Raw genomic sequence first — 72,089 nt, forward strand, 5'->3', positions numbered from 1 at the left:
AGCCATGTTTCATAAAATGCTGTCTCTGAAAAATAAAAAAAACCTAAATTTCTATCTGTGCGAGTGTGCACGTACGTGTGTGTTCGGTCTAATGAATATATTTTATTAATTTGTCTTTCTTCATGAAATTTATCACAAACATAAATTGAAAGACTGATAATCTGATTACAGTATAAAGAGACAAATATCACACAGCTATTCTGGGGAAGAGGAGAAAAGGATTTTGCTTTCACTCTTTTAATGACCAGTGCCTGCAATGAACCATAGGGACCGTGCACATGTTGTAGCCTTGCAATGTTTGCCTGGAAGTGCAAAATACATCTCTATCTCAGACAACAATCAGTGCGATAAACAAGAAGTACTAGAGTTTGTTAGTTAACAAAAGAGCAGTCAACATCAGTGCAAAAAAAGAATACCCTACATTAAGTACTTATAATGTACATTATAATGAAGCCTAGCCATAAGTGTAGTTGTAATATGGTGAATCCAGTCTGAAATCTGTCAATCTGCTTCCCCTCCTTAAATCTTTTACACATTCACTGTGTAATTTCCTGTGCTGGCCAGTTTGATACTAGAAATTTAAGCAACCTATGCTTAAACTATTTCACAATTTACTCAAATCAATATCTCTTTCCCTGTTGAGTCGGAGACATTTACATCCATATGGCCTCACAAGCAAAAGTCACAAGTGTGCATGTTTTTATATATATATGTATGTATGTATGTGTATATATATATATATATATATATATATATATATATATAAATAAATATAAATGGCGATGTGAAGAATTGGAAACAGTGTAGCATTATGACAACAGGCTTTTGCATCTCTCTGGTGGCTACATGAGGTATGTCTCCCAAGTTTATCTGCTAGACTTGGTTGCCATCAGCACACAGAAGCCATATTTTCAGAAGGGAAATTGTAGAGTGGTTGTCTCTAAATAGCCCTGCCTCACACCCACTAGCCTTTAAGAGGGTTCGAGTTGCACAGCTGCTCTCTCTCAATAGTGTTGAGCTCTGTGGGAGGGCTATAGTCCTCTGGGTCACAGCCAACCCTCTCTGCCATGTGTCGCTTACCCTTTAAGAACTTACGGAAACATAAAAGTTAGGAACTACTGAGCTCTGCCTATTCATTTTACAGAGTGGTAATACAATACCATAAAATGATGCACTACTCAAAGTCCCTAAAACACAATAAAAAAAAAAAGACAGGTATAAAGAAATCTTAAAATATGTAGCCAATCGCAAAGCCAGTTCATTTTTTTCCCTTCTTTTTATTTTACCTTTATTTTACACTTGGGCTTGACTTCATGTCTCTACACTTCAGCTTTTTTGGGTTTTTTTTGTTTCTTTTCTCACAGGCTTTCTTTTTTTTTGGCTAATGTGAATTATATGTAAAGATGCTCAGTTCTTTGTAAATACTTTGCATTCTTTCATATTACGTTCTGTTAAGTGTTTTGTTTCTGCTGGACATCAAGATACAGTTAATTGAGTTTCAGTGGACATTACAGTTATGAAAGCCTGAAGGAACTGATGGAATTTTATAACAAGATTTGTATTTTAGCAGCTTGGGGAAAATGATGAGGACCATGGTTGTTCAGTTAACACTTTCTGTTGCATGTATTCATATCCTCTATTTTTGTCTTGCAGGCTCGAATAGCATTCCTCCAAGGCGAGAGAAAGGGTCAAGAAAATTTAAAGAACGACCTGGTTAGAAGAATAAAAATGTTAGAATATGCATTAAAGCAAGAAAGGTCTGTGATTTTATTATTTTATAATTCTGTCAAGTGTTATACTTTTGTGTTTTCATTTCTAAATATCATCTGTATCTGTATTATCTACTTTTTTAGTAAAAAAAAAAACAAAAAACATTTTTAGCAATATAAAATATTCGAATAATAATTATGGAAACTAAATTGCATTTTTTACATTTCAGAGCAAAGTACCATAAATTAAAATATGGCACAGAACTAAATCAAGGTGAAGTTAAAATGCCCAGCTTTGAATCAGGTTTGTGCATTCATGACACACACAAGCCATTTAAGAAAATTATGCCTGATATGATATGAGCTATAATGATGATCATCTTCGTTCCAGAAGATACCAAAGACACAGACTTGCCTGCTGTACAGAACAGTCAGTTAACCTGGAAACAAGGCAGACAACTACTTAGACAGTAAGTTCTCTCCTACCATTCTTGCTGAGTGGTGTAATTGGTGTGCACATTTTGCAGTTTCAGAATAGTTACATTTAGTAAACTAACAGCCAGTTAGAGCAGGTCTGTGATAGGCTGGTTACATTAAACACAATAATGAGCACTGTAAAGACTACCCTTTAACCCCTGAATATCTGCTTTTTGCTACAAAATACAGGTTAAGGTAAGTAGAAGAACCATTTAAAATTGATGTTCTTTACACTAGAATGAAGCTACTGAAAAGAGTCCTAGGCACAGTACATTTGACTGGCACACTTTAATAATTTATCTCTTAACATTTATGTATTTGTCAGATATCTTCAGGAAGTAGGTTACACGGATACGATATTGGACGTGCGGTCACAGAGGGTGCGGTCCTTACTGGGGCTGTCTGGCTCAGAGCAGAATGGTTCAGTGGAAACCAAGAACCTGGATCAGATCCTCAACGGAGGAGAATCTCCAGCCAAGAGGAAGGGACAAGATCTGAAAAGGTGCAAAAAGCAACAATGAGCAATTCACACACATTTGGCTTGTTATTACAAATAACAGCATACATGTTTTGGGTTTGCTTTGGTTTTGTTTGTGTGTGTTTTTAAACTTTTTGTTTGACTTATAGGAATCCAGGAGATGTTCTGGAGACATTTAATTTCTTAGAAAATGCTGATGACAGTGATGAAGAGGAGGATGAGGAAGGCGACATAACGGAAGACGTCTCAAATAGGACTAATAAGCAAAGAATGAAGAAACATAAAATTAAGGTAAGAGAAGTGAGGAAATGTCTTGAATAACTGATTATTCTATATGAGCAAGATGTTTGGATATGATGGTGATGTGCAGTACACAACTGATCTAGTCAGCTCGGTACAAAAATATGAAGACATTTCTGGGGGGGGTTTGTTTGTTTGTTTGGGGGTTTTTTGAGTGTTTTTTTTTTTTTAAATTATTATTATCAGATATTCTATATTGCCTCAACAGTATAATCATGTAAATATACTTTTTCCCATAGCTATTTACAGCCAGTAATTAGGGAAAAATGGAAATTAAGAAGTAATTGTTAATACTAGGTAATTCATAAAATGCACCTTTGATATGCTGTTTCAACATTGATTTTTAACTGGCTGTAATTCCTACACGAGCTTCTGAGCTGTGTAAGATTTTCACAGAGATTTAAAACCAGCAACAGCTAAATTCAGTAGAAGTGGGTTTGCCCATACCATTTGCCTATATCTAAATAATAAGACTCAATAGTCTTGATATTACTAAAAGTATGCCAGTAAAATTGTCTGTCATTGTTATAACCTGGTCCCATCAGGTGGGAAATGAGGGATTGGCATCAGACCTTCCAGATGACCCAGACACGGAAGAAGCATTAAAGGAGTTTGATTTCCTGGTGAACGCGGAGGACGGTGAGGGTGCTGGCGAGGCTCGGAGCTCAGGAGATGGCACGGAGTGGGGTGAGTGCACCAGACCCCTGCGTCTCCATTCTCAGCCTTGAGCCTTGTGCTGTTCTCACATGAATCCAGCAGGTGAATCCTGCTGGATAGCTGCATCTGTTGCTGACTACACGTTCTACAGCATACCCGTGCTTTGCTTGCCCCAAGTCACCACCGCTGCACAGACTTTCCCTCCATTGCCTCCACTATTTGACTTATTTTGAAGACTAGGGAAGGCCTAACCTGTTTACCAGAGCTGCTCTTCCTGACATGTGGCACCATGCTCATTAATCTTTTCTCTCCTGTGCTTAGCCGAACCACTGCCATTTACGTCCGGTGGGGGCAAGTCTTTTATCATGGGCTCGGATGATGTGCTGGAAAGTGTGTTGGGCTTGGGGGACCTTGCTGACCTGACTGTGTCCAATGATGAGGCTGACTACAGCTATGATGTAAGTGGCCTAGCATGGCCCGCCCCCATGACGCCTTTTGAAATTATGTGGGCACAGCGGCTCTTCACGCAGGGCCCTCTGCTACGTTTAGTTCAGAGAAAGTCTCTTCATGAGTATAAAAAGTTCAGTATTGATTGTGTGGCTTTCTCCTCCTGCCAAGTTGATGTCATTGCTCAAATTCTGGTTCACTTTACCAGCTAATTATCTAGTGTAGCAGAGAAGTGAAAGTATAAAACCATACAGAGCGGGTCTGGAACTGAATATAATTACTCCACTTTGTATATCTTACACAACCAGCTCTAGAAAAAAAGTCTCCTTTGGGGTTTAGAGCAGTCCAAATAAGCAGTATAGCTACTGAAATGCTTTAGCCATGGATATTTCTTATCTTTCCTATTGGGCAACAAAAATGACTAACAATAGCAGCAATAAAAAAAGAGTTTCTATTATTTGTGTGTGTGTGTGTGTGTGTGTGTGTGTGTGTGTCTTCTGAGGGTGATGCTACTCCAGTGTACCGGGGATATAGAGCCACTTGAGCTGTCTTTTTCCAGGTTTCATTTTGTAGTTGTTTGAATGTACCCCTCTTTCTGTGCCTGTCTATTTTTAGCTTCAGGCCAATAAAGATGTGTTCAGGAAGACATGGAATCCAAAGTACACATTACGCAGCCACTTTGATGGAGTGCGTGCCTTGGCCTTCCATCCTGTAGAACCAGTGCTGGTCACTGTCTCAGAGGACCATACTCTGAAGCTGTGGAACCTCCAGAAGACAGTTCCTGCCAAAAAGCAAGTGGTCTCATTAGATTAAAAAGATTCAAAAGAGTAGACTGGAGTGGATGTTGATGATTAAATGTGCATGATTCCTATGAATTCATGGACAGTTGTAGATTTCAGACATTTGTCCCTGATTAACTGATAGAAGTAAATATTATTTTTTCCCCTGTTTTCTTTGTAGAAGTGCCTCTTTTGATGTGGAGCCCATATACACATTCAGAGGGCACACGTAAGTGGTTTATTGGTTTGGGGGCAAAAAAAGCATTATGCAAAAATTGGGTGATATGTTGGGTGATATGTGCCTCTCTTTCATGACTTTCCACAGTGGACCTGTGCTCTCATTGGCTGTAACTGCAAGTGGAGAGCAGTGTTTTAGTGGTGGCATTGACTCAACAATACAGTGGTGGAATATCCCTGGCTCTAATGTAGACCCATATGACACATATGGTGAGGACCACTCGCCTCACTTGCCTCATTACATTATATTCACTCTGAGACTCGCCTCACTTGCCTCATTATATTTAAGATGTCTTAAACAGCGTGCTTGTGGTTCCTATGTTAATGCTGGTCAGTCACAGTATGCTTCTGTATGCAAGCAACAGCATAGGTATAGTGCCATGTCACAGTGGTAGGTTTTGGTTATTGAAAATGGCTCCAGTCATTGTTCCTCAGCTGCTTTTCTGATATTGATCATATTTTGCTCAGATCCCAGTGTTTTGGCTGGCTCATTTCTTGGGCACACTGATGCGGTTTGGGGGCTAGCCTATAGCGGAATCAAAAACCGCTTGTTGTCCTGTTCTGCTGATGGAACCATCAAGTTGTGGAACCCAAAGGAGAAGTCACCTTGCCTTTGCACATTTAATGCGGAGAGAGGTGAGCGTGCGCGTGTGTCCGTGCGTGTGTGTTTAGAATTTTTTTAATGAAAACAAAATCCATCAGCAATGAAAGGATATTGTAAGTGTATAATTTTCTAGGCTGGTATCATTAAAAGTATCTGACCACTCCAAATAAGCTGGAGGCCTTCTTTGTGCTTTCCTGTCTTGCAGAGCATGGCATTCCCACCTCTGTAGATTTTAACGGTTGCGATCCAGCCTACATGGTGGCCTCCTACAACACTGGCAATACCGTCATCTATGACCTGGAAACCTCTCAGTCTGTTGTGGAGTTATCAGCACAGAGGGAGAACAGTAAGTCCACCTTTCCCATCCTCAAAATGTTTTTGGCCATGTAGTTAGGACTGAAATGATTCCTCCATGAAGCCTAGCCAGAGTCTCTACAGTTCATACCATCATGCCTGGGACAAGAGAGGTTCACACAGCAGGTCCTGCATGACTCAAGAGGCCATGCAGTTATGCCTCTTCTTTATTATGTAAGGTTAGCTGGCAGAGTAGCAAGTCCACTAACTATGTGAGCATTGAATTGTACCGGTTTCTCGTCATGTTTATTGGCATTTTTGGATCTGTGCAGTAGGCATAGTAAATTGATTGGCTTATGTTACATTACATACAATTATATTTTGAATTAATGAATGAACAAATATACTGGGGAATCAGCTTTTTGTACTACTGTTTTCAAAAATTCTTTCTTTTTTCATAAAAATGTTGAGGCCCACTGAGTGCACTGTAAAGGTTAGGGAAAGGTTTTTACCTGGTTTATATGTTTCATGTGTGTAAACCAAACTATTCTGTTTGCCATTCATATCAACACTCACTTAGCATAGCTACACCAACTTAATCTAAATATTTTTAAAGAAACTGTTCACAATCAGTTGCTCTGTATATTTTTTAAAAACGTGAAAAATAAAAAGGTCACATGAAAAAATATCATGGGAATTTTTTTTTTTTTTGTATATTCGTTTTTGCATTTAAGAATTATTTTTATTTAAAACCCACAAGGTAATATGGCACTTAAATGTATTAAATTAAGTTTTGACAGCTACTGTATGCAGTTTAAGCAATAAAAATGTTGATTTTTAAAAAATACATACCAATTATTCATTTTAAGAGACCTGTCTTATGTTCTCTTTTGTAAATTTACTATTGTTACTGATCTATTTTGTATATTTACTATTGCCCAAAGCAAAAGTATTTCTTATCTGATTAATCGATAAGTGATAGTATTTCTTATCTGATTAATCGATAAGTGATAGAATACTCTATAAACTATTGCTGCAGCCCTATATTGATTTTAAAATGGCCCCAGTACTCCAGTTTGCTGAGTCATGTTACTTTTGGGGGGGGGGGGGGGGCGTCGGGGGGGGGTTGGCAGATTATTATGGTTTTAAAAAACAATCAGCAATCCATACCAGAGGGTTGCTGTTGTAAGTGGTGCTAAAGAAGCTAGATACTCTGATTTCTTACAGCTCTTCCTGCTGGGAATCATATTAATAAAGTAGTGAGTCACCCAACATTGCCAATCACAATCACAGCTCATGAAGATAGACACATTAAATTCTTCGACAATACATCAGGTAGGTCCAGCCTAAGCCTTTTTCTAGTTTGAATCTTCTGTCATTGTTAAAGATGTGCAAGTCGAATTGTCTGTCATGTTGTTTTGGATTGACTACCCTGATATGAATGTGTACATTGTACAGTTTTGATTAGAATATATATATATATATATATATATATATATATATATAAAAGAGAAATCTGCTGTTTTCATTATTTTTGTTGTCTATGACAAAAAGAAGCATTTCTGACTTTTGTGAGCTGGCTTTTCTTGTGTGATGTAGGTAAAGTTATCCATGCGATGGTGGCTCACTTAGATGCTGTCACCAGTCTGGCAGTGGATCCTAACGGCATTTACCTGATGTCAGGAAGTAAGTGCTGCTAAAGTCTTATACACGTTTAACAGTAGCTCAGTTCACATAAGTACAAACTATAAGCTCTTTCTAGATGTAAGGCAAAATGTTCTTGCCTAGTGGAAGACAGTGTATTTGAGTGAGACCTCTAGAAACAGTGAGAGGCATTTATTCTTATGACCGTTTTGCACAGGTCATGACTGCTCCATTCGGCTTTGGAACCTGGACAGCAAAACTTGTGTACAGGAAGTTACTGCTCACCGGAAGAAGTCAGATGAGTCCATATATGATGTTGCCTTCCACCCGTCTAAGGCATTTATAGGGAGCGCTGGGGCCGATGCCCTGGCTAAAGTGTTTGTATAGACTGTCCCTTCCCCTTCGCCAGAGCCTGAGTGAACTCACCCTCCCGATCAGACATCAAGACAAAGATCTGACTGCTTCACCTTCTGTAATGAGTAGGATTTTTCGATGCTACACTGAAATAAACTCTGTCAGCATCCTTGCCATCCAGGGCACACGTATCAATCCTAGGTGCCCAGCAAAGGACTGTTGGTGGTTTAGCGTGGCCTGGGTAGAGAGTACAGTTAGTTTTAAACTTTTTTTCCTCCAAACCTCAAAATAGAAAAGAAAAACAATTATCGTACTTTACTGTAAGCCAGAGCTGGCGTTATCCCAGAGTTTTTCTTCTTTTGATTGGGTTTGAAAGAAGCTCACAATGTGTACTTTAAGGATGTTTCAGTGACCATGGAGTGCTTGTTTGTTAGTAGATCATCAATGACTACAGCGTGGTCACACTGCACCAGACGAACTAGCCCGTCCTGCCACACTAAGCCATAAACTGATTCCTGCTCTCATAAATCACCCTCCTCTCATTAATGTAGCGTTAAAAACTGTTCAATCAGTCATATTCATACCACAGCATTAGCTTAATGATTTTTGTGTAAAAAAAGTATAGTTTTTATAATCCTTTTTATATAAATAAAGACTGTCGTAGCAGAGCTGAAGACATTTTTAAATTTAAGGGGGGTGGGGGGGTGCATCTCTACCTACTCTGTCCTTTTCTGAGTGGTCCTACATCACTGGAGGCCCTTAATGAGTCCTGCCCTTACGAAAGCTACTGTCTGATGTCGCTGTAACCTTGATTTATCAGATGGAAAGAGTAAATGATAGAAGCACAGTACATTTCACCATGAGAGCTCTTTAGGTATCAAAAATTCAGCATCCTATCACTATGTGATGGTTTTGTACATCTTACTGTAACTGAGTTATTTATCACAGGTTAGGCAACTGAATGCTATTGGCTTATTTATTTGACTGTTTTGGGGTAGTATTAGCTTCTTTTTATAAAGTATGTGTAGCCCAAGGACAATTGTAAAATTGGGCTCATGAAGAACATGCAAGTAATTAAAAAAATTGTTTTTGCTCTTCAGATGGAGTCCAATCTGAGGTTGAAAATAACGTTTACTTTTACCTTAAGATTTTGCAAAATTATGCTTTCAAGCATGGGGAGATTTTTTTGTTTGTTTGTTTCAATTTTGCTTTTCCCTTTATGGCATTTTTATAAGTTAATAAGTTTGTAAGTTAAGGGATCTGGATAGCTTCCATTTGGTAAATCACTATTTGAAGTTGTTATTCTGTCCCTACATTTTATCCTGTAAAACCATTTTATTTCAAACCTACAATTTATGATGTAACTAGACATTCTTTGTGTAATGCATGATTAATACAATAAAGTATTTTTTCTAGTCTTCCCAAGAAAAAAGAAAAAAGTTCTGATCAGTTTTGATGCGTTTTGTAACATTTTTGATTTACAGACTATGGATTAGCAAATTTTAAAGATTGTACCACATAGCAAAATACAACTGTTGAAAAGTAATGTATATAAAATGTCTATAATAAATATTAAATGGTGTACCTGTATATGCAATCTGGCCCATGTCTTGCTAATTTATGACCTGTGTATTTAGTGGTTAGTTATCACCAACCAGCCATAACAATAAAATCAGTTTGACAATGTGGAATTTGCTAGCACCAACTTGATAATTCTTCATTCCCAATGCAGAGAGACGGCTGATTTAATTGGACTGTACTGAAAGCCAAATCAAATTACATTAATACAGCAAACCAACATTCACCTAGAGAACAACAATTAGAATTGAATATTTTTATTTGACACTGACATTTCCTATACATTTAGTGGTCTTAGCATTTAGGTGTTTTTGTTTTGAAAATTCTGTTATATGTACCACACAAACACACATTCTGTTCTGCATAGGCCTGAACCCGCTCACATACCAGCCACAGAATGGAGCAACCATCAGCCATCTCTGGTCTACGTGGATGCCATCAAGCTGTATGCCAGAAGTGAAAGAGACATCACCTTGCTGATCTGTCTCACCAGGATATACAGCAACAACACTTGAATGTCATTTGGACTGGATAAGTGTGGTCGGATGGTTACGAGGAGAGGAAAGGAAGCTAGAAAGGAAATGTACCTACAAAGAGTGAGGCAAGTCGTGAGAAATAAGCTGAATAGGAAGAACAAGATGCAGGCTATCAACATGCTCTGCCAGTCATCATGGTCTAAACTGGAGATAGAAGCCACTGCCATCAAGACTTGTCACAATGCATGGAGGATTTCTTGCCAAATCCAGCACTAAACCAGACTGAAACTGAGGCGTGGGTGTGTGTTTTTATATATATATATATATATAAAGTGTGTTTATGGGAATATTTGACCATTCTTCCAGAAGCGCATTTGTGAGGTCAGACATTGATGTTGGACGAGAAGGCCTGGCTCACAGTCTCCGCTCTAATTCATCCCAAAGGTGTTCTATCAGGTTGAGGTCAGGACTCTGTGCAGGCCAGTCAAGATCTTCCACACCAAACTTGCTCATCCATGTCTTTATGGACCTTGCTTTGTGCACTGGTGCGCAGTCATGTTGGAACAGGAAGGGGCCATTCCCAAACTGTTACCACAAAGTTGGGAGCATGAAATTGTCGAAAATCTCATTCTCAAGCATCAACAGTTTTTTACACTGGAATTAAGGGGCCAAGCCTAATTCCTGAAAAAAACTCCACACCATAATCTACCCTCCACCAAACCTTACACTTGGCACAATGCAATCAGACAAGTACCATTCTCCTGGCAACCGCCAAACCCAGACTCGTCCATCGGCTTGCCAGACAGAGAAGCATGATTCATCACTCCAGAGAACACGTCTCCACTGCTTGAGTCCAGTGGCAGCATGCTTTACACCATTGCATCCGACACTTTGCATTGCACTTGGTGACATAAGGCTTGGATGCAGCTGCTCAGCCATGGAAACCCATCCCATGAAGCTCTCTATGCATTGTTCTTGAGCTAATTTGAAGGCTACATGAAGTTTGACTCTGCAGAAAGTTGGTGACCTCTGCACACTATACGCCTCAGCATCCACTGGCCCTGTGCTGTCATTTTACATGGCCTAGTTGCTGTCATTCTGAATCACTTCCACTTTGTTGTAATACCACTGACAGTTGACTGTGGAATATTTAGTAGTGAGGAAATTTCACGACTGGACATGTTGCACAGGTGGCATCCTATCACGGTACCACGCTGGAATTCACTGAGCTCCTTAGAGACCCATTCTTTCACAAATGTTTGTTGAAGCAGTCTGCATGCCTAGGTGCTTGGTTTTATACACCTGTGGCCATGGAAGTGATTGGAACACCTGAATTCAATTATTTGGACAATATAGTGCGCAATTCATCAAGAAGACAAATTTTCTTCTCAAGCCCTATCAAAACAACAGCATCCGATTTTCCCATTTCCATGCATTGCAGAACACGTTTGCATTCACACTTAACAAATACTCTGTAAATTGGTAACTAGACTACTCCAGTCAAAATCTCATCTCACGCGTGCTCCTAAATTAAAACTATTTGCATTTTTAAAGAAGCAAATGCCTTTTAAAACTCGCACATTAAAAAAAAATTGTAGCAAACGGTTTGTCATCAAACGTTTGTCATTTGATTTAACATTTTTGTTTGTTTGTTTCTCAGGCATCTCTAAATTTATAGAGAAATTCATGGGCATCCATTAACAGTCTAATCACCAACAACGGGCCATCTTGTAAAAACACCTTGTCCTTTATTGAGAGGAAAGTAATAAATTAAACAGAAATGTACAATCACTCTGCCACCCCCTCCCCTCCCTCCTCAGTTTGCAAGGCATTTAAGCATGCATATAGATGTCTAAAAGAAACATGTGATACGTGGCATCATTTAAGCAAAAAATGCAAAATAAAAAGAAGTATATATGTATGATCATCCATCTTTACTACTAATAGTACAAATGTGATCTTCAAGATATCCACACATGTAATGTGACTGCAAAATCTCCAAAAATGAAATGTGACGTTAACATATTAAATGATAACTAAGGAAAAGGCTGTGTGTATGTATTACAGTGCTTGTGTAATTTGGATCCCCAGGGACACAAGTGCTTAATATGTTATAGCTTGCATATGAGATGCTGCAGTCTGGCTAAACTTTAATCTATGGAATGCAGAAAGATATTCGTTCAGGTCAACCTGTGAAAGAACACACGTCTGCTTTGTCAAACCTTTTTGTTTTGGACACCACCGTTGGCATTAATAACTGTTGTGCACCCCAATGAAGATGGAAGCATCAGACCTTTATGAAATTGACAGTTCCACCAATCATATAAAGCTTTTTGGGTTTTTTTTAAAATAATGAAACTGATTATATTACTGATTATATTGATTTTGACATTGATTATATTAATTTCGGATCTCAATCTTTGGGGAAAAAAAGGTTCCGTTGAGATTCATCTCTAAAATAATGAATGAAATAATGACATCATTGAATTTGAGTTTGATATAGCATTATACATACTCATATTAAACTGTAAAACCCTTTGGATCAAGCACACCTCTAAAGCATACAATCATACAAACTGTTTTACCAACCAAACGATATGACAAAAGCCCTATCCCTGCACAGAGAGAATATATCTAGCTTTGGAAGAAAAAAAAAACAAAAAATACTACAATTTTCGTTCTAGTATGTGTAAAAATAGCCAAACAAGATCAAAACGTTTTCTCACAAATGTTCTTCCCTTTCTTTTCTTCCTTGTACCCATCCATCCAAATTCAAGAACTTTCTAAGTGGACTCAGTGAAGTCCCTGCAGATACCCCGTACTATGGGTAGCTCCAACTGCTCAAGGCCCGTGAACTCGCGTGTGAAGAAAGTGTGCGTGTCTTTTGGCTCGGACGCCATCGCTCTCAGGTCCTCCATTGGCGCCCAGGCCACACCCACGGAATACACTGTAATTCCTGCAATGGGTCAATATTGACTGTTTACGGTAGTAGTGTTCTAACACTTTAACACTTTATAATTTAATCCCTATTTTAATTACTATAAGGGTTAGACAAAGTTATTGCTTTGTTTTCTATGCTTATCCACACAAAGGGAGAGATTGTATTAGATCGGTTTAGCTACGGCTGATGTTAGCGACTAAATATCTGACGCTACATTGTATCGGTGTTAAATGACGGGTCAAATTTGAAAGGAAACGCATGGTCACTCATGCAAAAGCGCCGTTCCTACATACCGCCCTTTTTTGTTTTTCCGTTACAAACTCGAACTAGCTAGCTAGCTAAAATGCAAATATGTAAATACGCTTTAGAGGCCAATTCTGTAATTTCTCACGAAATGTTATTGTAACGTTAGATCTGCTAACGTTAGCGTCTGCTAAATGCCCTAAATGTAAATGTAATGATGGACTAACTTGTCTTATCTCCTCAGTATATCTAGGCCCAGTGGACGTCCTAAGATTGGTTCAGGACAAATTACTTACCCTCCCTTTGAGCAGCTATTGCTGGCCCTCTGACATCGTCATAGGACTGGCCGTCGGTGATGATGATGAGGAATTTCTTGCCTATGCCCACTGTGCGAGGCTGGAACAGATTCTCCACAGTATAGGTGATGGCATCTCCTGTGGCTGTACCACCGCTCATGTATGGGATATTCTGGATAGCCCTCAAGGCATCATCTTTTCTTGTGTTTTCATTAAACCCAAATTCCAGTCTTTGGTCATAGGTGAACTGGACAGCTCCAACACGTGATCCAATTTCAGAGATGTCAAAGTTGCGAGCAATAGCCATTAGGAGGTTTAGCACCAGTCTGAAATTTGTATCACCAACACTGCTGGAACCATCAATCAGGAAGCCAAGATTAACTGAGTTATAGCATGTCTTGCTGCAGAGCAGCTGGTCAACAGAGCAGACCTTCTGAGCCAGAGGCTTTACAAACTTGTTTGTACTGAACCAGCTGGGCATGGTCATTGTGAAGAAGCCATTGTCTTTGCAGACTGCCTGTTAGACACATGTTAAAAAAAACAAAACACACATATTGTGACCATTTCACCCTAAAGATAAGAACAACTCCAATGTATTCTTACTCCTTAAATTCACCTCGTCTCACTTCAGAGACTTACCTTCTTCATGAAATCCTGATCTCTAACCAGTGCCATCTCCTCAGGGATAGGCTTGGCCACAGTCACCACAAACACATTGACACCAGATTCTCTAGCCATTACAGCTGCATCTTCCAGGTTGTCAGAGGGCCATCCATCAACAAAGGCTACAATAATTCGTGGATGACCTCTTCGCACTCCATAATCAGGATTGAAGAAATTCCTTACTGTATGCAATATTGCCTTGCCTATGCACAAGATAAGAACTCAGATTTGCTTTGCTTTTCTAGTCATGCAAAGAAATCAGCTGGGTTTGGTTGAAGGTTCAGACAGGTTATAGGTGGCCTGATTATGGTAACTGTCATGTATAACACTGTGTTGGATGTGAAGGCGTGTACCTGTGTTGGTGTTGCCCCCTATGTAAGCAGTCTCTTTCAGGGCAAACATCACATCTTTGGGCATACTGTAGTTTCCTAAGTAGAATTCAATCCTAGGTGTCTCACTGGAAAGGTAAACATGACAAACTGTTGCTTTTGGCATAGAAGAAAATCATAGCAGATCATCATATAAATAGAAAGTCTTGCTGTATACCTGGCTTGCACCACTCCCACACGTGGGCCATCTGGTCCAACCTTTAGCATTGCTGCTAATCTACCAATAAAGTTCTTCTGCAGGTTGAAGCGACGATGCCCTATGTGGTAACTGCTGTCGAGGATCAGAGCTATATCCACCTGGCAGTCTGCAACAAGATAAAAGTCCTCACTCTGGTCTCCTCCTAAAAGGTAATGGATAACCATCCCTACACTGGCAGGCCATAATCAAACACACCTCTCTTTTCTGCTGCTGGAGTTTTTTTCAGGTTCTTCTTAACAGTTTTCTTTGCTGAAATGGAAAAACCGGTGTTCAGAACAAGCTAAAAGTGTGAGTAATGTTCTTATTTCCATCTTTTACCTGCTCCAGGTGGTGGGATAGCCGAGCTGCTGGTTTGGCTGGATACTTCCATAGGTGAGCTGATTGTTCCTAAAAAAGAACAAAACATTCACTGGGAGCCTCCATGCTGCTTGTAATTTTCTGTATTACTATCATTTCCCTAAAAATAGCACTTTGTCTGTCTGTCTGTCTGTCTGTTTGTCTGTCTGTCTGTCTGTCTATAACGCACAAGTTTTTTAAATGCCACTTCAGCAAGCACTTCAAGATGTTGAAAAAGATGGTCTGCCTAATGAAGCTTATTGGCAGAATACTGAAATTGTGTAATGTTGACTTACACAGTGTGACTACTTGGAAGAGCTTTTGATACTTTAAAATGTATTGATTGCTGCATAAATCATGGAATTAAAATTAAAGAGTAACTCGGTCCAAACTTTTAACTGGTACTGTGTGTGTGTGTACACAGTATTCTACTTGTACGGCATAGCTTGTTTTTATAAGTAAGCTGATATATTACTTTCCACCCTAACCAACGTGACCCAACTGGTAAAGAGTGCATATCATCCCAGGTGTTCCTACTGCAGAGAATACACATCGCCACCTACTGGCCACAGTGAAAGATGTAGTCCACCGGGACAATTCTTGAGCTTGTATGCCATGTGCGTAAGAGCTGAGGTAGCTAGTCCTGCCTGGTAGTTTATGAACCTCCAGAGGCCCCCCGGAAGCTCCTATAATTCCACTGGAAAAGAGAGATATCTAGTTAATCAGATTTTAAGAAATATAATTTTGCTTATTTTACTATTCTAATTGTTAATCTTAATACAAAATTTGTGATGTAGAAAAGATAATGATAAAAATTGCTTGCATTTAGGCTATGCAAAAAGGCTAAAACAAGCGATGAGGATTTTAGATTCAGAGTCAGAATAGCTCATTGCCTGATAACCTTTCCAACAAGATCATTATAAGCAAAATGCAACTGGTTGCTATAGTCTTTTTAATGTAACTTAACTGGTCTTTGTTGGGTAATTTTTAACCGCCCAATAACCAAAGCACAGTGAAGCAAAATTAGAAAATTGTTCTCTCTGAGGATGCAGTGTCTGAGAAAGACAAAATAATTTACAAATGATTCATGAAGAGTAAAAATTCTGGACCATCTTCTAACTGCACAAGGTTTTACAGAACAAAACAGATATGCTAAGCAGTGTCACTTAGAAATGTCCCAATAACCTTTCACTATTCTGATGTTGTCATTTTGTGTTTGTTTTTTGTTCATTCTATTTATTTATATGAATAAATCCACATTGCACTTTATTTACCTATGCACACCAGCACCACAGATGCTGGAGATTGAGGCATAAACCCCTGAACCAAACACGGACAGTTTCCACAGCGTGCAGTTGGCAGGACAGAGCACCAGCTGAGATATGTCTGGCAGGTCTGCTGCACGAGTCTCACAGGTAATGGGTTTTGGAACTGAGAGACAAATGTCATTATTACTCAAGCATTAAAATGATTGACAAAATGAGAAGGAAATTGACATTTGAAACTACACAGTTTTCATGCATATGAAGTGCAAGCATATTTTATGAAATTGAATGTTGGCTTAATTAAAATATTTATAAAATTTCAATAAACATTTATGTACATGAAAAATACGAAAACATCTAAATTGAAGTGAAATTAGTAGTTTCCATATGGGAGAAGGGTGGAAATGTTGTTTCACTGTTTTATGACTGATAATGAAATGTAGAGACAAACCACTTAATTCATTTCCGAAACTGCTGCATATCAGAGACAGAATGCCTATCAAAAAATAAAATGTAAAGATAAATACATATATGCAAAAATAAAATTTGTGATCTTTATCACTATTTTAATAAATGATAGAGCTAATGATTGCACATCTTTTAAATTGAATATATATATATATAGACCTCAAGCCTACCCAACACATGAAGAACTGCAGACTGCACTGACATGGTTAAAGTAGACATCTACAGAGATACAGAGCAGGATATTCATGCCATAGCAGTCATAGCTAAGAATATTGCCTCAGTAGATTTGTTAACTCCAATTAGTGACAGTTATTGTAAACTGAGCAAAATTATGAGTTTTAAAGTTTAGTATTTGATTTCAAAACATTATTTTAATATTTGGTTTTCAGACAACAGTGAAATTAGATATTGCAGGAAAATTTTAATTCCCAGACAAATCCATCAAAAGCAGTGCCTTTTCAGTGCATACCTCAACTAATCCCACAGAAAGAGGAAAAAAAAGTTTAAATATAAATATTAAAATGGACAAACATTACAATAAATAAAAATGTAGTTAGAAATAAACCAAGCTTACAGATAAGATATAGGAAGGTGTCTCCTTCAGTTTCCTGTCTCAGAAATTTCATAGAGTGAAACAAGTAATTCCTTTGTGGGTAATATTCCAGGATTTTCTGAAAACTCAGGGTAGCACAAGTCCTTTAAATAAGGTCCCTCAAAACCTTAGTGATTTTCTGATGACATCACTGGAGGCGGCTCTTCCAGCTGCACTACCTGAGAAGGGTTTCATGATACCAGGAAAAGCAGTGTTAGATTCATCTGTATTGCCCACACCTTTTAAGTGGAGTATTATGTATTCTATACCCTATGCATAATAAAATTATATTATGTGCTTGTGCATATGTTATTAGTTAATGGTGGACAAAAAATAAGTAGGTGCCTCAAAATCAGGAGTGCAGTAAGAAGTACATTCATCACTGTTTCTAAAATAGAGTGTTCAGGGTTTTAGTGGCTAGATGGCTTCATTGTACAATCCTGAGCTCCAGCAAAACAGGTTAGCAATTCAGGTTAGCAATTTAGGTCTTTCAACACAAGTTTCTTTGAACACAAGATTAAACACGTTTTGCCCCGCTTTTAATACCCATTCAGAACCTTTCGCGTGTGCATGGTTGTAGAACTGTTAATGTTTTTCCCATACAAGCTACTGCAGTTACATTCAATGTAATATTTAAAAAAAAATTTGTGTCTCCGACAAACACACACACACACACACACACACAAATACACACATGTACACAAATGGAAGGTTAAATGTAAAAAAGGAAAAGGATTGTAAAACATTTACAGGGAACAAAAATGAGGAGAAAGAACCTTGACTGAAAGTTTTGTAGTATTGTTGAAGCAAATGGCTAACTTGCGAAAATGATTTGTTGCAGTTCATCATGAGCAGCAACATGACCATTTGTTAACACATTATCTTGGAGAGTTTATTCCCAGTTTACTATTTGTATCAACCCTTGTATAAATCTCTCCACCATTGTATAAACTTTAAATTTATTTCTCTTGATTCAAACATTGAATAGAAGAAGTTCTTCTGTTCACACACAAGATAATCAAGATTTAGGTGTTTTTTTCCCCTCCTAACAATTTTTGGATAATTAAATATTTTATCAAACGGAAATTTCCATGTATAAACCAGGGAGGGGAACAGTAAAATAATAGGTTGCTGTTTACCATGCATCTCCCAGCTTCCTGGTATGTACTAATTAGGTTCAGTGGAAGCTTGTATGAGAATATGGTGTGCGACAAGGTGCTTATTCAAAGAGCCAGATGAAGACCACTCAAAGAATGATACCTGATCCATCTGTTATGGCCTGCATAGAACAACTGCTCATTGTAATGACTGGGAACCCTCCCAGTTTCTCAATTAATGAATATTTCATGGCACAGAAAGTCTGAGGGTAAAGTGGGCTTCAACAACAAAATTCTTGTGAAGGTTGTGATGACAACAGAGCATTCAACCATTTAGACAGTGTGTGGTAGACTGATAACAAGAAGGGTAAGATCGTTTTTTATTATGCACATAAGCTTGGCTAAATTCAAGCTGTAAAGACTCCTGGAGTTAACTTGAGCATGTTACAAAACTCTGGTTTGGCACACGAGTACTCTTGTAACATGAGTAAGTCTTGCATTGAGGTGGACGTTTCATATTAATTATATGACGTTTCATATTAATTACATCTTTTCATATCTAATAGTCCTGGAAAGAATGAATGTATTAATTTGTATTACTTTTCACAATGTATCCATATATACATTTTATATATATATATATATATATATATATATATATATATATATATATATATATATACATACATACACAAAATATATTAACAATGTTTGTACAATATATGTATGTTTATATACACAGTGTACAATGTATAATATATATATATATTCCCCTATGCACACCTGTTTTTTTCCTCAGTTTGGACAGAGCACTCTCAAACCATTTCACTGCGAGTTATACTGTGTATGACTATGTATGTGACAAATAAACCAAACTTGAAACTTGAAACAATTTAAATAATTATTAAAAGAATGGATTGTGTGATTTTTAATGTTTTTATAGGAACTGCAAGTAAAAGTATTGACGTCATAATTATCAAGAGAAACTTGATGGGAGAAAAATGAACTCCATATTTCACCACTGATGCCTTTAAGTTAATTTTATCTCAGTGACTCAAGGAAAGCATTAAGCCTCATAATTAGATTTTTATGTAATTTGATTTTTTACAGTCCTTGCTCCAGTTCAGGCATGGAATGATCATAAGCAAAAATTTACAAGAGGCTGAAGCTTGTGAGTTCTGTGTATGCCCAAATGAGAGGCTGAGTTTAAGGAGATATGAAACACTTGTTTTTTACTTAGGCCAAAACTGTCACGTGTTGCACAATGTGAGAATTCATGGGAGATCCACTGCTTTCTACAAAGGAATGCAGGATCTTCTGCCTCACTCCATTTAAATAGCATTTGCTGTCTAATACTTCGATGGATGTCTCATTTAGGCAACCATCTTCACCTACACAAATATTATCCCTGGTAATATAATATAACTTGCAGGCCAGATTTCTCTGCTAGGATGAGGAATTTATTTTTCCAAAATAAAAGTTATTTTTCACTCTGCATATCTGAAACAAACAGGATAATACTGGATTTCATTGTTAACAAGGCAGAGTGCAGATATTGTGTATTCCTTTACATGAGAATCCTCTTTATGGCATGTTCTGCATAGGTCAAGCAATGAAAAACCATAGTTGAAGAAAAAAAACACTTAAATGTTAGAAGAGTGATGAGTTTCACCATTCTGAAATGTGCTCATTCCTTCTTTATAAAAATATTGATTTGATATATGACTTAAAGAGGCCTTAAGGTAATGCTGGGCACGTGTGTGTTTGTCAGTCATGTTTGTAACTGCCCTGCTTTGGCATGGAGGTCTCTCAGTACGTCACCATGGCCATCTTCTCCTTCATTATGTGGTCACTTTAATTAAATTTAAAATGCATGATATGTTATTGACATAATAGCTTTTGAATGATAATGTGGAGTTAGCCTAAAAATGTCACAATTCATGTCATCTTTCAACTTAATGTCATAAAGGATTATTCATGAACAAAACATTTGTTCTGTTTAAACCTTAAGTGGTTAGGCCTAATGTTCTCAAGATAGTCCTCAGCCAGTTCACTTTTTTCCTTGCTGCCCTGAACCAGGGGTTTAAGGGACATATTTGTCTGAATGACTGACACTTTTTAACCTCTTTGTTGAAACCCTATATTTTAGTTTGACTGTTATCAAGGTAAATTAAAATTAATTTTTGGCGTCAAATTATTTTATATTGTGTGACATCACCGACTTATCTGTAATTGAGGGAATGGAAACAAATCAAAAGGTGGTAAATAAACCTTTTAAATATTCTTTGATGTGCTTTGCTCCGACTCACTCCACCTCACTGTCCACTCTGAACTTCGAACGGACTCCAGCTTGTATACTAAATGACCTTAGCTATCTGTATTCTTCTCCTTTTAGAACCAAGTGCTGCATTTGGTGTTACAGCAGCAACAAAACTATCATCATTACTCTACCCTAATATCTTGCCTTCATTACCTGAGCCAATGGGTGAATAGTAAAAATGTTCCAAAACTAAATAAAACTGAAATTGTATTAGTGCTCTGTGTGAACAATTAGGTCCTTTGTTACAGATCTGTTGTCTGTCCCAAAACTCAGAATGGTCACAGATAGGGGCAGATCTTTCAGTATCATGGCCCGCAGACTATGGAGATTATGGACATAACCACAATATCTTTGCCACTTTCCCTCAATTCTTTCCTCTTTCAAAACTCTAAACCCCCCCTAACTCTCTTTTCATTCTTCTGCTTATTGACGTTTTTTAAAAAAAATTTTTATAATGCTTCTGTAAAGCAACTTTGGGTATGAGAAAGGCATAATGATAAATTAATTTTAGCATCTGAATTGTAACATTCTGATTGCATTCGGAATAATTCAAAAATCATATTTATAGCACCTGTTAAGAGTCCAAATGAATCACAATTAAGGACAATGTAGCATTTCATATACAGCATGATCATAGAGTTGCTAGCTACTTAAAGCTTGTGGCAGAAGTTGTGTTGCTTGTCTTTTCGGTGTCAAACTCTTCTCAGTATTGTCTAAAATTTGAGAAACTGTTGGGAGTGAAATGTGCAGAGTAAACTAACACCTTGTCCAGGATTCTGTTAAATTTGAATGTCAATCATACCCATTGCGCCGCTGTCACTGTCCATCACAGTACCTGGAAAACTTGAATTTTCAGCTGTGTATGTCCATGCAGAATTTCCTGGGGTAGAATGTGGGATGGTATATGCAGATTTTCAGGGCATAAATATTAATCAGTCAAAAATATTACATAACACTTTTTCTAACTGGGCCACTTTATGACCCGGTTTTGCTAAATGTGCAATTTACATTTGAAAGAGGTTACAAAAGAGTTTGAGGTTCCCAGTATATCAGTTCCATGTACAACAGTATCCTTATTCAACTTTGCCAAGGTAAAAACAGTTTTCCATTCTATGGTCACCTTTAAGAATGCTTTAGAGGGGCATTTTTATCATTTGGCCCCATTGAGGAGCTTTTTAAGGCTGGCCATTTAAGGTCTCACTGCTGTCTCACCTTCTGTGCATTGTTGTTGGCATCTTTGTTATCTTTTCCTTTTGCCATGGAGCTCAGGTTCTCTGGCATTTCCTCCTTAAAGCCATCCGGATGAACCTGGACATCATCAGGCTGGGCCACAGTAGGGTGACTCTCTGAGCTGCACAGGGTCTCAGGCAGCCAAACAGAGCCTGCAGATCCTTCCGGATCTTGAAGTTCATGCCAATATAAATGAAAGGATTGCAGACACTCACTGACTTGGCAATGAGGCTGGCCAGGATATTATTGAGTGTGTGTACTTGGTAGCTCCAGGCAGACCACATGAAGATGACTGCTTATGGGTACCAAGCCAACAAGAAGGCTGCACACACATTACAGGGACACCTGTAGGGCTGAATCAATCAAAGAATTGTGTAATTGTGTAATGTCATGACAACAACAAAAAAATATCCCCAGAGGGCCAGTAACCAAAGGTAAAATATTGAAAGATTCAGAGTTGGGACTAGAAGTGGGTCCAGGCTGAGAGGGTAATGATCTTACTTGTGTTACACTATATCTTTGCCTGTCTCTCACTGACAACATATTTGGCTGCCCTTGTGACTGGAGCTGACAGAGCAGATAACAGACACATGAAATAATAATAATAATAACGAAGTAATAATTTAGTTTTTCTTTTTTTTTCTGAACCTTATATATCTTTGACTAATATTGACATGACATTGAAGAAGAAATGTCTGAATGGCCCAGAGAACCTGGCCTTGGTCCAGTCAGTTTCCAGTCATCATGAAATGTCAGTTTAAATGCAGAACTCAGATTGTCTTGGAATCCTTTATTTCACTGTACCTTTTTTGTTAAACTGTACAAAAAAACTGAAAGCTAGACTTTTATAATTACACCATACCCCTGTAACTGCCCCTACCCAAGAGTGGTGCTACAGCATAGAACAAAGAGAAAAACCAGACCGAAAGCTGTGACAATGCCAACAGTATGCTTGCTGATGTGATGAGCTAAAGGACAAGACCAAACACTTGGATTAGCCTAGTTGCTCTCCAGTGTATGCTGATTTATCTACCATTTGTACAGCCAAATAAGATCTTATTTTCTAACACAAGACTGAAAAACATATCCACCAATTTATTAGACTTAGCACTTGCAGAGGTTCTCAATTTGATGAAAAAACAGCAGTCAACAGTTGTCCACAAATGGAAGAGGAAATTTGGTCATGTCTACGATCTGTTTGAGGACAAAATTCTGGCAAGCTTGGATGGCTGCTGTTGAAAGCCAGAATAGAAAAGCATGGCAAAGTCATGAATTGGGTGTAATACATAGTACACTGTGGTGTATCCATAGAATGAGACAAGACAACCAATGGTGGCACTTTTAAACAAAATCTTAAAATCTCAGTGATGCCAGAGCTATGCATGGTTGGTAAATCAAGAGTATATTTGGCTCTGCTTTTTGTGTCGTTTGATTCTATGTGATCATAGTCAGAACTGTCTAATTAGCAATCATGTTTGGCTGTTTGCAGCAGCTCAAACAGGTTAGCTGGCTTTACTTGTCTCACACTGGCGGACTGGTGGTTCTCTCATGATAGCAGACCTAGCTAGCTTGGTGGGAATTTGCTCTGCACAAACTGTGATGAGAAAAGCAGCATACATTTAATTAAAAGCAAAGAAAAATGTCCACCAGTGGCCTTCACTGACCCCAGTTACCTCGAGCACCTGGACTAAGTTGTGGGAATACAAAGGTCTGAGGACTTGGCCATAATGGGGCATACCATGCAGAAGCCAGCTTCCTTTGATGTAGCCATTGACACTGATTGCTGTGAGCATGTTGATGTTGACGAGGACGAAGAGCAGTATCAAGAATTTATCCATCTGGCCAAGATACAACATTGAGGCTGTAATTGCTCTAACATGTGTCATCACCCACTAACCAGCCCATGAGGAGCAAGCCAGCAAGATTAGAAGATAATTGTACACATGCCTGAATTTTGGAATGAGTTCAAATGATAGTTCCTTCCTTTCCCTCTCTTCATAACAATTTCTATATCATGAAATAGTCAAGTTTGAATTATTACTAATTAAAAAAAAAGTTTTTTGGGTAGAGGTAACAGTACTTTAAGATACTACTAATTGAAGAATAACTGTTTTCAAAACATTTTTCCTGGACTACTGTGTGGTGGTAATACATTTCTTCACTTGCTGAGATTCACAAACTTGTACCTTACTATTAAAATACTGAGTTCAGGTCTGTAGCTTTTATAGGCAGTGGTGGATAAGGGGTGTATTAAAGCCATTAGGACTTTAAAAAACAAGATTTTTTTAAGTTCTGATGGTGATCATAAAAGCTCATGGTAATAGTGGCAGTGGTAGCTCAGTGGTTAAGGTACTTGACTTGTAATTGGAAGATTGCTAGTTCAAGCCCCACCACTGTTGGGCCCTGGAGCAATGCCCTTAACCTGCAATTGCTCAAGTTGTACTCAGTCATAATTTAAGTTGCTTTGGATAAAATCAGCTAAACGCAATCAAAATCTGGTGTTTCATAACAAAAACATTAATGTTCACAGGAGGATATAACCAATCAAAAAGGTGAGCATGCTTTATTACCTACCTTGCACGGTCAAAACAGTTGTATGAGGCCTCACATGCCAAAAAGGTAAAGGATTCTACAACAGTACCCCAAAATTGCAGTACTAGCATAAAATAATGCAATCTTAAGTGTTAAAAATGTTTGGTTAAAAAGATATCCTTCCTTCTTCACAACTCAATTTTGAATCCAAGACAGCCAGCTTATCAGTGAGAAAATGAAATATATTAAGATAATCTATTTAAAAAAAATTAAAAGCTGGCATCACGATATAAATTGAAAGGATAGTAGATGTGGCAATGCACTGTCCACACCAGATACACTGACTAGATAAGTCTGTACCAGTTGTAACAGAGCATTGCCAGTGCACCTAATGTATGGCAAAATGTAATTTCCTAAATACTATTTAGGACTAAGATGATCTAGGACCAAATATATCTTAAGGCTTTACTCTCTGATTCTTTAGATGTCAGTGTATCCATCAACTACTAATATATTGGGATCAGTACTTTGTCTTTGGGGTAACTACCTCTAAATACTGATTCATGAACAATGCAGTCTGAATGAGTTTGTTAAGCAACAACATCATGCACTGGTCATGCCAGGTTTGCTTAATTTATCAGCTACAAGAAATGCACAGGAACACACATTAAATGCATTAAAACTGGGATTCAGTTTCTTTTAAGACTTAAAACTTTATTGTTGAGAGTTAAGTGATTTAAGTTAAACTTTATAAAGTACACAGAATATCAGTAATTCTATAGTTAGAAGGGCAACGGTGTACAAATGGAGAGGTCTTCATTGTGGATTTGAAAGCAGGAGAAAGTGGAGAGTGGGAGTATTTCAGAGTTTGTCCTACTTTTGACCCAGCTGAGAGAGCTGTGGAAAAATAGTGGGGATATGAAGCCAAACATCTTACTGCAACTGAAGACACATCTTTAGACCTTTAAAGATTGCTTGTTATTTTTATTTTCACTTTGCAAATCTTAGAATGAGTAAGGAAAGTACCAAGAGGCAATGAAAAATAATGTAGTCTATATAGACTCATGTCAAGAAAGGATATGAGGAGGTGTATTTACCAAAATCAGAAAAAAAGGGCAAAACGGTTGAAAATATTTAATAAGACTATAGCAGTATAGAAAGCAGTCCAATGCACTTGTAGTATTTGTCCCAAACCTCTCTCACAGACACCAGGTTCATTTAAATAATTTAACTGCATTGGGCTGCTTATGGGTTTCAGTCAATGAATGTGAAATATTCTTGTTTTTTATCAGTCTCAGCTGCAGCGTGACACGAAGCGTAACACCAGGACAGCCATACATTTGCAGATGATGTCTATTCATCAAAATGCCTTTGTGCTCAAGATTAATGAACTGTTTATTATGATCATGGAGAAGTCTTGTACATGTTGCGTGAATAATACCTGTTTCATGAACTGAGCTGCACTGAACAACTCACTGCAACCATACATCACCCTTTTCCCCTGCTTGGCCTGCCAAGAAAAAAAAAAAAATCATCATCCACTATTAAACAGCAACATAACCAATATTTAATACAAAATCATATGACATCATAAGAACATACCTTTGTGTAGTCAACAAGATTCTGATATTCTATATAATTGCCCCCACCAACGACAAAGACAATTGCCTGTAGAATAATAAGAGTCTTCAGAGATCAAATCATTGTCATGTGAATGGGAAAAAAAAAAAAAAAACAAAGCAAAATCCAGGGCTATACATGTGCTATAATGTTGCACAGTGTTGCACAAATCTTATACAGTACATCTTTAAAGTTAAGGCACCTCAACACTCTACCCTAATATTATACATTCACTACTGTTGCAGATTGCTCAAGCTTACCTCCTGGAAGGGGTTCTTATTCCTTGGAATAGAGCTGGCAAGGTAAATGAACAGAGGAAGAGAGAATGAATTTATTCGTATTGGTGGCAAGTGAACTAATAATAAAAATAACATTTCTTTAATCCTTTAAATATTTTTGAATGGAAGATTACAGCACTGGCAATGTATGTGGAATCCCTTGTTTTTATAACTTCAGGTTTTTCTCATTGTCTTAATATGTATGTAACAAAGTGCATCTGATTGAATGAATTTTACATAATATTTGAACAAAGCTGGAACAACATACTAAAATGTTGTTATATGATTATAAAATGGAATAACTTCTAAAAACTACTTTAAATTCTAGTGAATATTACCTTTCACTTCCGCGAAGCATCTTTGGGTCAAAGTACCTATAATCATCTGTCTCCTACAAAATCAAAGATTAGGAGTCATGATGGATTTTATGATAACTTGTCTGTGTGCTGTACAAGTTAAAAACCCCACATCATCAAACTGTATTAAACCCTTATCAAGATGCTCATTCTTCTCAGCAACCATTTATCCAGGGGTAGTGACCCTCAAAGAGCAGAATTAAGTAGAAAAACTCAAAATGTTGCCATTTAATTTTTTCCCCCCAGTAAAATTTGAGTGAGCCATCTTTGGAGATGGGGGCTGAGGGCTTTGGTCCTCCTCACTCATCCTCCCTATGGGCCAAGGCCAAGCCAGTCTCCTCTCCCACTGGACCTCAGTCAGCCTGTCCTGGCAGCTCCTCTGCTCCCGCACATACTTCACCACAAGAAGAAATACTTCACCGTCAGCTCACTGAAAGAGGAGCACCATGGGTGCTTCCAAACAGCCAAATGCTCCAGATTTTTCTGATATCGGTTTACCCTCTAGCTGGGTAATGGCTAACACTAATAGCAAGTGAAGAGCCCAACTCTCAGAGCCCAGTGCTACTGTATTCATGGACAGTGCAGTTCAATTACAGGTATCTCTGTGAGGACTGTCTGAGCAGGCAGAGGACCTGGATAGCCCTATGCCTCTGGTTATTCCAACAAGAGCTGAATTGTGCAGGAATCTGTAACACCAGTAGCTCAGAAAAATAATATGCCCTATTCAAATGTATAGTTGGGGGAATGATGGGTAAGAGGAGCAGCAGTTCCAGTGTGTAATGAGATCCTGTAATCTGTCCACTGGTTTCTGGAAAGACTGAGGACCAGCATGGTTAAGCTGAGGGTGTTTCAGTAGAAAATAAGATCTTTGTGTCAGTGACCAAAAGAAGGAAACTAGTATGTTAGTGGTATGTATACAAAAGACTAACTACAAGACATAAGATACAAATAAAATGTCAGCAAGAAAAGGTCCATAATCAAAGCATTATAAGGGTGTGGCCATCTAATTAGTTTTTTAATTCATTGCAGGATAATTCTAGAAGTGTATTTGCGAGAAGTCTCATTACTGGAAGGGTGCCGAACATTTGCCACATCATATCCTCACACAGATCCACATTTATAAAATATCAGCATCAATCATTCCCCCCACGCAGCCTCTGCAGTTAGACATTTTCAAAGGCAGACTTTTCCTTTAAAACAATCCAACAACAACCAAAGTGCTAAAGGAGAATTTCTCTACCATCACAAGGCTAATATGGTACAAACACAGCCTTTGGGAACTTCCTAGACCAAGCCCAATGTATACTAACTTTTTACTGAATATAAATAATACTGAATATAAATGAAGGAATTGTGAGATCAAAATGACAATTAAACCTTGGATACTTTTAAGATTTATATGTTTGTGGAGAGCATTAAAAATCTGTATTAATTTCAACCCAAAGGGGCATTGGTTGTCCATAGTATGTATACATCAATACTGATAGAAAAATTGGGAAATATACATGGTGTTTGGGATACGCCTCTCAACTAATGGAATCCGGCAAACAAACTATGAATCAATTATTTTTGTTGCTTGTTTACATGCAACACGTAGGCTCCCCTTCTCTTTCTGTAGCGGCACTGCTTGACTCCCTTATCTCCAGACACCTTTGAACCATACTAGAGTCAAGCACTGTGCTTACATGCTTGTCAAGGTATTGGCACTAGCCAATTCAGTTTAGTCTTGGCAGCCTACAAAAAAGTTAGGCTACAAACGTATTTACCATTAAGCATTTGTTTTAAATGACTAGCAGCTATGAAACTGAATAAATGGTTCTTAAAGATTACACAATACCCACGAAGAGTGTTCCATAGGGGTTAACTGCAGGGGAATTAAAACAGCTTGCAAACAGAATAAGCAAATAATAATTTCTGCTTTGTTTCACGGGAGCTAAATGAACACTCCCAAATCCCTGAGCTCTAGAAACGTAATACTTTAGTATCAGATCACTGTAAGCCCGCTCTCCTCATATCCACACCTCTTTTGCTCTTCTTTTCTCCCTCTCCCTTCCTTCTCTTCCTCCTCTGTCCCTCTCTACAGGTGTTCCCCTTTTTGAGACTGTGCATTAACAGACTAGATCAGATTGCTGAGCTTGGGTCCTTGCACTCAAGAAGTCTCTTCACAGCTCTGTACAGTGTAGATTTGGTGTCCTGATTCACTGTACACTATACACACTAATGCAGAATGGGCAGCATAGCTGCTGCTGTAACCCTGAAATGCTGAGGCTTTTTTTCCTTTCGTAATGCACACAAGTACAGCCACAAGCAGGCAGCCTGACTGGTAAAGAATGAATTGTGGGCATCTTACAAACGAATGGATCGTGTCTTGAATCTCAAAAGATGGACAGAAATAGCTTACCGGATTTGATTTCATGTCCATCAAGTTGTCCAAGATCCGAGTAACTGGCAAATTCTATACAAACGAAAAACATAAGTTTCACAATCCATTAATAAAAAACACAATTATTTCAAAAAGGTGGTATGACTTGCAAGCAGTACAGGACAATGACAGCTAGCTTCTTTGTAGTTTGATCAACCTAAGATTTTAATACTAAGCAGTAACTAGTTTCACTGAGCCAGACAAGGTGTTCAAAGAAAAACAGCTTTTTGGCATGACCTCATCTGAAGAAATTATTTCACACAAGCACCATGAATACTCATTTATATTCCAGACATTTTAGGACAATTGTAAAAGTTATACTTGAGAGAATTACAGGAACGACGGCAAATGTTTAGTTAGAGGTTAATTTGAGTGTCATTCCTAAATCCCCAGTCAGCTAGTTGTAAACTTAAACATTAAAATATAAAATGAAGATGTAGACTTCGGAATTAGTTAAAGAGTTAATTAGTTAAAGCTGGTCCCGTCTTTTATTGCAGGCTATCGCTAACAAGCATTATTGAGGCACCCTCCAGAGAATATCTAACAGTCAAACAAAGAACCCACATTTTTATACATTTCTCAGAAGTGATTATGTATTCATGCCACCTTTTTGCATTCACCACCATTACATCCAAACTATACATATGCCAACTGATATTCAACACCCACACCAGTTGGAACCTTTTACCACCACATTCCTAGAGAAGACTTCTCTTAACCTTGTCCTAAAGAAGACTGTTTTTCTATATGGTCCTGAGCTTGGTGGGGAGGTCGTATATCTTACCCTGAGGTCCACCAAAGCCTACCCAGGATCCTTTGCTGAAGCCTAAAGAGGTCTCTACAGAGGATCTGTACGCAAATCATTCTGAAAGGACACAGAATCTCTATAATAACATAAAACATAAGGGAGTAATCAGTCTAATGCACTGTTAGGCCTCTTTTCCCTGTTAACACTCTTTTTATTACCTCATGAGCATTCCACATCAAAATAACACTTTTGATAACATTTCAAAACAACTTTACCAATTTCATAAAATATCACCAGGAATAAAATATTCTAAAAGCTGGTTTTAAATAATCTTGCTAACCATATATTAAACCATATAACCATATATTAAAACTAATTAGAGACACACTGCTCCCAGTGTACCTCTTCCTATACCTGAACTCTGGGTATTGGGCAATTTAAAAAAGGTCTGATATTAAACCCTTGATGATCTAAGATCAAAATTATATTAGTACTATACCCCTGGGACCAGTTTGTTTCCCCTGTATAGGTTTTGTGGATGTAGCACCATAATATATATATATATATATATATATATATATATATATATATATATATATATATATATATATATATATATATATATATATATATATATATATATATATATAAATAAAATATATAATAAAATATAAACACACGCAAACAATACTTCATTATTTCTGTGTCATCAGCTTAGAACATTTAGTTCAGCTCTGCAACACAGTGATTTCCATCAGTGTTGACTGAAATGTGTGATCCTAGTCTCATTCTTTTGATGGATATAAAACTAAAATAAACAGGGATTACCTGTCTTTGATTAAAAGACATACCGTGCATGCTCCGGAGAAGGGGATGCAACTTGCAGCATGGATGACAAATTCAGCTCAACGGTCATTTTATATTTTGCGATGCTACATTCATCCCTGAAAATTTCAGTTTTTCAAATATTACGAGTTGCTGTGCTACTATTAGCTGTATTAGTCATAAAATACTTCCAAATTACTATTACAAATTAAATTACTACTTATTAGCAAGCATGAATCATACTGCTTGTCTTGTTAGCTGATGTTTAAATTGATGATTTTTTAAATGAAGCACCCAGTCTCATTCATTGCATTGTAATCAGTCATACACAGGTCAGATATTCCTTGCCAAAACATTAGTGTTTCACATAGGGCCAAGTCCACTCACTTCATAATAAACACCACAACCTCACAAGCTCTTCACAGTGGTCATCAGGTAAGAACCTCCCATCATCTGTATTTCACTAAATTAAGCCCAGGACACCTCTAGAAGGCCCAGCAGTGACGTCTGGTATCCCATATTTACCTACTGTGCTGTCCCTGTGCAGCCAATCAGCATAATGGCCTCCCCAGCAACTAAGGCATTATCCAGCCCCACTGACACTGTTAATACATGCTCAGTGTCAATGGTTACATGTGGATCTACTACTCTAGACATGACATGACATGACAACAATCCACTCACCTGCCCAGTCTACCATGTACCTGAGACACAGAATCTGTCAGCCATTCCACATTTCCCCAACTAACCTGTGCTTTCCCCATCTACAGTCACTGTCTTGCTCTATAGCCACTTCACTAGCTTCAGCCACTTCAAATAATTCCTTTATAGCTACCCATATCTTACAGCCTCTAAAACCAAATTCCACAAGCAACGATGTGGCAGACTTTGCTACAAATCCCCTAGCACCTATCTCTACTGCCTTATGTACATCTGCCACCCTTATTCTCTCACCTCTGCTATCAAGTCTGCATACTTCAGCTGCTTCCTTCGGATCCTTCATCCACTGCCTCCTCAAACGAATTAACTCTATAAAATAAATTAATCTGCTTACCTTCAGAGTATAGTGCCATATGTGGCAGCATAGTTAAAGCAATGTACTTTGGGACCTGTATTCTTTTTAAACCTACATCTCTACCAATTTCCAGTCTTGTGTGGCAACCCATTTACTAATATTTATAGCCTGTGCTTGCTCTCCACGATACTGTCCCTCCCACACAAACCCATTTGCTCTATTCATATTACCACTGGGCAAAGAGATAACCTCTATGCGTTTTTATCAAATAAACATACTAATGAGCCAAGTCTCCATGTATATTAAGTCTCCATGCAGTCTCCATGCATATCATTCCTGTGACCAAATAAATGTACATGCCGATAAATTATACTTCAGTGTCCCAACCCCTGCACATCATTTACAGCTAGGATCTTCAACTACCCACTGTCTAAGGTTTTGTGGAGTTGGAAGGACATCAAGTTACCCCAAGCAAAACGCCACTCATATCCATTGCCGACAACTCTCGCCAGGTGATTGTCTGCTTCTCTAAATTTTCCCAACGAAACCCTGTTTCGTTGTCCATGTTTCCCTGCGAAGCTACTATAGTACACTGTGATTTTTCTTCATGTTTACAAATAAAACTAGTCATCATTCACCTTCTCTTTGGCATTGTGGCCTTATTGAACACTTTCCACTTTTCACCTGACCCAAGCCCTGCTCTTCTGCTTTGCACCTGCCCTACCACATCTCTATGCTCCAACATACTCTTAGATAACAGCATCACCACTCACGGATTCCACTTTCTCCCTGCTTTTGTGACTGGCACTGCTGCTTTTATCACCATGTCTTTAGACCCTAACAAAATCAACTTGTGACTTACCTTAACACATTTGAATTCCTCAACTAGACTTGTTAGAGCTATCTCCAGCACCCTTCTTCCATATCATACCACACTACTTCAACAGCATGGTACCCCTAGCCACTTACTTACAGCCTTATTTATAATCCTCTTCAACCTCTTTACTTACCGATGGCTTCATAAACTGACAGTGGCCACCTAATATGAGGCAGCAAACCAAACTGGAGGTACCACATTTTCAACTTACCTGGCAGAAATGATTATTATTATTAGATATGTTTATATAGCGTCTTTCTCGAACTCAAGGACGCTTTACAGACAGATAACAGCTTTTACAATCACTTACACACAGAGGAGAAGCGGATTGGGGGGGACTGGACAGAGCACCAACCATCACTTGACATACATACTCACATCCACACCCCCACACGTCACATTCAGGACAATTTAGAGTATCCAATCAACTGAATCTCCATGTTTTTGGACTCCACGTTTTCCTTCCACAATTGACAAACCTCTAGAGACGTACTAGGTTAACCTTCATCCCTGCCCACCTAAGATTATAATTTTGTCTAGCCAGGTACATGGCATGGTAATTGTCAGCATTGTCATGTCATCCATGTATGCCCTGACTGGAGGGATCTGGGTACCATCCTGTAGTCTATTGCCACCTACAGTCCTCTTAGAAACCCTAATTATCACCTCCATTGCCATCACTGTAAATATTACGAGGATGATGAATAGCTAGACGTTACATCTACTTCTATTCGCTGCCAGGACGTAACATACTTACTCCAGTATTAGAACAGAACTGAAAATCTTCAAAATAAGCCTTAATGAGCCTAGTAATCCTATCTGCTACCTAGAAGAACTCAAATGCCTTCCATAAGAGATTATACGATACAGAGCCAAATGTATTAGCCAAATCTAAGAAAACCACATGTAGGTCCCTATCCTCTTTCTTCGCTGTCTGAATCTGATGCCAAATAATACTGCTATGCTCCAACTAACCTGCAAAGCCCGAAATCCCTGCCTTTTGCACTGATGTATCAATTAACTTTCAACTATTCAATTTCAAATAAGCAGCCAGTCTCTGTTCGATCACAGTAAAGAAAATCTTACCCTCCACATTAAGAAGGCTTATAGGTCAAAACTGCTCAATACCCACAGCTTCCTTCTCTTCGGGTATAAGAATACCCCCTACTCTTCTCCACTATTTTGGGATAATTCCTTTCTTCCACATTACAACCATCATCTTCCATAAAAGCTTCAACACAGGTGTGCTTTTATACACCCAATACAGGAATCCATTACGCCGTGGAGCAGAACCTGCCTTTGCACAACTTTTCATTTTGGTAACTGAAATACATGCTCAGTGGAGTTAAGGTCAGGGGATTGAATTAGCCGATTAAAATATTCCACTTCTTGGCCCTGAAATACCCCATTGTTGTTTTCGTGGTATGTTTTAAGTGGTTTGTCCTGCTGCAGGGTGACGCATTATCCACTGGATTTTGAAGCATGTGGTTGGATCTGAGCAATGTAGATACTTCTTTATACTTTCAGCTTTATCCTGCTGCTGAAAATCACTTTAGGTCATTGGGCCATAAGACTTTTGGGCCAAAACTCCAGAGGTGGTTCTTAATTTTGTTATGCACATCTGTGTCTTTCCTGAATAATGTTGGTTTGCCTTCATGATTTAAATGTCAGCCATTCACTGGCCTTCTGTGGTCTACCAGGTTGTTCCCTACGGCTAAGCTCTGAGTGTATTCTTTGTTCCTGTAAAGCCACTTTGAGACAATGTCTATTGTAAAAAGCTCTATATAAATATAATTAAGTTGAATTTAATAGGACAGAATAGAATAATGTTCCGAACCATTGATTTGGACTTACCTAATGTTTTGGCTACATCTTTATCCATTGTACTGTGCTATTTCAGCCTCATATGGTCTGGATTTCATGGGCACAGACACTATTTAGGTCACTTCTCAGTTGAGTGACAATACAGAAACAGATTCCAGATGTTGATATACGGTCAATTCTAGGTCCTTTGTAGGCTTTCATTTGGTGATACACAACTTACCAGCCAATTACTTATGGACTGGTGAAACTGGGACTATATATAAAAAACTGTTAGTTCTGTATGGTTCATCCAGTACAGATGTAAACAGTCTCACATTAAAGCTGACATGGTTTACATTGTTTCACTTCAAATTTCTTTGACTGCCCTAAAGAGTGATGACAAAAATTATGTGATGGTCCAATTGCACTGTGCAATCTGTTGCACCTGCATAATGTATTGATAAGGAATAATTTTATTTTAATATTATCTGAATGCTTCCTCACACTCAAATACAATATTTGCTAACATAAATGTTGCAGTTACTTATAAACCTAGCTTAGTATCTATACAGTAAAAGTGCAGTATATTTGAGAAAATTATTTTTGTAAGAAACAGTGACATATTAATAAGGATGTGATCAGCTGCAATTATTAAGTTCAGAAATTTGTTCGTTATCAGGAGTCTATTATGTGAATTTAGCTAAAAGATGGAATATCAAGTTTTTTTAGAGATTTTTTTTAATCTTTTACATTTGACTCATGGGCTAAAAATAAAGATAAAGCTATAAACAATGCTATTTGCTGCCAATCCAGATATAACCTTACCTATCTCTTACTAGCAGAGGAGAACTGCTCGGGAAACCATGCATATTTGAGCTCACGTCTCCGTGACAACTATTCAGTCCTAACAGTAAGTAAATACTCACATGTTGTTTCAAGACCAGATTCTTCACCCCTTCCATAACAAATTGTGAGCCAGTATTCATCACCCTGGAGAAAAGGCTGAGGAACAACACAAAGGTCTTTTTAAAATCACTGCATTAGTAACACTTTATGCATCAAGAAAATTATTCATTTTGGGAAAATTATATTTCATGTGGCTTCATACCCCATTGGTTTTACTCCACTGTTGCCATAATTGGCTGGTGTAGTAGCCATCTTTGTGAAAGCTCTGGAAAATATATTATGTCAGTGGCAAGGCTACTTTCTTATTTTCAGTTACTATGAACTTATGATGGCATGTTATGAAGTGTTTGTTGACACTGGCAACTCACTTCCATTGCTTTATGTAGTTCAAGGGGGAGAGGTCACAGCCAGCGTCAATCAAAGCCTTTTTATATTGCTCAAGATCTCCCTGAGATGAAGAAAATGTCTGAGATTAAGAAAAATATATATTTATTTGACATTCTTATCAAAGGAAAAATATAAGGTCTGAAAGGCACACTTTGTAGCCATGTAATGATGGATTTGAGCCATTAGGGTTCTGTCAGCACCCCTCTATATGATGAATGAAGACAAACCCACTGTCCTCTCAGAGACACTGCTGCCTACACCACATGTGTGTGGAGGCCATTTTGGTTTCACCAACATCATTATTGACTGTGAAAAACAAAAAATGGCTGCATTTGGGCAAAAAAAAGGACCCAACAATAATCCTTCGGGGTTCAGAAGGAGAGAGATGAAAGAAAGATGTGGTAAACAGGTCCCCTGCTTGACCTCAGCCATGAGTCCTGTAAAACAAGTTGTATCCCAATGAAGCGGGCATGCTTCAGCAGCCTGCACTGATCAGCCTGATGGTTAGAGACAGGTGGGACATCTGCCCACGGCACTGATTAGAAATCTTCCTCCACCATTTGGGTAATCTGTGGTCATTGTTACCGAGGCAGCAGTGTGTGGACCTGGGCCAATCCAAGGTTCTGCCCATCCCAGCCCGGCGCCCACTCCTCTGCAGAGCAGAGGAAACTTGCACACTGCGGTTGGTTAAGTAACATCCAACAGACGTCCTTGCCATGAGTTGAACAATCCTGCATTATCAGGCTGCAAGAGTAATAACGCTTGGCTGCAGCATCAAAGGGTGTCAGTGTACCTCAAATCTGCGCCGCATGTGTCCCTTAGAACAACAAGGCTTTTGAGGACAGGCTGGAAGTAGGATTTAGGAACAGGGCAGTGTGGAGAGGCCTCATACTGGGTTTGGCTTGGTGGTGTCCTGCACACTGAAATTTATTCGCCCACCTCTAATTAGAATAAACCGCTGTATTACCGAAAGTGCGCACCAGGACAGCCTACCACAAGTAATCTCTAGAGACACTGTGTTGCTATGGCACCACATGTATATGGTAAGACCGGCATCTTCCAAAGTGAGAACTCCTGGCAGTATATTAGAGCTTTGATGGTGGGGGAAGCATAGAGTCTTACCTCAGATGGGGGTTGCTGGGCAGTGATGTAGAAGATCAAGAAAAGTCTCATCTTATCCTCTGGTGTTCCAGCTACCAACAAACAGAACAGCTCATCCATAAACCTTTCCACTCCAGTAACAATCCACACAGTTTATTTTAAGAGGACAGTGATCTGTGAAAGTGAGTAAGTATTTCATGGTTCTAAAAATCAAAATGCAAATAAAAAAATCCAAGGTCCACAGCACTATAGAACAATGGAAGTCTGTATAGTTTAAAAACTTGGCAATATATTGCCAATTATTATTAAAGTTAACATATTTGGACAGGCTTGTGTACTCATTAGAAACCAATGAACCTAAAGATCCTGGGGAGATCAAGATATGAAAGTCTTCAAAAAACCCACAATCCTGGCGAGAGAGAAAACACATTCTGTCCTCTGCTAGCATCACAGATCGCCTTTAAAGCTGACCGCTTCTCCCCAGGGACCATATTCAGGAGGCTAATTCTGGGATGGAACACTGAACGAAGAAGAAGGTGGAACAGACTTCTATTAAGCAACTGGGGCATAAGTTACTCAAACATTTTGCTTCATTTGATCTCCCATGATTGAACTGTTCTGGGATGAACAAAACCATGCATGGGAAAGTTCATGCATTAACAGAGCAATGTGACATTTATTGCCCTGTAAATAGGTATAGTAAACTGAAAAATGTGAGAGGTCTATGGTGCTATATACACAAAGCCTTACCATCAGGGTCAGTGATGATGTCCAGGAGGGACTTGTCCAGAGTGGACTTGCTCATCAGTTTCTCCTCATACTCAAAGTACACGTCCAGCTTCCGAGACTATGGACAGGCGATATGTGCCAATAGTCAGGGAATTTGAGCAAATCATGGTATTTCTTGAGAAAATGTAATCCATGAGAACATTCACAGAGCGCTCACCTTAATATGGTCCAAAACTGCTGTGGCAACATTGGTGTGAAGGTCAATCAGTCTTTTCTTCTCCAAGAGCTCAGGTAGAGAACTGTTTGGAAAGAGAAACACTTTGTTACCTGAGAGCATACATGCAGTGGGCCAGACAACAGACTGTCTACCATATACATTGCATAGATCTCTGTCCAACACAACAGGATAAAATGCTAACGCTAAAAATAATACTGTGTGTCTGAATTGGGCAATTAGGCTTTATTTGTAGCCAGGCCTCGCACAGTCCTACCTGACAGCTGAGGTAAGTTTGGCAGTGTTGTCTGACAACATGCTAATGGCTCCCTCATCCTCTCCTTCTAAGCCCTGTGGAGAAAACAAAAAAGTCAGCAGTGCCATTGGACAACTTAGGAGCATCCAGGAGGATACCATCTCACACTGCATTGAGACCGTAAAAGGAACATGGATCTTGTACCCACCATGATGCTCTTGAGTCGTTTGACCTCATCTTCTTGAGCTCTGTACTTGTCCAGTTCTTCCTGCACTGATTCTGCCACCTCAGGGAATGGGCTGAAAATGGGAGTGTGGCAATAAACCTAGCTTCAGCATGGGAAGCCCAGCATGGACCAGAGTGCACATTAAGTTGTACTTCAGGTGGAAAAAAAAGCTGACGTGCATAACAGCAAATGCATGGGTCCATTAATGGAACTAGAGTAGAGAAGATCAGTAGCTTCAGGTTCCTCAGTGTAAACATACAGAGGATCTCACATGCATCAAGCACACAGATACATGTGTTTTCTACTTCAGAAGGTTGCAGAGGTTTGGCATGAACAACCGCATCCTCAAGACATTTTACACATGTCCTGTGGAGAGCATCCTGTGAGTCTGCATCACTGCCTGGGAAATGCTCCACTCTGTAGAGGAAAGCTCTGCAGTGGGTGTAGAGGACAGCCCAATACATCACAGGGACTGAACTACCAGAACTCTTGGAGCTGTACACCAAACACTGTCTGAAAAAATCCAAAAGGACACCCCACCCACCCACCCAAACCACAGTATGTTCTCACAGATGGTACAGAAGCTTACAAACCAGAACCAGCCGGCTGAGGGACACTTTCTTTTTGCAGGTCGTCAGGCTACAGAACAGTCAGTAGTACTCCAGCATGGCCCATACTCCCATATACCCAGACTCACATTCACATCTCTCTCCACCATACGGCCCCCAATACTCTGCATGTTAAAGGCAATGTCAAGTAAAATAGCTTAGACAATGACTTATAATAACATCTAATGACACTCTTCTACTACTGCACTGTCACACACACAGTGTTTACGCAAGGTTTGTTTTGCAAATGGCACACAGTATATATATATAATACATGCATGATGTGTGCAAGACCTGTATGAACAGTGTGTATGTAATTGTAGAAAACTACTATTTTCACTTTAGCACACACAGACACACACATTCTTTTTCTATTTGTAAATAGTATATTCACAATTCACATACTTGTAAAATACTGCGAGACTGTAGGGAGTAAGCACTCACCTTACTCCCGTGTAAGGACAATGTGACAAACTGATTTGATTTGTATAATGTGATTTCTGATTTGGTAAAATCAACACCAGGAAAAATTATGAACTTTGTCTAATAAAACAAATATCAGGTACAAGGAGTCTCTTAAGAAACATTGGGTACAATGAATGTATTCTTGCCAATCTGTCACAGTTAACTACTCTGGCATCACAGCTATCATGTTTTATGTTATGTTTTCCCTGCACCTTATTATCCTCACCTGTGTCTAGATATTCCATGTTAGAATGTGTAACTTGCCGTGTTTTCATATCTAGGTTTGTTGTGCATTGCTGGTTATGCTTATTCTTCAGTGGTTTATTCTGTTGTTCCTCCATGTTTGTCATATGTTCCCAAGTTTCATGGCTGTCTATCGGCTTTTTGGATAAATATATGTTACACACTCATATCCTGCCTCACCTTGCTACCGGTTTTACCCTTCTACCGTTTATTTGTTTTGGGTAAAATATTTATGTTCTGAATTCAACATAAAAAAATACTATTTTTTAAAAGTATTATTTGTGCTCTATTTAGATGTGCTTTTCCACTTAAATGTAACATAACCTTGGATTCATAATCCATTGTATTTCATCTAGCAATGAGCATTTACAATGCTTTTAAAAAATTCCGTCTGTCTTCATGAGGCCTTAAAAATATAATGGTGATTTCTTTTCTGTACTTACACTTATAACATATTATATCTAGTTCTGAATTTTGCCTGTGATTTCTTTATAAGCACTCCCTCCGTTTCTTGGAATTACACATAAATCAAGTCTATGGCAGATCAACTGCTGGAGAGATCCAGGTTTCAATAACAGCTGCTACTCACCTTCCTTTGTGTTTCTGCCAAAACTGGTCAGCAGCAGTGAGATCATAGCTCTTCTTGGTCTTCTTTTTGGGTCGAGCCCCAGCTTCTGACCCTAGTGACTCTTCCAAAGTTACTCTGTTCAGGTGAAAGTCCTGACACACACACACACACACACACACACACACACACACACACACACACACACACACACACACACAAATCAGAAAGGGCAGGCAATTCTCAAACTTGTAAATTATTTTCTTGGACAAACATTTTATGTCACAAAATGTGTGTGTGTGTGTTTTCTAGGTTCTGAATGCATACATGATACAATCTTGTGTTGTACAATAACATGACCTATAATCACTACAGATCTCATCCTTGCATCAAAACTTTCTGAAATACATATTCAAGGCAATAGCTGTCATTGTAAAGAGCACATTCTAAAACAAAAGAAGCATTTCAAATTCATGATCATTTTAACAGCCCTGAGAAGCCTTTGAGACATGCTTTTTAATTTCTGGAAAAATAAATTATTTATGTTCATTGGCGCACACCACCAACTTGGTGCTTACATTCCACACTTCATGAAACCTCTTTGTCATATATATGATGACTGCAATAACTTCATCTTTGCATACATTGAGACTCGGAAAAAATGGCCTATCCCATTTCAGGGAAGAAAAAGGAGATTAACACTTAGGAAACATGGGAACCTTGACAGATCAAACAAATATTATGGGCTTAATATTAGGTAGTCTAAAGAACTAATAGGTTTCTTCGAGCTCTCCTTACCAGGACATCATGAATGAGGGCTTGGTAGGTCCAAGTGTGGTGGAGTGGGGTGGCAAGATCCAGGTTACGGTCAGCAAGAACAAATAGTGGCCTCTGGAAACTACACAAAAGAGGTAGACAAATAGAGAAAGAGAGATGGGGGAGACAGCAAAACCAAGAAAAAGAGAACACTAAAAAGCCCCAACACAACAGATGATTAATCTTTCCCTCTCTGGTCTTTCAGCTCCAGCAGTGAAACCAATCTTTCCTTCTGGATCTTTCTCTGGACGTCCCAGCGTTGGGAGCTGGGTACTCAGGGAGGAGTGACTGGACAGCCAGCAGGGGAAAAGATTTCCTTGTAATTTAAGTGGAAACTCCAGTGAGCACACAGTGTACGTGGGCAAAAAGAAAAGCAAGCAGAGCTTCTGGAGTTTCTTTAGGGGTTCTTGTACATAAAAGTAATGGAATGAATGCTTAGATTTATTATCTAAGATGATGTGCATGTTAATGTCATCGGATGTTTTGTGTGTGTGTGTCTGTGTGTGCGCGCGCACGTGCGTACACAGATGTGAGAGTTTGTGTTCTACCTGAACTGGCCAGCACCCATGGTATCTCCAGTGAAGAGGCTGTTGCGAGCATCTCGCAAATTCTCTCTTAACTTCTTGTCAAGTTTCTGTAGTTAAAAAGAGATAAACAAAATGTAGCATTTCCATGTATACACAAAAAGAGAACAATCTATGAACAGTATAGCAAAATTGATTTCACGTTAATTGGTATTTGAGACTTAACAACTTTGTAGTTAAGTAAAGTCCAAGACCTGACAGCTGCACTAGTATAACTAGATTCAAAATCTACAGTAGATTGAGTACAAAGATGAGTCATAAAAGACAATAGTCTCTCTATAAGCCTTTTCTCTGGGCCAATGAGAAGACAAAGATTCCTCAGACTGTCTTTTATAACACAACAGGTGAGATGAGCAGCTTACCACAGCAACCATTTCAGCCGCATTCCCTCTTGGACATCGGATTATTGGGACAGCACCTAGGAAAATATGAAATCTCACTTGCTTGCCAAATTTCACGTTAAACGTCTGTGCAAATTTTCATTGGGCACACAAGAATATTCAAGAGATTTTTTTCTTATTTTAACTACTGTACTAATTATGAATTAAATTCTAAACTGAGTCACAGCACATTTTTACTGTGTTCTTTCCCTATCTGACGCCTGACAGTACTCGTGTACACTTATATTATTTAGTGTCATTAAATCATAAATGACAATTTTTCTATTTAATCATAAAACATGCCATTACTAAATATAGTTATTATTTACCCAAAAAATTAGAACTCCATTGAATAAAGCATCTTACGCAGAGTAATAAATGCCATTTGTGCATTCCATTTTAAACCTTCCAACTTTGAATCTAAGAGCTTTAAACACTAAGAACTGCAAATGATTAGGTAAAATGCTGCCACCTAGTGGATGCTACTGGTAGAAAAAAGGTATCGTTAATAAGGGCCATTACATATTGATTAAAGCAATTATTTTGGAACCCAGTTTTAGAGTACCACTATGTCTACAGTTGTCCTTGCAATGTGCTACTTACCAAGAGTAACAAAAAAGCAGAAGAGGCTGTCGACAATAGTGTCCATTATAACCTCCATATCTGTGTCCATGATATCTGGTTTGTTGATTGCTGGAAAAGGAGTGCACACATGCACACAGGCACGCAACTAATTACCTAGCACTTAAACAGTCAAACAATACCTCCAATCACAACTGGACATTAATTAAATAAAGGGGAAATTCCACTGCCTCTGGGATAGAACAGTCATAATGCAAAATGAATCCAGGAATATCAGTGTATATAGGGGACATGTGAAAGATGATCTTGATTAAGCTAAGTCAACCACTGCTGCAGTCTCGCTCATCTTAGTGGCAAGATACTATCGGTCAGCACGGTGGTAGATATGAATGCATCTATAAGCACAAGCCCAACAGGTAGTACAACTGAAAGCTGCAAGCTGGAATATGAAGCTGCAGCAGTCATGCTTGCAAGCCTAGGCTACAATATACTAGCCACAATCCATTCCCAATATACCCCTTGTAAAGCAAAGGCCGGAAACCAAGATAACTCAAACTCTACATTTTCATGTCAGTTTTTAAAGGCTTATTTAAGTATGTATGTATTTATACATTTATTTGTTTGCCTTTATCTAGCCACTCACTTGGTACTAGATGTCTAATCCACCATTAGTTAAATAAATAAATAAATGCATAAATAAATTACACACACACACACACACACACACACACACACACACACACACACACACACACACACACAATACAATATTTTATATCATCATCTATTTTTAAATATTATACAAACACTATCCAAGGAAACAAAGAATGCTGTTTTTAAATGATTTATTGAAAGAAATTGCTGTTCAGATCTACCTGGCCCTATTTTAAAAAGTAACTGTTTTTTTCTACTAAATCAACCGATTATCCAAATTCAATTGACAATTGGGTTCAATTTCACTAGCCACACTAATGCCAGACCTGTTTAATCTACATCACTAAACACAGAACCAAGAAGCAGGTCAGAAGGCAAAAAGGACTATAAGATGCCACGTTGAAAAGAGATTTATATATACATGCATTGAAATCTACCGGTTAAGAAAGGGTTACACAGCCATTGCAAAGGCTCTGGGACTCCAGCGAACCATAGTTAAAGTCATTAATGGACAAATGGAGAAAACGTGTAACATAAAATTTCACCAAGAGCATACCAGCAAATCATCTAGGTCACAAAAGAACCCAAACAAACATCTAAGCACTGCACACTTCACTTGCCTCAGTTATGGTCAATGTACATGATTCCACAATAAAAAAGACATTGTGCAAAAATGGCATGGGTCCTGTTACATCTGGCCTAAAGCTCTCTCTACCTCTAGTATTGTCAAAAGAGCCAGATGAGAGCTTGAATAAAACTGCAGCGCAAACTTACTCACAATATGAACAGTTCAAGGGTCAGACAGCAACGATTAGACCTCAAACCAACCCAGCTAACATTAACCCATAGACAAATCCTAATCTTAACGTCAAAATAAAACCTAATCCTAATCTTAACTGGAACGCAATCCAAATAATTGGACACATCATTTATATGTTACTAAAAGTCTGTTAAATGTTATTTAATCTACAAAGGACCACTCAAAATAAACTTTCACCAAATTAAGGTTTAGGGGTGGCCAAATCAAGGGGGGGAATGGGGACTTTGATGATCTGTTTGGTGGGGGATGTGGTTGGCACATTTGTTTAGCACACATCTTACCATGATAGGAGATCTGTTCTTTGTTTTGATTGCAGAGGACAAACATGTCATCCTCTAGTGTGATAAAGTTCAAATACTGATCAAAAACCTATTCAAAGACAAAGAAAGCATTCTCATTGACTTGATCAGAAACACATACCTTGCACCTACACTCAATCACCATTTAATTAGGAAAACCTGCTTTAAAATGTACACTTTATAACTAATGAATTGCAAATCGCTACCAAACTCATACCATATACAATTTGTCAGCCAACCACTAGCCCGTTCATAAATATTCCATTTCTGACCAAAGGACCACCATTCAGTTTGTTATTTGGGTGTAGGTACACTTTCAATACAGCGGAAACACTGACATAGTAATGACATGGTAGTCATGTGTTGTACAATTATGTCAGGTATAGCAGCATCGCTGAAGGTTTTATACATGCTATTGTTGCTGCTGCACTAAGAATGACCTGCCATGTACAAATGTCTAACCAACAGCACTCCCATGGTCTAAGATGTACAATCAAAAATGATGTCCTGGTGATCTATCCTCATGCAGCATTTAGTTCCAACCCTAATCTAACAGACCATACACACCTATTCAGTTAATTAAGTAATTTAGTAGCATCTTTAATATTAGAGGCAGGTATGCTAGATTAGGGTTGGAAGTAAACTCTGTAATTCAGTAGATCTCTAGGACCAGACATGGACATCCCTGGGCTATAGGGTGGTGGTGGCTCAGTGGTTGGGGTGCTTTACTTGTGATTGGGAAATGGCTGGTTCAAGCCCCGCTGCTGCCAGGTTTCTGCTTTTAGGCCCCTGAGCAAGGCCCTTAACCCTCAGTTGCTCCTGTCTAGGTTTGGGCTGCCTGGCAGTATCCAATATACTAGTATCCAAGTGTTGATGGCATAGCAGTCAGCCATGGTATTCTGTACCTCTGTTCTACTGTGCAGGATGATGATGACACCTGGGTTACAGTCTCTAATTTTATACTGATAAGGTTTACCTACAAGGTAGGTGTTTTTAAAGCAGTCAGTGACTGGATAGAGAAACTTGATATAAGCTTAAAGAACCCTTTTCAACAGTTTAAACACCCTTAAGATTATTTACAAAGTAGTTCCTAATTTATAGTCAGTTGTAAATATGGGTTTCATTTTAAATGGTATAGCTCATACACATTGCATTTATGTGTGTTTACATATGTTTATATAGTGGGTGCAATACTGTTTGATATGTTTGGCTAAACAGATTTTACTATGGCTACCATGCCACTGTATTTGATGTTTCTGTATTTATATTTTTCTTAATTTTTACAAAGAATTTAGACATAACTCTTTATAAGAGTCACTTAATCAGAAAAAATCACAGGCAAGCGTGTGTCAAAAAAAAATCACAGGCAAGTGTGTGTCAATTTCACAAACATCTGATATTCTTAAAGGGACAGAAAATATACATGTTCTTAAAGCATCTACCTGCTTCTTAAAGATAACTGAAAGAAAGAAACATTTTTCACTTTTGTATTTTACTTACTTTGGTCACCTGGTTCACAGCATTTGCTGCAAGAGCTGCACTTGCTATATCTTCTAGCTTGCTTCTGGAGATTGCGGAGATGAAGTTCAGGTAGTAGGACTCATAGAGTTGGTTCCGAAGGTCCTATAGGTTTCAAAATAATTGCAATGAAAGAGATCACTAAATGTCTGAGCTGCATCATGTAGCTTTGAAAATAGTGACTGTAATACAACAGATGCACATTAGAAGTCTAACAATGTTAGGCTTTAAAAAGTCTTGCCACTGACAATGGACTGACAGGTGTAACTTACAGAGCAGGTTTAACATAACATTATGCGGACAGCTTTAATACTTACTTGACATATCCTATCTATATTCTCCTCTGTGGGCATAACAAAATAAATTGCAGGGACATCTGGAATGGGATCTCTATCCGAGTGCAATAAACTGGGAAGCAAAAGAAGAAAGACATTCAGCAATGCAAAAATACTTTAAATACATTAAATATATAAAACATAAGGGGGACATAGGCACTGGCTCAGTTTCATAGGCACTTCAGCTCCTTACAGGTGAAGAGTGATTCCCATGTCTCTTAGCTCTTTCACAGATAGAAGGGGAGAGATGATATCTTGGCCAAAGCGATCATAAATAAGGACCTAGTTAGACAAGCAAACAAATGATATCCATAAAACATGAAGCTATAGTGTTCAATATGCAACACCAGCTACTCAGTAGTCCCTAATATTATGGACAAAGAATATACAGTACCTTCCATACTGGTTCAGCTGTTGTGTTTTTCAGTGGTGGGGTATTGAAGTTCAGCATCCGCTTCAAGGCAGCTGAAGAAATATGAATAATTAATCACTCTGACTTGTAATTTACATATCATTGTTAAGAATATCTAATGATTTTAAGACACACAAATTGGATTTAAAAGGTAGTTCATCTTAGCTGAATTAGTTTGGCTAGTATACAAAACTACGCTGAATGTGAATAACATTATCAAACACCCATTATTTAAGAGTGAGAACAAAGCCTGAACACTCAAGTAGAAAGAGTTATCAAATGAAAATTGAACTGAAATCTGTACTATTCCTTAACTGCCAGTTAATTTTTAATTACATTCTCCTGTGACGTTGGGAGCATTAGTTCGGCTTGTGGTTTTTGAAGTTTATACTTAGTTTAAAAAAAAAAAGCGACTTTTTTTGGGTATTTTGTACAGTTCAGGCATAATCGCTGCTGCAATGGTTAATACAACTGATCAACATCCTGTAGACAACACATTATTGGAAGGCTAAGATCCGAGTTCTGAGAAGACGTGATTTATATTGCAGTTATGAAGGTACAGATTGCATTGATGCTTCATTAAACTATGGGTAAAGTTTAGATAAAGATGTCGCGAGGATTTGTTGATTTTCAAATCAGCGCTCTGAAATGTTTTGGTTTTTTTATTTATTTACGACGCCCACAGTACAGAATGCCATTTAAATCCGTTTTCTTAAAGGAGCATCTTTAAAATTCCATACCATAACCTGCGTCTTTTATGTAATAGATGTTAACATTAATTACATAACAGCTGGACTGTTAACGCTAGTTACGTAACCTACAGAAATCCATAATGAATTAGCTAGCATTCTCTTTAAAGGTGTAACTTAACGCAGTTCTAGCTAGCTAGGTAACATATAACGCTACCTGAAGTTCATTCAAAACATATAGTCTACTACACGATGAGAATGATGGTAAATTGGTCTTCAAGTAATCAAGTTTCCAAAAATTAACAGCATTTTATTCATCGAACTACCTAGCTATTTAAGGAATTATTGACTGGTTAGACAATCCGGCCTGGTTATCACCAAGTTCAGCTATGTGACTGATGTGCGTTTTCAACACACAAGTGACAAAAAAGTCAATTTATGTATGTATAGTATTAATTTATATCAATACTGTATGTTTATTTCAATAATGCATCTGCTCTAAACATTTTATAATTAAAAATCAGTCATTAACAGACCTGTCTGTTTTTCCCGGATGGAGGCAGCCATCTTTTCTATTTATGCAGTGACGAGTTGGAAGGTGACGTGGCAGATCAGCAAACCAACCCAGCGCCTCCTAACGGCAGATAAACGGCTGTCCGATGATTTCGCTTTCCACGGCACCTGCCTGAAACTCGCCGACTTGCTGTGATCTAGCACACAGTTCCATTTATAGATAACATTTATGCTTAAATTAACAAAGATTTTTTATTATAAATTCGAGGCATCACAGACAGAACGTAAGTCTTTAATAAATACGCTAAATGGCATACATATGTACCATTTTCTTTTTCATTATACATGCTTTCAAACATTTTACAAGAAACTGCGAATCGAGTGTGAATGATCGAGTTTATACAAAAAGTTTTTTTTCCAGTGCACCCGAATCTTAAACGATGCAGGATTAATTTGACACACCCGGCACAAACAGGTAGAAAAGAACGTCTCAATATAAGAGTCAACTGACACCCCGTACAAAATTATGCCATGTAATATGAAAAGATTTAAAAGCATAAATTTAATCCATTCACAAAAAGACTCCAGGGAACATCAAAGTTCTTTGTTTACATACACAAATGATTTATATAAAAAATATCGCCGACACAAACTAACAGAATCCATTTCCTATAGCCTGACTGCAAGAAACGCTCATGTTGCTGCATAACCTGAAACAAACGTTAGTGTCATCTGTACATCTGTACCTTAAAAGTGACCTGTGCTGAAAAAGTTGGGGGAAAATGTCAACAATGTCAGAAAGCTGAGCACTAATTGCTTTGTACTCATTACAAACACTTCTCTTCTCCTTTAAGGCCCTGGAAATAAGAAAACAAACTTTGATAAGTCTGAAAACAAGTACATCACCCAAGCATGTTCGTTGTTTGGGTGGGGGCGGTGGCGAGCTAAAAATCATAATTGCACCATTGCCAGTCTGAAGCAGTTATTTTTTGGTCACTTTTCAGCTTCCACGCAGCACTTTTTAAATATTGTTACCAACTGAGTATTGTATGCCAACATCATCATTTACTAATCTAATTGAAACATGGCTGGAGAAATGGCTCGCTGTTCGGTGCCAGACTGAATCAATGTAATAAACGAAGTAAAATGTCGGGAGTTTAACTTTAAAAAAATCTACTAATCTACAACGATTCTATATTTTACTCGAGGAAATCTGTTACTTTTAATACCACTTGCTACAGCGGCGACAGCAGTTACATATTTGCTGTAATTACAATGCCACTTTCAGTCATCAGCCTGTTATGCATGCAACCGACGCGCTTTTTATTTACTCTCCCGCAATCCGCCCGAGTAGTGCACGGGGCAAACAGAAAAAAGCTCAAACGTCCGTCATATATATGAACTGTGTTGGAGTCCATCACTGGCACCACTCCTACCACTGACGCGTCCATTGGCTATCTGTACTGTCCGTTAAACCTGGTAACTGCCTCTAAGCGTGTCTTTCCGTCATTGGGCAACCCAGGTAGACTATATAACTACCTTTGTAAAAAAAACAACAAAGAAACAAAAACAAACAAAAGAACACCAAGACGTATTGAGTAGATAAAAAACAATGAGTTACATTTCAATCCAGCTATCCAATCAATTTAACTTATAGCAATGACAACTTTAAATTCCCCATTCCTCTTACTTGAGCACCTTGTTACAGGAGGTAGAATGAGCAATAACTATATTTTAGTAATACCAAACTGTAAAAAACAAAATAAAAAATGTAGCAGATCAGAGATGATTTTCAGGATCATCAATATAAAGACTAATGTAGGGGTTAAAGAAAAGCATTCAAGATATTTTAGGCTCAGATAAAATGACTGACAAATGTACTTGATGGTCTTGAAAACTGAACAGGATGATGTCCAGAGATTAATGTTACGTTACTCAAACAAACTCAGTGCACATGTAATACCAAGTTTGGTTATTCTTCCGCTACCCCTGAAAAGAAAATTATAAAAGAAAAATAAACCTTATATGGGAAATGCTATAGCTACAACTCAGTTACGTTATATGTAAATAAACACAGTGGATTAAACTGCAGGTGTAAATGCTGACTGGTGCTGCTCTACTGGCTAGGAATAATGCACACTGCCTGAGTTTATAAGGCAGGCAGTTTTTTTTATATTTCTAACCATATACCATAGGAAAGTATTACAGATTAAACATTTTGCTTCAGTAGAGATATTTAGCACCATTATAGAAGTCCGAGAGAAGCAACACATCTAAGCTCTGACCCATAAATAAAAAATGTTCAAACAGCCTGCATCACAGCCAGCTGACACACGGCATACTCCAAATGCTTCTTGAAGAGCTCATAGGATGAAAGCACAGGCAGAATGAGATGGTTAGCTTCAGGCTGGCTTTGAGGAAAAGCACAGGAGGGGTCCAATGGATTCAGGAAGGATAATGAGGGTGGAGGACTGAAGCCAATGGCAGGGACTACATCAGCAGCAGTGGCAAACACGAGGATATCTTCTAGTGATGCTGCACATCGTCCACCTGGAACAAAAGGAGGTGATGACCCAAAAATTGTGTGTGTGGTTAGGAGTTAAGTGGTTACAGTGTTTACTTTATGTCTTATTGCCATGTTATATATTTTTTGTGATTGAAATGCTCTACTACTGCCCCCACTTATCAGTGTCAGCACTGTGTATGTCATGCATGCATCATGCACCTTGGGGGTCCAGGTGAAACATTTAATTTTGCTGTGTACTGCACACTATAATGAGTTCTACTTGAGAAGAATGTTCAAAATATCTATTTCAGTGATTGCAATAGTTCACAATAATATAGCAATAAAACAACTGAATGTTTATTTGGGATGTTGACTCCGTGATATGATTTATATTCAACTGAAAAAGAGCAGTAAAACAAAAATAACACCTTCACATTCATGTAGGTACTGCTTCCAGAAACCCAAGGTCATGTCTTCTTTTGCTTTCTGTTCCTCCTCTTCAGAAAACCAAGGAGTGAAAAGTGAAAATATGGATTCTGCTGTCATTGTTTCCACTGGGCCACAGAAAACCTGGTAGAAGCCCTCTGCACATGCCTGCACTTGCTCAAACACACCAAGGGTCCTGAGACCCTCACGAAATCTAAAGAATGCAAACAATAATAAAAAAAAATTGTAAAATTTAAGTTAAATCATTACCCATTATGATAATTGTATCTGGTATAATTCAAACAAATATTGTACTGCTGTCCCACTATTGTAATATTTACATACTAGTCTAAAATTTAACTTTAAAAAATCTACTAATCTACAACGATTCCATATTTTACTCGAGGAAATCTGTTACTTTTAATACCACTTGCTACAGCGGCGACAGCAGTTACACATTTGCTGTAATTACAATGCCACTTTCAGTCATCAGCCTGTTATGCATGCAACCGACACACTTTTTATTTACTCTCCCGCAATCCGCCCGAGTAGTGCACGGGGCAAACAGAAAAAAGCTCAAACGTCCGTCATATATATGAACTGTGTTGGAGTCCATCACTGGCACCACTCCTACCTGGTAGAAAGCCTACCTGGTAAAATCATTACCCATTATGATAAAATTATCTGGTATAATTCAAACAAATATTGTACTGCTGTCCCACTATTGTAATATTTACATGCTAGTCTAAAATTCATACTAAAGATTTAGGTGCTTATCATCTCAGGGTCCTTGCTTGCAACGTCACTCAGTCAAATTCAGCAGGGTAAAGATGTATGTGGGGAACCAACCTTTGAAGAGGCAGCTGCATTCGTATGATCAGGTAGAAGTTAAGAATGTCTTCCAGCAACAGGTGTTTATCAGAGAGTTTGTTGACCTCTCGCCAGCAGCCTGCTGCTTGCAAAAACTCTGAGGCAGACCACATTGCTTTCTTCAACTCCAGCAAAGAGCTTGATTCTTCTATCTGAAACACACAGGTCAAACAATTGCACATGCCAAAAAAACAAAACAAACCCCCCCAAAAAAAACAAAACAAAAAACCCCACCATGATAGCAAAAAACAAAACATAACAAAACCATATACTACTGTTTATAATGCATGTTAAAGCCCATGTGCAGGGGTTTTGTGTATCACCATTCTCAAAGCAGCTTAACCCAGACATAACTATATCAAGCGAGTCTTACCATTTTGACTCTGTGTGTTAAAGTGTCATCACCCAGGTCTGCTGCAGTAAACTTGTAATCAGCTGGGTAATGGAATAGGCTGTGGTAGAGCGCAGAGGAGAAGAAGACTGGCGGAGGACCTCCGTGCACCAGAGAGAGGGCCAACAGACTGCCCATCTCAAAATACAGATCATCCCTCAGGGCTGCACACAGGAACAACGGCATTAACCAGACTGACATTCTGTTCTGGGTAAGCTATTATATTACTCAAGTATGATGATTGTTGTCTTTGGGGACCCTCATATAATACTCTCACACACACATTTAAACAAGCAATACAAGGAGCTCAAAAGCTGGCATCACACGTATCTATAATGCATCATACTGGCATACACTGTGAAAGTTGAGTAGAAAAGTTTTGAATTTGAGGTATGCATTAGATTTAGTCAAGTAAATAAAATGTGCATAAATAAGGTCACATTTGCATTCAAGCATCGATGAATCGGAGCTATAAATAAAATTTGTTACTTAGATGCAAATATCATGCAATTTCATTACATAATCTTGGTGGCATTATAGAACGATTAGTTACTTAGATACTATCATTTAAGTACATCTGGTCAAAATATGAAATTACAGCAGTCAATGTTACATGAATTAATGTTATTTTGATCAGTTTACTAGCTACAATGGTAAGATGATATTTTATACTAGGTTAATCCATAAGTTTACAGAGTAACTTTGTAAAAGTCACTATTGATCTAAAATACATTTCTATCCAGTGTCTGACTGGCCTTGGAGTTTTTGAGCACCCTACCATAGTAGCATAAATAGCACTGTTGAGTCTATACAGCTTACACATACATGCAAGACAAAGTCAGAATCAGCCATAGGTAAGATGGTAAAATGAGTTTCAATTATTTAAATCTAATTTAACACTTTAATCCAATGAAAAATACATTATATTTAAAATATACAGAAAACAATTAATGTATCGTAAAGCTTAGCTGAGTAGCACACCCTGTATTGGCTATTTATGGTGTAAATGAATATTGGACAGTCCTTAAACTACGACATCCACATTTAATGGGGACAAACTGTCCTACCTTGTGAGTTCAGAGCCAGGTTTTTAGCCCCGTCAGGGCCCACAAAGATGCTCAAACTTTGTATGTTGTTTAGGAGGAGGCGGAGAAAGCGGCGCTGGCTGACCACTGTGTGACTTTGTTTGTCTCTGGAGAAGCTCACGGACAGTGCCCGGCATGGGTTGAAGTCACTCTGTCGCAGGGCCCACAGTGCTGCCTCCACTGCCTCACCGTCTTTCACCAGCACTGCCGTAGTCTGCTGTGCCAATAGCTGAGCGGCCAGACCCATCAAGATCTCTGGAGGACTGGCATCCACATGGCGCCTGGAGGAACGAACAAATGTGACTGAACAAATCTGTGGTATGTAGTCATTTGGCCCAAATACAACTTTCTCACCTATTTACTTAGAAAATAACACACTCGTGCAAATACAGGCACACATCAGTGAGTCTGAAGTCAGGCCACAAACCATGTATGCAAAAGGGAAAAACAGTGGGCGCGAGTCATCACTGTTCAAGTATTATCATCATGATCATTTATATAGCACCTTTCTCAGACTCAAGGACACTTTACAGACCGACATCAGCTTTTACAATCACACACACACACACACACACACACACACACACACACACACACACACACACACACACACAGGTCACATTCATACAGGACAATTCAGAGTATCCAATCAATCTAACCTTCATGTTTTTGGCCTGTGGGAGGAAACCAGAGAACCTAGAGGAAACACATACAAACACAGGGAGAACATGGAAACTCCACCCAGTGCAACTTCCCGTTACACTTGCAAAGGTACCTTTTAGAGATGAGTGATGAGTGAAGATTGGACAGACATCTTTTAATCAGTCTTTTCTTCTCCTGCCTCTCTGCCAATGGTGATTTAACGTGGTTTGGCAACGTGGACACTGTCACAAGCCAGGGAAAATGGGAAGATAAAGGAGGAAAACATTCAACATAAAACCCATCTTTCAATAAGGTGAAAATGTGGCAGCTAAGCCATGGTTTCAGTAAATAATTAAGACTGCAGGCAGGGAAACTGTTTCTTACCCGTTCCTTCAATGGCAGCTTTGCAATCAACACAACTCCAGTTGCTCTCATAAAGCTTGAGGGACGAACATTTACGGTGGGTCCCACTGGATCCGCAAAACTTACACCGAACAATCTCAAAAATCCTATTAGATCAGAGACCTAACATCAGTAATTATTTTAAAGCCCTGTCAGACAAAAATATCTGAATGACAACTGTGGTAACTGTGGTCAACTGACAACTGTGGTCATTGACCACAGACATTTATTTTATTGGCCAGGTTTGGGAAACACCTACCTAGCTTCTTGTTGTATTGTTAGTGTGTATAACCCATTCGTTGTCATGTATAATTAGTTAACCATCCTCTATGCCTTCATCTATGGCCAGTTTCCTACCATAGGACTCATCTCACCAGTGACAAAGACATTAAAAGCCATTTATGATGAACATGATGTACTAGCTTAATACACGCAGAATAATTCACTTACTATAAGGTGTTAAATACGGTGGCTGTAAAGACCAATCACACGGCAAATAATAAAAATAAATACTTTTTTTTTTAAAAAGCACTGCAATTCACAAAGCATATTCATCAAAATGAAAACACATGCGATACATTTCTGAAATGCGTTGCAAATTTTAAAAAATGTAAATTCAGAAATGCTGCAAATCCAGTCAACAGAACAGAAGTGTTTCCAGTGAAGGATGGACTCCTATGAGATGGAACAGCTAGTGAAAAGTAATTAGATTTGCAATTACCATGGTTTTATTATTGGTTAGGTTGATACAGAACGAACAAAATTACCTATTCATGCCCAAAATTCTTGCATATTTACTGTTGTTAGGTTATACAGAATGATGCCTTAAAGAACACTGATAAAAATAACATTTAATGCAACTCAGTTTCTGTCTAAAAAACTGAGCTACATTCAGAGTGTGTTACTAAATTACAGCATAGGTTACATTTTCATTCAAGTCTGAAAGTTCAGCCGGTCTACTACATTGACCAGTTTGGTTAAGATGGTCATGCTGGTCAACTGTCATGCATACAAAATTTATTTTAAAACGAATAACATGCTCTCAATGTAGGTATTTAGCTTGTCTTCAGTTGTGTTGTGACTGGCTTTGCAGCATTTCTGGAATTGGATGCGTTTCCTGAAGTTGTACATTTCCAAAATGTTGCGCATGTGCTATCATTTTGAACTAAGTGTTTTCTAAATTTGTATAGCATTCATGAATTTGCATCATGTTTATAAATTGTAGCATGTGTTGTCATTTTGATTAATATATTTTGTGTATGTACAGCGCATTTTAGATTTGCAGCATGATGGGACTTTTCAGCCATTGCAGTTAAAGTGTTTAATCACTGTTTTTAAACATCAAAATCTATGGCCTAATAAGCAGGAGAACATTTCAGACTAAAAAGATTCTAATGCAGTCTGTGGATCCAGAGCTTTGGACACCCTACATATTGCCCTTTCTTTGATAGTATTTGATAGTAACTCTTGCTGTCTAAGTCAAAATTTCCTAAAGAAGCTAGTTTTCACCTGAATAAAAATCAAGACATTAATGAGAAAGTTACCGAACCAAAACCAAATTAGCATCCCATAACTGACTTAATATTACAACTCATAATTCTGACCTAGTACCACTATTATAACCTACAGTTTCATACTACTAATCATTACTAGAATATCTCAGTTATGAGAAACCTTAGTCATTTTTACTAAAAAACTGATTTTTTACATTTGATGGAAACAAACTTCCAAACTAGTAAAGTGGTTGGATTTGAAACTTTAAGAGGTGGAGCATTTGAGGTTGTTTCCTTTTCTTTCTTTTTAATGTGACATAGCTCACCCAGACACATACAGAAAACAAAAAAAACAAAAACAAAAAAAAAACCCCAAACAAACCAGCTAGCTGTCATAGCTACTGCCCTAGATAGGATTCCTGAAGAATAATGTCTTGACTAATCGTGCATGTTAACAGGTGGGCTTTTGTTTGTAAATTTAGACTTAAATATACCAATACAAGATACATACATGTATAAAGTAAAGTAGCCAATGAGTGTAGGTTCAAGGAAGATACTTAAAAAAGAAGCTAGTATTTAGTTTGAGAAGTTTACTGCAATGCATCACTGGGGCAAGAACAAAAGTGACAAAGCTCAAATGTCTGATAAGTCTCAAAACGTTTTACATGCATATTTTCAGCCACTTTTATATCCAAGATTCAGGCTTTAGTTAGTTATAAAACAATGAATGTTTACCCTGACTGTGCACTGTAACTGCGACCTTTGAGACAGGAACAATTCACGGCATCACAGTGCTGGTACACATGCAATAGCTCCCCGTAGGCATTTTCTTCCAACTCCCAGGATGCATCTCTAAAAGAAAGATAAAAAATGCTTATCTGATGTGAAAATATATATATATATATATATATATATATATATATATATATATATATATATATATATATATATATATATATACACATATACATACATACATACATACATACATATAAAAAAATAAAAACACACATACCTTTCTGGTATGTGTATTCCCATCCTGAGCATTTCTTGTTGAAACTGGTCCTTGTTGTTGCATAGGGTACATTTGAAGAAAAACATGGCAGCACTATGTGCCTGATGCTGGAAGGAAAAAGGAAAATTAGGGGTAAATTGCAGAAAAGCAACCTTCTGTCACCGTTATCTCCCCAGCAGTAGAAGAGCATGTACATATAAGTGTCTATCCTAAATCTGCAGTAGCATTACCTGAATGCAGTCTCTGTGAAACCAGCTTCCAAGACAAGCAGGGCACTTGAGTACAGAGTAGGAGAGAACGGGCTCGAGGGTTTCCAAGCAGATGGAGCAGGAGAGTGGCAGAGAGGGGCTAGAAGAGCAGGTCTGAGTGGGGCAGTGCTTTTTACAAAAAGACCTGGCAACACATCTTTATATTAAATAGTTGTCCACATAATGCAATTCTATCTCATAATATCAAGGGTATTTATACAGCCAACATTTTATTTGCTTGCACAAGGGATGTGAACAGCAGTATTTTGTAACTTTTCTTTAAACTAAGTAGATGTCTAGATATTCAATAAGAAGGTCTCTAAGCACAAAGTTGCAGTGCTAGAAAAAGGAGTAGAGCTCCACACAGCTACTGTCGACACTCAACAGCAGCATGTCATAACCTGCAATTTCATCAGATATAAAAAAGATAACGGGATATAGCTTAAACACTTCACCATTATATGTATAAAAAAAAGCAAAATAAATTCACTTACGGAAACAAATCAGTGAACTGGAAAATAAACTCCTGTTCTATTCCACATGGCAAGTGGACCATTTGTCTGCAGCTTTTGATGGAGCATCCAACTGAAGCACCCGTCTTTTTACAGCTCATGCATCGCTGCGCAAAATAAGGAAACTGAATTAACCACCTAACCATCAAAAAGCCACCAACACAACACAGAACCATCCATTAAGAAAGTAAGGACCCCTACTCAAGGCATTGCGACGTCGTTAAAAACGTATCATTTACCAGTCTGGCTGATCTGCGAACCTCCTTCCTGATATCATCCACAAGAAATCCATGAATACCTTCATGGTCCTCTCCTCTCTGGAATATTCCACTGGACATCAACTGCAACATCAAACGTTAGATAACTATCTAGCCACCTTTTGCTACAGTTTACACATTAGCTAGCTAGCATTGCTCTAGAAGTCACAAAACAAAACTCGTTGTTCCCTACCAAACAGAAGTAATGGACAGTGATTTTGTGTTCCTGGAGTGTAATCTTCTCTCCATATTTGTCTGGGCAGTTGTCGCGGCGCTTACAGAGTTCACACACTACAAAAACAACAAATACAAACCATAGCTAACTCAAAAATCCTTATACAAATAAATTACTTGAAAAGTAGACGCTGCTTATTTATACATGAGTGGCTATCATAATACGTATCGGAACAAGCTAGTAAGTTAAAAGCATACTTTCGTTGAGAGCGTCTTCTTGTCCTTCAACTCGTGTCTTTGTCTTTTTCTTCATTATTAGAATACTAACTAGTTATCTAGCGTTGATTTGTTATGTAGCGTTATCTCAATTGTACGGTAAGCCAGTAGCCTGTGATTTAGTTAGCTAGCCAGTTTACAATATCAACACAATTGCTAGCCATCTTTGTTCTAGATGCAATTTCACGTGATCAACTCATTAGTAATCAAAACGTTAGCCAATTGCATTTCTCTAACTTTATAAAAAAAGATAGCTAACTAACTAGCTAGCTAGCTAGCTGTAGCACATTTTCTGCAAATACTGGCCGTTTAAACCTCTGAGGATTGGCGTGCTGATTAAGCAAGCTAGCTAGGAGGCTAGTCATCTAGGTTATGTGTTTGCATCCGCGAGAAAGACTCAAGTGTAGTAACGCTGTCCGGAGCCACAAAAAGTCAAACAAGTGATAGTATATCGAATAATATAGCTAATTTCAACCCATAGAATTAGAATATATAACTTCATTTGAGTTCAATATGTCGAGTTTTCTTTTATCAGCACATACAGCCACTGTAAATTTTCGAAATTCCCTCTTCTCATAAAAACCCGCCTATGATATTTTGGTTGGTTAAATTCAAATCAAAGCGTTCAAAACCAACAAGGTCATAAGGCGCAACATCCGTTTCCGGTTTACGACTGTTTCTGTTTCAATGAAAAGTGATGAGTTGGAATTTTAGAAATCCAACTGCGATTATAATTTTAAAATAGATAATGTAACTTTATAACATAACATGTCTTAATTTAGCATGTTAATAACCTAAGTACAAATCCACCAAACATGCTTGCAGACTTGGTTTCATTTAATTTTAAAAAATCTAACAAAAACTGTTGTTATTTAGTTTTTTTTTTAAGTTGGTTTCAGGATTATTTATGTGGTAGTTTGCCTGGGAGTTTGAGGGTGAGGGTATTACGCTGTCATTTGAAAATAAATAGTTTAATTATATGGAGTGAAATCTGTTCTTTGTTGTTGCAATTTGTAGGACAAGGCATTATTATAGATATACATATTTTAAACAAAATAATTGTTAAGCACGGATCTTTCTAAAAATGATTTATTAAAGATCTTTAAATCTCAAACTGCAGGCACCCTTCATAGTGTCAGCAAAAAACAGTAGATGGTGGTAAACGATAACGTGTTCTTACTTGCTTGCTGCCAGCATCTACGTTAGGGAAAGTCTGATCATGAAAGTTATTGTGTTTGAACTTACTCACGAACAATGTTTTGATGAAACATCAAAAGTAAGATAAAATAAGAATGTTTTCAATTATTTCATAATGGCAGAATTTTCTAGACTATATTTAATAAGAGGTCATAACAAATTTTCTGAAATAATTTCCTTACAGCTGTTTTACATTTATCGGTGTATCTTTTACAGATTTACAAAAGACTGTCCTTTGATCAGATTATCGGCTACACTACAAAGCTCCAACATTATTCTGGAGATTGTAGTAGCAATAGCTGCCATTTGGGGGAGCATTGCTACCACCTACAACAAAAATGACATACTATTAAACATATCCTTAAAAACAAATCTGCTGTGGTGTAATTACCTTGAAGCAATATAAACAAAAGCATTTCCCTCAACATTAAGAAACATTAATTCACTTAAAGAATGTTTTCCATAACGAATGACTACTTAAACTTGTTTCAATTTCTCCCTGAAGTACAATTAATGCGGTAAGAATATGTATAAGAATTAGGTTAGTTCCCCTTGGCAATAAGAAAAATTAAAAAGCTACATAGCACACATCATAACAGAACATTATTAGGCCTAGTTGCTTTTGCTGCATTGGTGACTATTACTAGTGCCTTTTATTGTTTAGATGACGTCTTTGGCTAATTGTGGTAGTCAAAATACACCCACATTTTATTACATTTAAGGGATGTGCATATCCGTCACTATGGCCAATGTAATATACGTCTCGATCCGATACACTATAGATACATATGAAACAAGTAATAATGTGATATATAATTCATCCTATTTCGATGCAGTGCGATTCAACGTGAAGCGATGCAAAAGAATGTTATGCTATTCAGTACGGTACAGATAGTTTGACTTGATTTCTTTGGATGTTTTTAAGCATAACTAGTTTATACCTCTGTTATTTAGCCTACCTGTCTGTGTCTTTTAACTAAGCATTATTTGTAAAGTGTTCGGATCTCTAAACCCTAAAGAAATGTAAGGTGTTGTTAAAGCCTGTTCATTATTATAGGAGTATCGACACAAATCACACATTTATGTTCACGTCTCTTACAATTCAGTGTCTGACTGAATAGGCAATTTTGAGAAGAAAATGTTATATACCATTAGGAAGTTCTAGGTGAAGAGTTGAGTGTAAGACCTCAAGTTCATAACCACTGCTAGCTGACTGAATCATCTTGCAATGCAAGGTTTTACGCAGTGTAGGCTACACTCCGCACTAACATTATCACAACGTCGCTGTTTCCACATTCAACTTCATTATTAAAGATACAAGAAAAAAAAAAACTTCCAAAATGACTGAGGTCCAGACATCGGTGCGCTCATACTCTTGAAAATGCTCTGCACATTGCAAACGGCCCATTTAACCTAAGCAGAGCAGTGGAATCTTTGGAAGAAACAACGTTCGCAGCTACTTTTAATGGGTGCAAGTAGAAATGAAAATGACCAGAAATTGTATAACTTATATATTAAACTATGGTAAATAAGTTTTATAAATGCTGCTTTTTGCAGGTTTCTCTGCATAGTTGGCCATAGATGAACAGCACCCACGTTATCCACTGAAGCTCCACTATAGGTAGGCTACGTGAGTTAGTGGTGCTACCTGTGTACTTTATAGTGCCATGTCATATTGTGCAAATTGCATGCGTCTTGTCAAATTGTGAGTCTCTTTTGAAAAATCGGAAATATTGCCAAATATTTGATCTGGAGCAATTCGCTGGAACTTCCTACTCCATGATAACGTTTGACATGCCCGGACAAGCCTCCAACTCGCGCAAGAATTGATCACTGACAGCAGTAGAGATGAGAGATAGCGCTCGAGAACCAGTTAATACAGGAAGAATAAATATAAATAAAATATTCGTCATATTTCTAAATAGTAAAGACACAAAGCGTCTACTAATAATTATATATGAATAAATATTTATGCAAAGATATAGAATCAATGCATCCCGCGGTCATCCCAAATTATGTCCACGTGTGTGTGTGTGTGTTTGTGTGTGTAGATTGGACACTACAAATTTCCATCTCTGATCCTGGAGAGCTAGTCAGAATTGGCAACAAATTATATTTTCTAATGCACCTCGCCTAGCTAATGAAGATCTTCAGGAACATGATAGATAAGGTGTCTTACATTTGGGTTTACCTACACCATCAGTGGGTCTCAGCTCAACTAGTGTTGCTGCAGGGCTTTTTTTTTTTATGTAAACACTTTTACACAGGACTCATGACTCCTTGTAGATTACCTTTTTTCATCACAATGTTTGAATCTTGGTTTAGACAGAGAGCTAAGGGAACCGTCAGGCTCAGAATAGTATTATTAGATAGTGTTGAATCGAAGTGCACTTTGGCAGTTCTCGTACGGCTTCACAGAACCCATCCAGTGAACCAGCAGAATTACTATTCTCAAGGTGTCTCTCTGTCAGTTGTTTCAAAGACCGCACAGCTCAGGGACATAGCAGAGTGGATTAAAGCAAATAAGTGCTGGGTTGTTTGCCTTCTTTTCCTGTTCAAACAGATCCAGTAGAACGAGATCAGTGTCTCAACTTGCCTATTGTTTGACAACACTTGCAAGGGGGGGTCCTTGAATGCACTCATGGCCTGAGCTATAAGATTACAGGCCTCAGTTTTCTTCCCCAGACTGAAATTCCAGAGGGAGTCCAAACAACTCCTGCGATTCTCCACACTCCACTCCCTCCCCTTCTGGTGGCCAATGCTGCTCCGTACTGGCATTATGCAAGCTAATTTAGCCAATTATGCACAGGTGTGATGCTAATTCTCCTCACACACACTGTGCTGCTGGCAGTAAAAATAGTATAATTACACAGCTGTCCCCCTGTTTGCATCCATCACCTCGCCAAAAAAAAACATGTTTTTTTCTGAAATTGGAAAGATTGCTGCAACTTCCCAAACTTCTGCTCATTTCATTGTGTCTTTACAAGTAGAGGTTTCAAACACCATGTGCAATGCAGACATCAGTTTTAATAGATTGATGTGGCATACTGTAACTTTACCTTGGGCTGGGATACAAAGGCCCAATGAGTACTACAAAGAGAAATACTTAGGAATATCTTATGTATGTCTCCTTTTCCCCCCCAGTGTATACAAGATACAAACATCCTAGTTTATATGTACAGACCAAGAGCACTTTAGTTTATACAGGTACAGACCAAGAGCACTTTAGTTTATACAGGTACAGACCAAGAGCACTTTACTTTATACAGGTATAGACCAAGAACACTTAAGTTCATTTTAACTTAACTATGCTACCAATCTTGACACTGACCATTATGGGATTGATTGTACTATTTGATTTGGAACAGACATGTTTCCGAGACACAGATTAAGGCCACACTAAACTACTCTGCCAGTTGGGATTTTTTTTAATTGAATAATCCTTTTCTGCGGGCTTGAATACTAATGGCCCCTTGGGGTCCCACCTCAGACAGTTAGGGAGCAGTGGACTGGTAAAGCAAAAAAATAAAAACCACCTTCACAACTGAGAACATTTCTCCTTCTGCAGATTTCACAGTTAAGATGGAAAGAGGGCCATTTAGAATTCTGGCTCTACCTTGAACACCCAGCACACTGTATGAAGGAATCAGGCAATCCAATGCCTTAAAACCATGAAGGAGCTGGCACTTTTTTCCAAGGGTCTCTAATGCACTTCAGCTAGCACTCCGCCTCTGCCTCGTTTAGAGAAACTGCACCTTTTGTTCAGAGCAGAGTGCGAGAGCATGCACAGGGGACAGCAACCTCATCATTAAATTCTGCCACTTATGATAGCCTAAGTGAAGGCGATGTGACCATCAACCCCAGTGCACAGCTATGTCCTCAGAAAGGAAAGAGGGAGTGAGGGGAAAAAAAGCTATATGAGTAATAAATCCCCACATGATTATCAAGCTGTGGCAGAGCTGTGAACTAGTTCTGGAAAATGACAGGCAAGGCAGGCCACTCCCTTGGAAGGAGTCAAATTAAATGTTCCATTCTCCCAGTTCGATGTTGCTTTCAATATTCGAATTTCTGTAGGGAATACAGGATCGACTTCGACCCTAGTCTTGACGCTTCCCCGGTGCACATGTGCAACAGCTTGTGATAGCTCATCTCATGTGGCTCAGGGAAATTGCTGTCTACACAAGCCAAATAATTCTGCTTCTTTGACCCCGGCAGTTTGGCGGAGTCTAATTATCAGCTTCGGCAGCCGGCCCGCTGGGGTCTTCGCTGTGCCCTGTGCTGTCACCCGTCCCATCGACTCCCCCCAAAATGAAAATTGAGTTGTCTGTGGAGTGATAGAATGTGGCCGCTAATCACAAATGTTAAAAGACAAGCGCCAGGAGCAGAAAAGGGAGGCACCTGAGAGTAAGCTTCTATTGTGCCATTGTAACTGTATTTTTCTTTTCTCCCAAACTGTCTTAAGTTTTCTAATGTAGGCTATATATTTAGACCTGCTATGTCATTGATTTTAAAACTTTTCTTCTTTTTTTTGATTATCCCTATAGTAGGGCATTCTAATTGTCACTTCAAGATAAAAAATTTTTTTATAGTATTTGAAGTTGCTGGCAAAGAGTAAATGAGTAAGATGTTGGTTGATTAGCACTTGCCCACAATACAAGCCTAACCAGTTAAGCTGATTACTGTGCTAACATAATGTATAATAAATAGCCAGGTCAAAGTATGTACAGTGATGGAGGATGATGACTACAATTGCTACTTATAGTGCATGTGGCTCACTAAAACAGGCATGATAAACCATTATCTGATTCTGAAGTCACAGAACACTGCACTTCCACCCAAGGTTGAAAAAACAGCAGCATCTAATGAAGATGAGTGTATGACAGGGCTGTCTTTGATGACAAATCTGTGTGTGTGTGTGTGTGTGTGTGTTGCTCTTTTTCACCACTCTTTTGGGTCAGAGGGTACACTACAGGGTGGAGCTTTTCTCCATTTCAGGCATGGCCACAGTGCTATCTGTGACCTGTGTGTTTTCTCACAAACTGTCTATAAACAGCACACTGAAAACAAACAGAGAAAGAGAGAGAATGCTGCCTGCATTAGTCGTCTACTCTACAACATCACTGGACTTAGGTTGCATCATTCAAGGGCTGCTTTTTGCGTCAATCACATCAAACGAGTCTGCTGCAGGAATTGTAATTGCCATTACTTAGTATTATTCTTTAATTCTATCTATTATTTATTTATTTAATCATTCAGATGTTATTTGTTTCATTTTCAATGCTGAAAAATGATTAGGATATATTATTAAATGGAAATGGTTTCTTCGAGTATGATACAGAATTACTGTGTATTATATAGAACCTGAAAAGAGTTGAAAATGGATCGTGTCTAAGAGCGTCTCAATTCAACCTTTGAACTCAGAACGAATGATTATGTTTGCTTCCTCACTCCTCTCTGGCTAATTAACACAACTCCAGATTGACTCTTTCCTGTTGCTCTTGTGAGTCAGTTAAAAAAGACAGAACGAAAGAAAAAGAAATAACTTTTGAGATTTTCGCCCTTGCTGAATGCCTCATATTGCATTGCTTTGCTGAAATCTAATTTGAGAGAAAAATGGCAACCCAGCTGTTCTTTTGACAGCGGATCACCAAAACATGGGTTCTTTCAGCTCAACACCCATCCAGCAGTCCACCCTCATCTGCACATCAATGGAGCCCTTCTCTTGTCTTGAAGGCTGTAATTAAAGTACTGCACAAAGCTAGGGGTAATTTACCGTCCCTTTCCTGGTTCTCGCTGCTGAAATCAGGTATCGGGGAATGATTGCAGTAGATGGGGCGTTCTGGCCGGCACAATGCAGCCCAGGTTTGTGTTTTCCCCAGCTTGCTGCATGCACTGGAAACGCTCCTATTAAATATACAAATTTATTATGCAAACAAAGGGGGTTAATTGTCCACATATTTGTATTCTGTTGGTAAATGAATTATGCTGGGCAATGGGCAAAAATAATGGTGTTTCATAGCAACTGCCACTAGCAGGAAGAAGGGCTGTGTCGTGATTGGTGGTGGTGATGTTGGTTGGGTGGTGGTTCGCAGCTGATTGGATGGTGAAGGTAGAATTGAGGGATAGAGAATGAAGGCTTTGCTAATGGGTTGGTGGCAGAGAGTTGGTCTACTGCATGGAGGTCTGAACGGTAACAACATAATGCTGGAATGCAAGATAGAGAATGAGTGAAATTTATCTGGCTTAGACATTACTGCCCAGTGTAGATAGATTGCTTGAGGGTTAGCCTGGGTGGTGTGAAGAAGGCATAAATCAGCAACAGCTCGAAATTGTAGTTTGTATTTGCAGATGTACTAGTTATAAGTCTGCACTGTAAGAGAGAAAATGAAGAGAAACCACTCACCCACTTCCATTTTTAATTGGTTCAGCTAGTTAATTAGGTGCCCATGTTAGCACCTGCACATTCTCTAAAGGAAAAGGAGTGAAATACTTATTGAGCAACAGTCCTTACTCACTAATTTCATCTTTAATTTACATTTGGCAAGACATTTATCTCATATAGACTAATGATGGAATTTAATTTCAACAGCAGGGGTTGCAAGAACAAGAGCTTCTCTAATTTAGTTAGATGTAGACAAGGTACATTAAGACTGAGCCTTGGAACTATCCACTGCTTAGAAGCAACAACTACCTCCCTAATGAAAGTATGAGTATAGATGTCAAACTGATGGTGTACTGATAAGCTTATTATATGCAAAATATATTTACTGTCAGTGTGAATCTTCATCTGCAATTATTCTCTGTTGCATATGTCTTCTGAAAAGACCTTGTCTAGTAGTATTAAATAAGAAATGTATTTAATTGCCATCACTCTAGCTATCTCCATTGAGATCTTCAGAATATAGGTGTATCGTACATGACTGTATTATGTCGAAAGACATTATATAATATCACTCTGTATCCTCACAAACATTTTCAACAGACATGGTATCCAAGAATCTTATTATTTTTTAAAATCCAGTTTGTCAGACTGTTGCTTTCTTTGTTTCATTGATGTCCTGATGTTTTCATCTTCTGCCCTGGTTCCCTAAGCCCTGGCTGGCAACATCAGACAACGTCCACCACCCAAGGAGAAATACTGAGGTGTTATTTCTTTTTTATTATTATATATATTGTTCATACTTAAACATACTTAGCATATGTATTCTTAGAATTTTTGGAACTATTTAAAATAATCCATATCAGGTCAAGCTCTCTGAGCTCTTGCAACGATTTCTTTTCAGACCTCTTCGCTCTGGGGATTTACAAAGCTGCTGTGTCCTTGAGACTGTCCAATGTATTTGCCCGTAACTAGAGATAAACCTTTTTTTGCTGTAATGGCCTCCAGCAAAGAAACAATGCTAAGTCAAACACAAGTGAATGGGGCTCAAATAAAGTGAAGGCTGACTTTTGACAGTTGCAGCCTCTTACTATCCTCACATTATTGTCTCTATTTCATGATCTTAGCTAATATGCAGAGATATTTTGGAGGCAACCATGATAAGAGGCATAATATCCTGAGTAATATGTTCATTATCACAAATACCTTTTCCAAAAATGATATACCAAATGATTTATCATCCACAATATTGAGACATATAGACCTTTGAAAAGCATCCTGAAGAACCAGAAATGGTTATTTGTTTGTTGTCTTTTGAGAATATCAGTGTGACAGGTTAAAATACAAGGTCCAGAAACATGTTGCCTAGAAACTAATGGAGAGAATAACCCAACACGTATGTTTGTCCTGGTGGTGGTAACCATTGGCAACAGCAAAAGATCTCCTCTCTTTTGGAGTAAATTACTCAAAGATGTTTTCTCTTTTTTCATAATATGAGATTTCCAAATCACAGCTTATCTGGGTGTTTGGTGCATTCAGGCAAGAATGTACACCTATGAATGTGTAATATATTTTGTCAGCATGCCTAGGTAAATTCATTCAGAGCTTTCCAGAATCTGCTAATATTTTTTTTCTTCTTCTATTATTCACAGAAAAGACAATTTGTCTCTAAATTGTGGGAATGTATTTTCTTTAGAATTAAAATATGAATTTGTTTTTTAAAACACTATAAAGCCAAATAAATGTAGTTTCAAGTTTTAAGGATAACACCTGCATCAATTAACAAATGATGGTTTTGAAAGAACAGTGTTGTTGAAACTATTGTAAATGATGTACTATGACTATGCATTTGTAATGTCAGTTTACCTATATGTTTAATGGATTCACTGACTAAATACTACATACTCCTGTGGTTTCACAAGGGGCAAGCTAAATACAGTGAAATCTGGAATAGAGATAAGTCTAGGCTCATTGCTTGAAAACTTGTAAATGTACAGTGTATATGGCTTCAGCTTGGTGAGCCATCATATGTGGGGCACCTGCCTTTAGACGAGTCACTTCAGCTGGAAGATACCAGGGTGGAGGGGGTAACATGGAGGTGGTATTAAGGATATTCCACTAGGCTTCAGTTGGCAAGCAATTCTCAGGATAGTCTGGCTGTTGACAATCAAGAGCCATATGCTTAGTGTATTGCAGTATTAGCAATATTTGAAATAGCCAAACCTCACTTTCATAATTGTTTTCTGAAATGTTTGTCCTTTAAACCAGTAATTCAGCAGAAGCAGTACCTCAAATCCGTCATTTCCTTTCAAACAGTAGATCACATTTTATTTTTTAAATTACATAGCAATTCTAATTATGTTCTTATTGGAATAAATGAATAATCTTTTAACCACGTCCTCATTATAAACTAATAGCAAATAATGGATAGTTGCATAATGTATTACAAATGCACTTAAATCGCACAACTCATCAAGAATATGCTAAATCATGTTATTGCATTTCTGGTAAACCCCTTGCAGTCTGGCAGTTGTGGCATTTGAGTCTGACTCCCCATGAGAGTTAGGTGTCCCACCTACACATTTAAGCAATGCTTCCTTGGCAGTGCTAATTACTGACATTTGATCTTTTCTTTCTTTTCCATTTCAGAGCTTGTCTTTTTCACCTTCAGTTGAATTCTGCTGCATCATTGTACTGCATTGTGTTCCGGTAGTTCCACTGAGCAAGGTGTTAGCAACACCAGGTTGCTCAGGGACCATACACGCATCCTGCTAAATATGTATACCTTATATGCATTGCAGGGTTCACGTCTGTAATTCACACTGGAAAAGAGCATCTGTCAAAGGTTGGTAATGGAAAGAGTTCATTAAATTCCCCCGCAAAGCCTTTATGGCTAATGTTGATTAATAGGCAAAATCTCTGCGGAGTGTCTGCTAAGAGAATGTCTGCTAAGCTGTCTTGATTGTTTTAATAAAGTATTGAGACTTGTGATGCCAGAATTACATGGGCTAGGCAACACAAGGTAATACTTTACAAAATAATGCTAACGTCATCATATGTAAAAGGCAGATAGTGGACACAAGTAAGCATTGTGCCAAATAAGTTACGATAGCCAATTAGCATCGTCATTAGCATTTTTGAGTGAAGTTTAGATTTAGACTAAAACACTGGAGAGGTATGAATGGTTTGACGGTATGAAGTCTCACGATAGTAAGCAAGATTTTGTTCAAGATCTTTTAATTACTTTGTTATCTATGATGACTTCTGTCAAAAATATTCTGTATGCTGGGGGCCCCACAGGTGGATTAATTAATTCTGCCAGGTTCACAGGGCTCCATGTTAATGATAGGAAGAGTGAGAAAGCCTTTGCCAGCCAAAAACTGCTCAGCTCCTCTGAAGCCTCTGCTTGGAATTCCTGCCTGGATTAATCAGCCACCGCCCCACTTCCAACCCCCTATTAGACAGTGTTTGCCTCCCGCCATGGTCCACTAAACAGTTTGGCCGATTGGATAATGAAGTATGGGTAAGCAAAGAGCAGTATAATTAACATTATAATATAACACTCCCACCCACACACACTTCCTCAACCCCTTTCTCTGGTTTTCCAAACTGGACATGTTACAGAGAACAAAGAGCAAGGGCCAAGGGCATGAGGATGTCCCTCTTTTTTTTATATATATATATCCTGCTCTCCATTGTTGACATGTGTCACCCTTTTTGTCAGCCCCACTCCTGATGCACAGCCTGCATCAGGAAGAATACAAAACCCAAGATCCATAGTTATTCCACAGCTTTCATTGGTCACTAACATGTCTTCTTAAACCAAGTGTTTGGGAGGCAAACTATAAAGTTGGATTTGTATGATAGTTTGAACCCAAAGAAACTATTTGTTGCTACCTGAAGTAGCTACCTGCTATATATCACCTCAAATATTTAGGATATACTCAGTTATTTGTGTGAGATTGAGACTGTGTGAGCGTACGTGTGATTATGTGGGCTATCATAACTTCTAGAGGTCTGATATGTTTTTGTTGGGGGTAATGCAAGTTCATGGAACAGCTGGGTTATAAACTGGGTTACCAAATCTACTGCATAATTTAGTATCTTGAGTGCCGCAGGGTCATCCACACAGACTATTGCACTTTGCTAGGCTGGATTGCATCCTTTTCAGGAACAGCTCCCTGTGCACCATTTAAATCTCTGCATAAATAAAAACAGTTAGGTTAGATACTAGTCTGCAACTCAAGTTAAGTACATTAAAAAACGAAAAATATGTTTCTAAAACAGTAAGGGGTAATTTAATAATATAGTTTAATATAGAACAAAAATGACACTTGACTGATATACCTTTGCATCACACTGCCTTTACAGTAACCTGCGGAGTATTTTATTTTGAGCTTGTTAAAAGTTCCCATGATGAGTGGGCTAATGCCCCTTAGCCTGGTCACCAATTAACTGGCACATTCGTGCTAGGAAAGCACATAGAAATTATGAAAAATAGCCACATTGTGACTCATTCACATCCTGTGTAAATTCACCTTTTTAAATTCACCTTTTCACTATCTAAAAGACACCCAACACAAAATGTGAGAGGGACTAAAAATGCATGGAAATAACTGGAACAGGATGAAACAGAAGATTAGAAGAGGGGTGAAAACAGAGACCATAGTTTCAACTATAGTGTGCACAGTTTACTTTGCAGAAAGCTATTCTGTTGTCCATTGTTTGAGAAAAAGAAGCTGTGTGAGTCTCCTTGGCATGTTTTCATGCGCGCACCCCAGGGATATGCTGTTTGTGTTGGATCATAGGAATGTGTTGATATGGTCGGCGTGGTAACAAGCAGGCATGACTAAGCTGACATTGGGAGTGTGTGGTGTGGAAATGCCTCCTCTTCTTTACCTCACGCCATCCCCAAGTAGTAGGAGTCTGTGTGTGTGTATGTGTGTATGTCTGTGTGTTGGGGGGTAGGGATGGGGCTAGCAAGGGTATTGGGTCAGCACACATCACTGCCTATTTGTGTATGAGTTTGCTGCCTACACTCCATTACCAGTGGAGTTTAGGCAAATACAATCTATAAACTTATTTGTCTGTTTACCTACCAGCAAATGATAAGTCACCCTCAATATGCTTCCGTAGTTAGGGCATAATGTATACACAGTGGCCAGATGCTGTGTACACAATACAAGCATATCACATGGAGAGGCATGCTGTCCCATGCTTTCACAGCAGTGTCACTTTAATAAATAAAAGCACTTGCTCCAGTTAGCCTCGGTGAAGCCACATTGCGTGCAAAGCCAGCTTGCCACTGGAGCTGTGCAGGGCTTGAGCCTAATCTGAGTTGACATGTTACAGTAAAAGTACTTTATGAAATCAATATTAAATTCAGTTTTTTACATCCCGGGTCATCTAAGATAAAGGAGAAATAAGGCATAGAGTAAATAGTCCTGCGGCTATGTCAGTTACTGGAGAATGAAGCCATAGACACAGGGGACCACAGGGAGAATTAGTGCAGTGCTAGTCATGTTTTATACCAAGATCTTGACATTGATGAAAACATTATAAAACGGCACTCAAATTCTGACAGGAAGAAAAAATGCAGCCAGGGAGGAGGAAAGAGGAAAAAAAGACAGGTCTAGTATATGTAGTTAGATATACTAGGTTAAGCTTATACTGTTGTCTGGATAAGTATTCACTTCTTAATCAAGTGTTAACAAAAATATTAAATATATTGAATTGACATATCAGGTATATTTTTTCAAGAGGATTGGATTTAGTAGGCAAAAGATGAGACTTGGTATAATTTTTTTTTTATCCAGTGTTAATGTAGTATAAAATTATAAAAATGCAGCATGTGACAGCATCCATGTTTATGATAAGACTGTCACCAGAGAGCAAGAACAAAGAGAGCAAATAATTTCAGTGCCATCAGTTCATTACTCCATTCAAGGTACAAATAAAAAAATGTGACCATAACTTATTGGCCAGTGAAGAGTCACTATCAATCAGTCTACACTCTAAATTAACATATTTATTAATTTAACTTATTTAGGAGTCCTATGACCATGTGTATAGAACATGCAGGAAGAAAGGAGGAAGAAAACGTAAGTTAATAAGAGCTTAATGAAATGAACAAAATAAAAACCAAACGTAAATGTATACTAACTAGAATTAAGAAAGCCAGTGTAACAGTATCAATGACCAGCAATCGCTCATAACAACACAAAAGGATTATAAATGGAAGAACATAATAACATAATAACATACAAGTAGTGTAGTAAATGTGGCGACCCACCTGAGTGGGTCCTGGCACACAACCAAAACATAGGCATGAGTAACAGAAAATGAAACATAAACAAAAAGCCATG

At 38.2% G+C, this 72,089-nt stretch overlaps 4 protein-coding genes and 1 long non-coding RNA gene across 7 annotated transcripts in view; 2 read left to right on the top strand and 3 right to left on the bottom strand.

Moving 5' to 3' along the window:
* strn3 (striatin, calmodulin binding protein 3) overlaps positions 1–9,577 on the top strand; it is a 22,491-nt gene extending 12,914 nt beyond the window's left edge. The window contains exons 2-16 of one of the 2 annotated variants that reach the window (XM_027000343.2): positions 1,654–1,757; positions 1,940–2,013; positions 2,101–2,179; positions 2,512–2,688; positions 2,814–2,955; positions 3,510–3,651; positions 3,943–4,079; positions 4,684–4,859; positions 5,029–5,076; positions 5,173–5,294; positions 5,553–5,720; positions 5,894–6,034; positions 7,210–7,317; positions 7,582–7,668; positions 7,844–9,577. In XM_027000343.2, the coding sequence (XP_026856144.1) occupies positions 1,654–1,757; positions 1,940–2,013; positions 2,101–2,179; positions 2,512–2,688; positions 2,814–2,955; positions 3,510–3,651; positions 3,943–4,079; positions 4,684–4,859; positions 5,029–5,076; positions 5,173–5,294; positions 5,553–5,720; positions 5,894–6,034; positions 7,210–7,317; positions 7,582–7,668; positions 7,844–8,013 (1,875 nt within the window). In that variant the 3' untranslated portion in view covers positions 8,014–9,577. The remainder of the gene's footprint in view (positions 1–1,653; positions 1,758–1,939; positions 2,014–2,100; positions 2,180–2,511; positions 2,689–2,813; positions 2,956–3,509; positions 3,652–3,942; positions 4,080–4,683; positions 4,860–5,028; positions 5,077–5,172; positions 5,295–5,552; positions 5,721–5,893; positions 6,035–7,209; positions 7,318–7,581; positions 7,669–7,843) is intronic. The other variant, XM_027000344.2, reaches the window with a different exon arrangement.
* A 2,181-nt stretch (positions 9,578–11,758) lies between these two features.
* coch (coagulation factor C homolog, cochlin (Limulus polyphemus)) lies at positions 11,759–18,097 on the bottom strand. Its single transcript, XM_027000306.2, has 12 exons — positions 17,409–18,097; positions 17,005–17,053; positions 16,818–16,862; positions 16,376–16,532; positions 15,665–15,798; positions 15,084–15,152; positions 14,961–15,014; positions 14,724–14,871; positions 14,531–14,634; positions 14,154–14,380; positions 13,515–14,031; positions 11,759–12,990 (listed from the first exon to the last, which is right to left on the bottom strand). Exons 2-12 carry the CDS (start codon positions 17,051–17,053, stop codon positions 12,818–12,820), a joined length of 1,677 nt encoding a protein of 558 aa, XP_026856107.1. The 5' UTR covers positions 17,409–18,097; the 3' UTR covers positions 11,759–12,817.
* LOC118242311 lies at positions 14,823–15,357 on the top strand. Its single transcript, XR_004776758.1, has 3 exons — positions 14,823–14,914; positions 15,093–15,137; positions 15,295–15,357. It is a non-coding gene; the product is annotated as an uncharacterized LOC118242311 (long non-coding RNA).
* A 7,180-nt stretch (positions 18,098–25,277) lies between the features above and the next one.
* Positions 25,278–47,990, bottom strand: scfd1 (sec1 family domain containing 1). Of its 2 annotated transcripts, none has more exons than XM_027000364.2 (25): positions 47,875–47,990; positions 46,632–46,702; positions 46,431–46,519; positions 46,220–46,310; positions 45,885–46,007; positions 44,367–44,454; positions 42,633–42,722; positions 42,012–42,067; positions 41,614–41,699; positions 41,048–41,147; positions 40,274–40,404; positions 38,351–38,441; positions 38,164–38,237; positions 37,890–37,971; positions 37,694–37,790; positions 36,965–37,035; positions 35,824–35,921; positions 35,658–35,720; positions 35,476–35,551; positions 29,261–29,314; positions 26,842–26,894; positions 26,486–26,519; positions 26,208–26,273; positions 26,047–26,115; positions 25,278–25,502 (listed from the first exon to the last, which is right to left on the bottom strand). In XM_027000364.2, the coding sequence occupies exons 1-25, from the start codon at positions 47,903–47,905 to the stop codon at positions 25,479–25,481; spliced, it is 1,908 nt and encodes a 635-aa protein (XP_026856165.2). In that variant the 5' UTR covers positions 47,906–47,990; the 3' UTR covers positions 25,278–25,478. The 2 variants fall into 2 exon arrangements, with proteins under 2 accessions (XP_026856165.2, XP_026856166.2); XM_027000365.2 differs by having other exon boundaries at positions 35,824–35,903; positions 47,875–47,960.
* A 215-nt stretch (positions 47,991–48,205) lies between these two features.
* g2e3 (G2/M-phase specific E3 ubiquitin protein ligase) lies at positions 48,206–58,736 on the bottom strand. Its single transcript, XM_027000369.2, has 14 exons — positions 58,131–58,736; positions 57,892–57,989; positions 57,681–57,782; positions 57,424–57,548; positions 56,912–57,074; positions 56,682–56,788; positions 56,402–56,518; positions 54,156–54,280; positions 53,905–54,013; positions 53,112–53,410; positions 52,027–52,208; positions 51,633–51,805; positions 50,786–50,997; positions 48,206–50,401 (listed from the first exon to the last, which is right to left on the bottom strand). The coding sequence occupies exons 1-14, from the start codon at positions 58,183–58,185 to the stop codon at positions 50,154–50,156; spliced, it is 2,115 nt and encodes a 704-aa protein (XP_026856170.2). The 5' UTR covers positions 58,186–58,736; the 3' UTR covers positions 48,206–50,153.
* Positions 58,737–72,089: the final 13,353 nt, after the last annotated feature.

The sequence above is a fragment of the Electrophorus electricus genome, chromosome 13 (assembly GCF_013358815.1).
Source record: "Electrophorus electricus isolate fEleEle1 chromosome 13, fEleEle1.pri, whole genome shotgun sequence".
Taxonomy (NCBI): domain Eukaryota; kingdom Metazoa; phylum Chordata; class Actinopteri; order Gymnotiformes; family Gymnotidae; genus Electrophorus; species Electrophorus electricus.

Bases quoted from the DNA above. Each gene is read 5' to 3' on its own strand.
- scfd1 (XM_027000364.2), bottom strand. From the start codon at position 47,905: ATGGCTGCCTCCATCCGGGAAAAACAGACAG. The intron at 42,068-42,632 runs GTAAGTAGCACA...ATATTTTCCTAG, and splicing joins CTGCTTTTTTGTTACTCTTG to GTGCTGTCCCAATAATCCGA. The intron at 40,405-41,047 runs GTAAGGAGAGCT...TGTGTGTGTCAG, and splicing joins CCCTCATTCATGATGTCCTG to GACTTTCACCTGAACAGAGT.
- coch (XM_027000306.2), bottom strand. From the start codon at position 17,053: ATGTCTACTTTAACCATGTCAGTGCAGTCTGCAGTTCTTCATGTGTTG. The intron at 15,153-15,664 runs GTAGGTGGCGAT...GTTCTTTTTTAG, and splicing joins TACATCTTTCACTGTGGCCA to GAACAATCAGCTCACCTATG. The intron at 15,015-15,083 runs GTAAAAGATGGA...TTTCCATTTCAG, and splicing joins TATCCCACCACCTGGAGCAG to CAAAGAAAACTGTTAAGAAG.
- g2e3 (XM_027000369.2), bottom strand. From the start codon at position 58,185: ATGAAGAAAAAGACAAAGACACGAGTTGAAGGACAAGAAGACGCTCTC. The intron at 57,075-57,423 runs GTAAGTGAATTT...ATGTGTTGCCAG, and splicing joins CAGTTCACTGATTTGTTTCC to GTCTTTTTGTAAAAAGCACT. The intron at 54,281-56,401 runs GTAAACATTCAT...CTGATCTAATAG, and splicing joins AGTTACAGTGCACAGTCAGG to GATTTTTGAGATTGTTCGGT.